The sequence below is a fragment of the Megascapheus bottae genome, chromosome 16, assembly GCF_031878675.1.
Source record: "Megascapheus bottae isolate mThoBot1 chromosome 16, mThoBot2.hap1, whole genome shotgun sequence".
Classification (NCBI taxonomy): Eukaryota; Metazoa; Chordata; class Mammalia; order Rodentia; family Geomyidae; genus Megascapheus; species Megascapheus bottae.
The window spans coordinates 11120818-11192906 of NC_143524.1; the positions used below are offsets into that span (position 1 = coordinate 11120818).

The 72089-nt window shown below is 36.9% G+C and overlaps 7 protein-coding genes across 7 annotated transcripts; 3 read left to right on the forward strand and 4 right to left on the reverse strand.

Moving 5' to 3' along the window:
* The first annotated feature begins 7608 nt into the window (after positions 1–7608).
* Positions 7609–29487, forward strand: LOC150052801 (olfactory receptor 4P4-like). The gene is made up of 3 exons (XM_090348864.1): positions 7609–8551; positions 26078–26330; positions 29320–29487. Exons 1-2 carry the CDS (start codon positions 7609–7611, stop codon positions 26194–26196), a joined length of 1062 nt encoding a protein of 353 aa, XP_090204990.1. The 3' UTR covers positions 26197–26330; positions 29320–29487.
* LOC150052802 (olfactory receptor 4P4-like) lies at positions 12974–13912 on the reverse strand. The gene has a single exon (XM_090348592.1). It carries the CDS (start codon positions 13910–13912, stop codon positions 12974–12976), a length of 939 nt encoding a protein of 312 aa, XP_090204718.1.
* Positions 20072–21001, reverse strand: LOC150052803 (olfactory receptor 4P4-like). Its single transcript, XM_090348863.1, has one exon. The coding sequence runs from the start codon at positions 20999–21001 to the stop codon at positions 20072–20074; it is 930 nt and encodes a 309-aa protein (XP_090204989.1).
* Positions 28569–29517, reverse strand: LOC150052804 (olfactory receptor 4P4-like). Its single transcript, XM_090348865.1, has one exon. It carries the CDS (start codon positions 29500–29502, stop codon positions 28633–28635), a length of 870 nt encoding a protein of 289 aa, XP_090204991.1. The 5' UTR covers positions 29503–29517; the 3' UTR covers positions 28569–28632.
* Positions 29518–42804: 13287 nt separating this feature from the next.
* On the reverse strand, positions 42805–48821 carry LOC150052805 (olfactory receptor 4C6-like). Its single transcript, XM_090349225.1, has 2 exons — positions 47918–48821; positions 42805–42851 (listed from the first exon to the last, which is right to left on the reverse strand). Exons 1-2 carry the CDS (start codon positions 48819–48821, stop codon positions 42805–42807), a joined length of 951 nt encoding a protein of 316 aa, XP_090205351.1.
* LOC150052806 (olfactory receptor 4C15-like) lies at positions 44061–44996 on the forward strand. The gene has a single exon (XM_090348866.1). The coding sequence runs from the start codon at positions 44061–44063 to the stop codon at positions 44994–44996; it is 936 nt and encodes a 311-aa protein (XP_090204992.1).
* A 20097-nt stretch (positions 48822–68918) lies between the features above and the next one.
* LOC150052807 (olfactory receptor 4C11-like) lies at positions 68919–69830 on the forward strand. Its single transcript, XM_090348867.1, has one exon. It carries the CDS (start codon positions 68919–68921, stop codon positions 69828–69830), a length of 912 nt encoding a protein of 303 aa, XP_090204993.1.
* The last annotated feature ends 2259 nt before the right edge of the window (positions 69831–72089 follow it).

A 72089-nucleotide genomic window follows, 5' to 3' on the forward strand; every position in this document is an offset into this window, starting at 1 on the left:
GCCAGGAGGGATCACTACTACACTGTTGGTGGGAGTACAAACTCGATCAACCACTATGGAAAGCAGTATGGCAGTTCCTCAAAAGACTAAACATAGAGCTCCCCTATGACCCAGCAATTCCACTACTTGGGATTTACCCAATCCTCCAGAAACAAGGGCATTCTAAATATACTAGCACAATGATGTTCATTGCAGCACTATTTACCGTAGCTAAGATATGGAACCAACCCAGATGTCCCTCAGCTGTTTGAGTGGATCAACAAGATGTGGTATTTATACATAATAGAATTCTATGCTGCCATCAGAAAGAACGACATCTCACCATTTGTAAGGAAATGGAAAGACTTAGAAAAAATCATGTTAAGTGAAGTAAGCCAGACTCAAAGGAACTTAGGCTCAATGATTTCCCTCATTTTTCATGATCAGTAGGAACCTTGGGCTCTCCTAGCAGAGATTTACAATAGAGCAAAACCTAGATATATAAGGCCATATAGAATGACACTAAATGAGAGGACCTCCAGGATATAAAAACAAAAGCCATATAATGAGTGATTGTTGTCCTTAAGGTACTATGTTATCTCTCATCTCTTTACTGTCCCTTGGTTATCTCATATTGTTACAGTATGTCACCTTGTTATCTGATATATTGTATATATGCTTATTTGGTTATTTGAAATCTGATAGGGAAGGGAGGAAAACAAGATGAGGGGTGGGGGTGGGGGAGGGCAATTGAGACCAAGACATGAGAAAAGGTATCAATGTTTGTGAAGTAATGCACCTTCCATCTGGTGACTATAATGTAACCCTTCTATTAATTACAATAAAAATATGTGGAAAAAAAGAATTTAGTGTGGTCATTTAAATTTAAAAACTCTTGGAGTTGTGTGTGACATTTTTATCACTAATCCATTCTAATTTATATACCATAAGTAATTTCTCTGTGCATCAAAAAGAATAATATCCACACAAACTATTAAGGTAAAAATCAATATAAAATACAGATCCTCCAACATAACACTGAGGAAAAGATCTAAATGATGAATAAAGTTTTCTATCTCCTTGCGTGACGTATTTATGTGTCCTACATGCAGATAGATACAAAGATGCATGTACATAGAGATATACCACTCATATTAATAGATATATATAGTTATGTGAAATATCTTTATGACAAAATCCTTCAAAACTGTAATATCACATATTGAAGATTAGTAACATTACATCTAACTGTGTACTATGTTCAGAAGAAATTCAATACTGACTTGGTTAAGTTAAATAAAAAAATAGATTCCTGATTTCTTAATTTATTTTACTGGAATTTCAGATAATATTCCCAACATTGTTATCTTTACAAATTTACTGTCCAGTAAATGTCCCATATTAGAAAATATACTATGCCCTCTGGAAAACACATATGTACTGTTGTGTTTGGGTATCAACTGCATGTTTTTATTAGAATGCATATGCTATGTCATTTAAAGCTTCTATGTTCTTTGGCTGCATAAGTAGTAACAATATGTTATCATTGCCACAATAATAAACAACTTGTCTATCCATCCTATTCTAGATTTCATAATCTAATTTTTATGTGTGTGGGACTGGAATTCAGAGCCTGGTTACTGGCTTTGAACCTTTTTTGCTTAAGACTAGTGCACTACCACTTGAGCCACCACTCTACTCTCAGATTTGTGATATTTAATTGAAGATAAGAGTCTCACAGTCTTTCCTGCCTATTCTTTGAACCATGATCCTTTGATCTCGGTCTCCTGAGTAGCTAAGATTACAGGTGTGATCCACAAGCCAGACTTCTTTGCCTATTTATTTATTTGCTTGCTTGCTTGCTTTTGTTAGTCCTGGGAGTGTCTTTACCTATTTTAAAATGTTTATAGATTCATGAGGTTTGATTCACAATCTCTTTCTCACAGGTAGACTTATTATTTTTGAGTAATCTTTATCTTCACAATTATTTCCCTAATAGTGCTTTTCATATTTTACAAACCAACGATGGAAGTGTAACTCTTATTTGAAAAAAAGTATGCTTAAAGCCAAAAAAGGGAGAAGAATTAATCAAATAGTAGAGCATTACCCTAGAAAGCACAAGACTCTGAATTCAAACTCTGGTGACCTATATAAATAAATAAACAAATGTACCTGGCAAAGGTTTACTTGGATGGAGGATGGCTGTTGGATTGAACAGAACAAAAGCAGTTTCTGAGCTTCTTTTCTTGTATGCTGGGGGCCGAGGCCAAATCACGTCATGAAAGTTTATTGACTTGTTCATCAGTAAATCTGTGTGCATACTAACATTTACTTACATTTACATTGGAAAAAGATATGAATGAATGATGAAGCTAACTAAAAAATAGTAAGGTGATGAACCTGATCTGGGGTACAGTCCTTTGAGGATGAGGCAGGGTTAGGGGTTAAAGGGAGAGATAGGAGGAAAATAGAAAGAGGATACTGCCTTTTAGTGTTATAATGGTTAAGGGACGATGATGTAAGATGAATATATTAGAATTAATAATAATATAAAAATAGACATGTCAGGAGTGGCTGTTTATGGTATGCAGGACAGTGGTTCCCCATCTAAGATAATGAAATATCATTCCTCTCATCAATATAAATGGAATTGACGATCTTTGAATTAAATGAAATAAGCAAGGCACAGATCAAAGTAGCACCAGAGCTCATTTACATGAGTTCTAGAGTTGAGAATTTCACAGAAGTTGAGGATAAAAGGGTATTTACCAGAGTGAGGTGTGTACAGGATAGCAGGATGTGCACAGATTGATCCATGAGTGCTAACTTACTGGACAGACGTATAGTAGTGTGCTATGATACTGCAAAGAGAAATTCTGCTGTGATATATTGTAAAGTAGGCTTCCTTATCTCGACCACGGGCTGCTTATAAAAAGAATATCACCATAAAGATGATGATCACTGTTGAAAAGCAAATAGTATCCAAGCACATTACATCTACATGTAAAAATGGCATAAAGGATTTTAGTAATGTTATTGATCAGTAGGTTTGGGGAATATGAAAAAAGTAATAGAGATGCTAATTCTGAGTATAATACAATATATTTACCTTCAAACGAATAGAGGAAAATCCCCTTGCAGCAATTAATAGACATTAAAATATGAGTGACAGGAGGACAAAACAGTTTCTTGTGTGTGGAAGGGCAGATATCAATAGAAGTGTGTGTGGCCAACAAAGCACATGAAAGAGGGTAAATACGGTAAGAGTACTTTAAATAAATAAATATACCAGTGGAAATGGTGAATGTTTTAAGTAGGGAGGAGAGGTAACAAACTCCATCATGTAAGACTAGACACGGTAACTTTTTTTTTTTTTTTGCCAGTCCTGGACTTGAGTTCAGGGACTGAGCACTGTCCTTGGATTTTCCTCAAGATTAGAGCTCTATCACTTGAGCCTTAGCACCACTTCCAGGTTTTTTCTATGTATGTGGTATGGATGAATCTAACCTGGGTCTTCGAGCATGCTAGGCAAGCACTCAACCAAGAGGCCAAACTCGTGGCCCCAGGGTAACTACTTTTTTAAGAAATTCTAAACAAAAAGATTAGTTCAATGTGAGATAGTAGATATACTTACCTGATTTAACCATCACACAATACAGGCAGATAGGAATATTTCTCTACCCCCTATGGCTGCATTTTTTTTGTGTGTGGGGGGGGGGTCATTTGGCTTGAACTCAACCTGGGCATTGTCCCTGAACTCTTCAGCTCAAGGCTACCACCCTACCCTTGAGCCAAGCCCCACTTCCTATTTCCTAAAGGTTAATTGGAGATAAGAGTCTCAGGTCCTTTTGTGCCCGGGCTGGCTTTGAACCTTGATCCTCAGTTCTCAGCTTCCTAGGTAGCTAGGATTACAGGTGTGAGCCCCCACACCCGGCTTTGCACGTTTTTGTTATTTCATACAATATATGGGAACTTTCATTAAAACAAAAATTAATGCAGTCTTGGAAGTGTCATTACAGGGCTGAGTTTTATACTGGATGTCTAAGATTTAATGACAGAAAAAGAGGATGGGCCAGGAGTGCTTGCCTAGCATGCATGAAGACCCGGGTTCAATTCCTTGGTACCACATATAGAAAAAAGCCGGAAGTGGTGCTGAGGCTCAAGTGGTAGAGCTCTAGCCTTGAGAAAAAGGCCAAGGACAGTGCTCAGGCCCTGAGCTCAAGCCCAGGACTGGCAAAAAAAAGAAAGAAAGAAAAATAAAGAGGCAAAGATATCAAGAAGGAGAGGCAATAAACTATGAGGAAATTTGTGGAAAATATTATTACATAATGGGAGATTCGTGCTGAAGTATTTAACATTCTCCACAACCTTTTTATTTTATTCAAAAGAAGTTTCAGTAAATCTTTAAATGAATTTTTAAAATTTTATTTTCATAGTGATACAAATGAGTTGCCCTTCCTTAGAGCAGTTTATGAACACAGTGCCTCTTGATCAACATCACCCTTTAAACATTCTCACCCACTCTTCCTAGCCCACTCCTCCTTATATACTTAAGTTATATATTGAATTTTTCCCACTTAGCCAAGCAATTTTATGGATACGATGCATCTTGAGCTGTGTCATCCTTTGGATGTCTTTACACCCTCCCCTCCTTTATTTTCCTCTATTGTATGGTACATGCAATGATTCTTGCCTGCATTCTTCCCACCTCCCCTTACCACTCATCTTGCAAGGTATAGATTTCCTGGTACTTATTTTGTTGGATTTTGCCTTCGTCTTTATCTAAAGAATTATACAATGTGTGCTCTCCATAGAGTCCATTATATATAACTGTTTGCATACCACTGAGTGTTTTTAATTATAACAACAAATTTCAATACATAGCCTGAAAATTAAGAAAAGTGAGAGATGGGGTGGTATGGGAGGGTTGGGTGAAAATGTTGATCAAGACAAACTGTATTCATAAATGGACTTGTTGGATGGCAACTCCTTTGTGCAACCACTTAAGGATAATAAAAAACAATAAAAAAGACATTGTATTTATAAACTGGTTAAGTGGCAATTCCTTTGTATAATTACTTAAAGCTAATAATAATAATAAACCCAAAAAGGAGTTTCCCATTGATACATCAATTTATGAATACAATAGACTTGACTACTGATATCCCTTCACCATTTTCCTCCATATCTGTCCCAACCCCATTCATGCCACCTCAAGTTTACCAGTTCCATGTTTGCATATGCACATTGAGTATTATGAGTATTATTGAAACAACACTACTATTTTCTAGGTATTGCTAACTATTGGTGTTTTATTATACTTTCTTTTCTTTTAAAGGTGTGATCATATGCCTTTTCTTTCTAAATGCATCAATTTCCCCATAAAGTTTCCCTAACCAAATGAGAGATAATTTTTGTTGGCTTCTTTGAATGCACAAAGGGAAAAGATGGCTTGGTATATACAGTTTTAGAACTTTAAGTGAAGTGAAAAAAATCAGTGTATAGCTCTGCAACAGAAATTTCCAGTTTTGATATTACCAAGCTTTCCCATAAATTCTATATAAGTAAAGTATTTGGAAACCAAATATCAAGGAAGCAGCATCTTTGTTTTCATTTTCCCCAGGGACTGATAATGTACTATTTAAAATGGGGCCAAAACAGTCACCAACATAAATGGTGAAGATATAGAGTCATCCCCTCTTGAATGTAAAATAAAAATGCAAAAGAAAAATCCTGAATTTTTTTCAGAGACACTTGGATCCCTTTTCCTTTAAAACAGGTGAGTCCTCATTTCAGGATTTTTAAGATTTACTTGCACAGTCACCTTTATTAATATATGTCTGCTGAATTAATTGGATGATTTTGAGTCTATGTTGGTCATGGATTATTCAGTGAATTCAACACAAACCAAGCTGTAAATCATGGAGATTTAAGACAATAATGTCCAAGAAAATACAAGCACAGATATATCTCTTGCTAGAAATAAAAGAAGTATAGTGTTAGAAATGATAAGTAAATCAGGCCCAGATTAAAAGTAAATGTATTGGGTAGTATGCAAATATATACAAATATATTAACTGAAGTATAATATGTTAATTCCTTAGAAAGGTAAAAGCAAAATAAAACACTGGGAAGCAGGAACTTAAAGGTGTGGTGTGGGTTCAAGGGGTAAGAAGTGAACAAATAAAGAGAAGAAGAGGGGAAGAATTCAGTCAAGAATCCAATGTACTGCCCACAAAATGAAGAAGAGTAAAGGAAGGGGTGGGCAGAGGGGGGATGGGGAAGAACGTCAAGAGGGGTGATTTGTATCAAGATACACTGTATTCTCAACTGATTTGTTAAATGGGAACTCCTTTGAACAACTACTTAAAGATAATAATAAAAAGAAAAGCAGCAATTTAATAATTGCTCATGACATTAATAGTATTACTTAGAAAACTTTATGTAGGATTTACACACATTCAACTTGAGTCTATTGCTCTAGGAACTTGATGAAAGAGAATTTTCCTAGTAACTATACATTCTGAGATCATCAGTCTATCAGGATATATCTTTGTCAATTCTTTTTTTTATTTTTTCATATATTTTTATTATAATTAATAGAAGGGTTACATTATATTTGCCAGATAGAAGGTACATTAATTCACATACATTGATACCCTTTCTCATGTCTTGGTCCCCATTTCCCTCATCTTTGTCAATTCTATATGTCAATTCCATATGTCAATTCTATATGTCAATTCCATTTCTGCCACCACCATAAAATATGTCACTACAACAAAATTTTGAATTCAATATCACATTTATGGAAACAGTAAAAGGCAAGAGAACTGGATAAAATTAATGAGAATCAATACATAAACCATGAGCTCAGGGTACTAAGTTTGGAAATGTAGGGAACTTGAAGACTCATATGTTTCTAGCATGGCAAATTAGAAAAAAGTTAAAAATAAGAAGATAAACTGCAGAGTATGACATTAGGTGAGAGGCTAAATTTAAGGCATTGCTATATAATATTCTAATACCTTAATGTTTAATCTTTAATGTAAAATACAGAGCACCTTTTACTGTGAGATGATAAAGCACTGGAAAATGGAGATAATATTGCAAGATAATGTCATTAAAATTTAAATAGAGTTATTCGAAGAATTTATAAACTAAGCAAAAGAGTAGCCACTTACAAGTGTGTAGTTCCAAATAAGTCTGTGGATTTCTTGTTATAGTTTTATTATCTATAAGTAGTTGTGCAAAGGAGGTGTCTTTTGACAAAATGGTTAATTTTTTAAAAATAATATTTACACTGAGGATGTATGTATCACAGGAAATTCCTTGGACGACATTCCTCAAAATGTCGTGTTTGTAGATCAGAGAAATGAGAGTCTGAGCAGAAAGTACAGAGAAGATGGGGAGAGTGACGCAGGCCTGAGACACTAAGATGGACATAACACGTCCCACTGTCACCCCTTCACGCCACCATTAGTGGAGATCAGGGAAAACGAGAAGGTCTCTCTTTCTTCCACCTCTGAATCATCTCTAGAATAATCCAAGTTGAACAGGCACCGCACCACGTTTACGAGTGGACTGGTCATTCATTTCAGGGCGGCTGCAAGCAAGCGCCTCTGTGAGCTCATGGACGGCAGCAGGAACGTGACTCAGTTTATCCTGCTGGGCTTCTCCCCGCAGAAGGAAATCCAGGTCTTCTGCTTCTTCCTCTTCCTCCTCTGCTACCTGGCTATTCTGGCTGGAAACCTGCTGGTCTCGGTCTCCATCACCTTCAGCCCTCTTTTCCACCAGCCTATGTATTTCTTCCTGTGTTACCTCTCCCTGTCGGACCTCTGCTACACCTCCACCGTGACCCCCAAACTAATCGTGGACCAGGTGGCCACCGAGAAGTCCATTTCCTACGAGGGCTGCATGGCGCAGCTCTTCGCCATGCACTTTTTCGGGGGCATCGAGGTCTTCATCCTCACGGGCATGGCCTATGACCGCTACGTGGCCATCTGCCAGCCCCTGCGCTACAGCAGCATCATGAGCCGGCCGAGGTGCCAGGCCATGCTGGCTGCCTCCTGCGCCGGGGGTTTCCTGCACTCCTTTGGTCAGTTCGTCCTGGCCATCTTCTTACCCTACTGCGGTCCCCGTCGAATCGACCACTACTTCTGCGACGTCTACCCCTTGTTGAAGCTGGCCTGCACCGACACCAGCCGGATGGGCTTCTTGGTCATCGCCAATTCGGGGCTGATGGGCCTGGTGACTTTCGTGGTGTTACTGGGGTCGTACGGGGTGATCCTCTCCACGGTCAGGTCCTTCTCCCTGGCGCAGCGTCACAAGGCGCTGTCCACCTGCACCGCGCACGTCACGGTCGTGCTCCTCTTCTTCGCCCCTTTACTCTTCATTTACATCCGACCCGCCACGACCCGGCCCGAAGATAAAGTGTTCGCCCTCTTCTATACCATCCTGGTCCCCATGCTCAACCCTCTGATTTATACCTTGAGGAACGCGGAGATGAAGCATGCCATCCGGAGACTCTGGAGCCGGATCACAGGCAACCAAGGGAATCCATCGAAGAACACAGGTGCGTTTCCCCACCCAGCCTGCTGAAGCCTCTGTCCTCTCTACCCTGAGCTGGGAGGCGCAGAACTGACACCCTGAGCCTCCAGCCTGGAGATAGGGGCCAGGCGCCCAGGGGCAGCTGTGTGCTCTCCTCTGCCTTTCTCCAGGACACTTCTGTTTCCCTGCGTTTTCTGAGGGTGGTGGGTTTGCATCTCTCCTTCTCCCTTACAGGTCCTGGGGCTCCACAGAGAACTTGGATATTTGTTAGCAGGCTTTCCAGGACAATATTCAACCCAGGAGAATGCTGGGGAGGAGGGAGGAGGTCCGCACAAAACTCATTCTTTGCCCGAGCCTACCGGCAGCAAATTGGGGTTCCTGAAATAGGGGGCAGGGACTGGAAAAAATAGAAGAGAGACAAACACATTGGGTCCGGGAGGTCTGCGGCCCAGGTAAAAACTGCAGCCTCCTTTATTGTCAACTCCAGGCTTATATCCCTTCTTTAAACCAGGGAACTTCCAGCTGTTACATTCATATGGTAAATCTCAGGTCATTTAAACAGAATAAGGCCATAAAACAATAAGACAATAAAGCCATTGTCTGATGCAAATCAAGGTAAAATTTGATTCCACTCTGGCTCCCAACAATTCTTGAATGCGATTGCATTTGTGGGAGCAAATGAGAGGCCTTTACAAGGAGTTAGAAGCAAAACCCAATGGCCACTACATCAGAGAACATGCTAGAAGATCCAATTATGGGGACCATAAACATAGCTCAAAGACTCCCCCATTTACCTACTACACCAATCAATTCCCCCCTTCATATTTTTTTGAAACACCTTAGCTTTGCCTATTTCCAATAAATACTTTTAGATTTGCCTATTTCCAATAAATACTTTTCCTCAAGTCATGTATTTAAAAAATATGCCTGTTTCTCTCCCTTTCTTGGAAAAAATATTTTTATTATGTCTAGATAACTGTACAAAGGAGTTGTCATTTGCTGAAGCTGTTTATGGAATACAGTGCATTTTGATCACTGTCACTCCTTTTAACATTCTTTTTTTTTTTTTTTTGCCAGTCCTGGGCCTTGAACTGAGGGCTTGACCACTGTCCTTGGGCTTTCTCAAGGCTAGAGCTCTACCACTTGAGCCTCAGCACCACTTCTGGCTTTTTCTATGTATGTGGTACCGAGGAATTGAATCCGGGTCTTCGTGCATGACAGGCAAGCACTCTACCACTAGGCCAAACTCCCGGCCCTCTCTCTTTTTTTTCTATAAGGAAAAACCTTGTAGAACCTCTTTTGTTAATTCTAACAATGCACAGAATAATTGGTTTAGTGCAAGAGCTCTGGATGAAGAAGTGCTTACTGTTTTGGTGGGGGCAATGCTATATGTTAAATATCTGCTGTATCAGTAGCTGAAGATCATTTGACTTCTCATTATGGAGGCCTGAAACACTACCTTGCGACACAGGAAAGTCTTCAAACACACAAGCCATTTTATCCCCTATGCTGGCAGTTATATTCCTATTAGATAAAATTAATTTTCCTTGTAGCTAACAAAAAGAACACATCACTTAAACCAAATGGAGATTTTCTTTTATTTAGTTTTTAGCAATGAAAAATAAAAAGATTTTTTTAGTAACAACTAAATATTACCTTGGATCTAATTTACCTGGCATTAACAACAACTAAGAGTAAAGTGCAGTCATTGGATAATTAACTGGTTAGGAATTTGAAGGAACATAAAGGTCTCAGAAAAGTCCACTGATGGGGAATGGACTGTAAACAAATTTACTTTCGGGCTATGACAAAAAAGCAGCACTATATGAATGAATCGTTGAGAGCTCCAAAATGAATGGAAATTTGGAGACAAATTCGAATCCTTAGTTTCATTTTAATAAATTAAATCACATGCTAAGTTTCAGTTTAACAAATAAATAAGTAAATAAAATATTATCCTAGAAATTCTTCTAATTTTCTTGCTTTTCTTCATTTAATCCTGCATACTTATGCAAAAACTTCAGAATTATGCTCCAGAAGCATTCATATCAGAAATGAACACCACTGAATGAGTAAAAATTGGTAACAGACAGGGACATAATAAATGATAGTGGTCTCTAGGCATTCACACAAAGTAAAAGGAGAATATTTTTAGATAAGGCTCATATAGGCACAATATCCATGTACATAATAATATTTATTGGAATAAACTCCAGGAAGTGGAAACAAGAGATTTCATTTTTTCTCTGCCTTTGTTGCTGTTTTTGTTTTCATTTCATTTTGCCGTGTTTGTTTTTCTGTCTTTGGGAAAATAATGGGGAGACACAAATATGTGGGAGGACACACAGTGAACAAATGCACTCCACACTATGCTGAAAATGAACTAGACAGGGTGTGGGTGGGGAAAGGAGGAACAAGTTAAGAGAGCACAAGGGAGCCATTGTTCAAAAAAATGCACTTTTTATCTGACTCATGTTACTCTAACCCCGCTGTTTATCACCTTTACAATAACAGCAATTAAATAATACAAAAGTATAAATGTCAGGAATCAGTGCAATTATGAAAATTCACAATGCACTTGACTCTGTAGAGGAGCATTGAAATTTCTGTAAATTTAGAAGTTAATATATAGAAAATAACAAGTCCTCCATAAAAATCCAAATTATATGCACCAAAATGGAAATTAGTTTGCTTATATGTTGTGGCTGCTTATTCCATTTCAACATCTCCATTGGAATGTGGAGGCCTTTGTGTTTTTTTACTGAGATAAATGCATTGCCTTATTGACTTCCAAATTAAAATACCAATCTGAAATATTTCATGCAGTGTTTGTGTTTGAGTTAATGTCTTCCTTTCAAAATATCTCTTTTAACAAAACAAAATTTTTTCCTATCTGGAAAAATTCCATTTTGCCCTACATTACCTTGCCAACTCTCTGCATTCCTTCTGTACTAACTTTACATAATTTCCATCCCCAAGTTTTGTCCTAAGAAGTTTTCACCTCTAGTTCCACTAATATACTTGTTGAAGCTATTCTTATCTAAACAATGATGTTGTCTACATATATCTAGGACTTCACAGAGCCAATCACTCTTCTCCTATCAAGATGCTTTATTTAGATTTGCCTTGGCTTAAGAATCACAATACCCTCCACCTTTTTCTTTCAAGTTTCTAGATGAAAACAGTCTCTCCATTTCTTTTCCTGGCTCTTGGTCATCTTAGAAAATTCTATATATATGAACATCATAATAAAAATGTCTGTGGATTCATTGATAATATTCTCACTTTTTCAGTGCTATCTTGAATGGATCATGTGTCCAGTCTATGTGTCTTGATGTACCTTCTATAATAAAATAACAATGTTCCACTAAATAAGTAAGAAATAACAAATACATAATTTGACATTTGAAAGATAAATGTATGGAAATCCAGATGCATAAAGGAAAAGGGAAATAGGTTGGTTTCATATTGATGAAAAGAAGCTAAATTAATTTAGGCATACTCTAGCTCAAATTAGTATTTCTCTTTTAAATACCATGTTATCAAATAGTCAGAAGAGATACTACAGAATCCCTGTCATTAGACTTTCACTATGATAGCCATATATTCCCAAATATTTGACCAATATCCTGCTCTTCAAACTTAATCCCATTTTACCTATACTCTTAGGTTCTAATTTACACTCATGTCTGTCTCATTTTAGAATATAAATTACACGGTTTCCTTTCTAGTATCAATGCTATGTTTTCATTGCTATATATATCCATATATATATATATATTTCTGTCATATTTTCATTTATGAAGTTTATCTTTTTACTGCAATTTTTATATAAGTAAAATCACACAAATAATAACTGTATTTGACATCTCCTGAAATGTTTTTTTTTCATTTTTTGTTTTTACAAGGAATACAGAAGGTCTTGAACAGAGTTGAAAAATGTAATTCAAAATTTACAGTTCTTTTTGGTGGGAAACACAGAAAGGACATCCAGGCAAATGGATGGTTCAGGTCAGGTTCAATAATTATGCAGAAGGAGGGTTATGTGCATTTAGAGATTCATTTAGAGGAACAAAATGAGGGTTTAGAAAGGCAAACTCCTAAGCCAGGTGAGGTGGCCTGTAATCCTAGCTATAAAAGAGGCTGAGTTCTGAAGATCAAAGTTCAAAACCAGCCTGGGCACAAGACCATGAGACTTATCTCCAGTTACTCACCCAAAAAGGGAAGTAGGGCTGAGGCTCAAGGGATAGGGCAGTAGTCTTGAACTGAAGAGCTCAGGGAAAAGTCCAGGCCGAGTTCAAGTTCCATGACCCACAAAAAAAAAAAAAAAAAAAAAGGCAAACTCCAGTTGTCAGTGGATGGAAAATTCCAAAGGCAGGAAGAAAGCTCTGATACATTTGGGATAGTCAAATGCCACGCCAGTGTATGTGATGAAAGAAAGTGCTTTTCAGATGATTTGCCTTCCGGTCAAGTATGGTTTTGAGCACCAGACCTTCCTCATGGCATTCTTCATCTCTGTGTTCCTCAGTGTGTAGATCATGGGGTTGAACATGGGAGCGATGATGGTATAGAAAAGAGCAAACACTTTGTCCTCAGGAAAAGTGGTGGCTGGTCTGATGTATACGAAGAGGACAGGCACAAAGAACACCACCACCACTGTGATGTGGGAAGTGCAGGTGGAGAGGGCCTTACTGCGGCTCTCTGCAGGGACAACCCTCACAGTGTGTAAGATCAGGAGGTAGGACACCATCAGCACCACAAAGGTCACCAAGCCCATCATACCTGAATTGGCCACCACAAGAATTCCAACTCTATAGGTGTCTGTGCAGGCCAGTTTCAGCAAAGGATATACATCACAGAAATAGTGGTCTAATTCATTGGGGCCACAAAAGGATAGGTTGCTGGTGAGGAGGCACTGGACAAAGGAATGCAGAAAAGCCCCAGCACAGCACAGAGTCACCATGGCATTGCAACTCTGCCTGCTCATGATGAGGGTGTAGTGCAGAGGCTTGCAGATGGCCATGTAGCGGTCATAGGCCATCACTGTGAGAAGGAGGATCTCAATCCCCCCAAAGAAGTGCATGGCAAAAAGCTGCGCCATGCAGCTCTTGTAAGAAATAGTGCTCAGCTCCACCAGCAAATCAGTGACCAATTTGGGGGTCACTGTGGACGTGTAGCACAGGTCTGAGAGAGCCAGGTAGTTCAGGAAAAAATACATGGGCTGTTCAAGCAGCTGACTACAGGTGATGGAAATAAGGATCAGTGAGTTGCCCACCCAAATCATGACGTAACAGAATAAGAATAATAGAAAGCACAGGTTTCTGATTTTCTTATTCTGGGAAAGTCCCAGGAGGATAAATTCTGTGACATTTTTGGTATTTTCCATGACCTAAAGCAGCAAAGACTCAATATGTATGACTGAAAAAAAAGTTTTTGAGAAAGATTGACTTAGTATGATATGGTGAGTCCTAGAGAAATAAACTAATTTAATCAACTTAGCTATTATAATTAATGGAAAAACATCTCAGGATCTACCATCTTCATCAGGCTGGTTTTTATAGTGGAAGAGAATAATATGTATTGTATTTGCTCAAAGCAATAACAAAGGTGTACAATCAGCTTGCCTATGAGAGGGTAGTTGAGCTTAGTCATTTTACTCACAATATTGTGGGAACACTCAGATTTGGCATGCAGAGAGTGTGGGGGAGTAGAATCCTACAAGCCAGAAGTAATTGCTTCTCCACTTATCTTTTTAAATTTTTATTTTGAAATTTCCATTTCATATTTCTTGTTAATTGAAAAAAGTAGGGTTTTGTACATAGGTAGCTACTGGGGTTTAAACTCAGAATCTGACAGTGGCTATGGAGCTGTCCTGGAGCTTTACTTTGTATTTTTTATTAAAAGATTTTATTAACACTGATTTTTTACATCTATTTCAAATGCTATGTTTAACAAACCAGTATTCAAGAAGGGAATCTCTATATACAATAAATTTTAGAACATAATTAAAATTAAGCTGAGACTTTGTATGTCATAGATACATATAAATCTATATTATAACATTATGTCTGTGGAGTATATATCCCATCATAGATTTTGTTGTCTATGTAGTTATATTTATATCTCCAATATTCTGAACCCAGACAACAACAAATGCTTCCTGGACTGTGGAGAAAGAGGAACCCACTGTACTGCTGGTGGGAATGCAGACTAGTTTAGCCACTCTAGAAGGCAATTTGGACGTTTCTCAAAAAAACTAAAAATAGTCCTTTCTTAAGATCAGCCATACCACTCCTGGGCATCATAACCCAGAATATGATAAGGACATCTGCTTAGCCATGTTCATCTCTGCACTATTCACAATAGCCAAGTGATGGAAACCACCCAGATGTCCCACTACATATGAACAGATATTAAAAAATGTAGTACATATATACAACCGAATTCTACATAGCCACCAGACAAGATAAAATAATGACATTCACTGAGAAGTGGATAAAACTAGAACAAATCATGTTGAATGAGATAAGTCAAGACAAAAGGAGCAAAAGGTGTATAGTCTCCTTGATACGTGGATATTAGATCCAAGTAGTACAAGAGCGATGACTCCTTGAGCTTTGTTGTTGAGACTAGTACTATACCACTTGGGCCATGCCACCACTTTCATTATTGTCCTGCTTAACAGGAGTTAAGCGTGTCATGGATTTTCCTGCTTGGGCTGGCTTGGACTGTGATCCTTATCTTAGTATGCTGAGTAACTAGGATTCTAGGGTGAGGCACCAATACCCAGAGCAATTTCTCTAAACTTGTACTTTTTTTTTCATTCTGCATGAAGTGAAAGTCAATTGATTTATTTATCAATACCTTTTCTAAACTCTGCCAGGAAACCTGGTGTTTCTTGATATTTGCTTTGTGCTTGAAGTCAGAATATGGTCTGCCACATTTGCACATTTAAAGAGGAAATGTGACACCAATTCTTCACTGCATTTTAGTTAAACATTGAAAAATTAACAAGCAGAATATATTTAAAAGCAGAAATTCCACTTATAAATATCAGTGTGCGGGGCCAAGAGTTTGGCCTAGTGGTAGAGTGCTTGCCTAGCATGCACCAAGACCAGGGTTCCATTCCTCGGTATCACATACATAAAACAAACCCGGAAGTGGTTCTGTGGCTCAAGTGTTAGAGCTCTAGCCTTGAGAAAGTCCAAGGATAGTGCTCAGGCCCTGAGCTTAAGCCCAGGACTGGCAAAAAAAAATTACACACACAAAGAAATCAGTGTGCATGTAAACAAATAAAGGTAATTCATATCATATATGAGTAGAAGCATTTTATTTCTTCCGTTTGATGGTTGTACATTTCCTATTTGTTGACTATAATTTTACTTCCCAGCTCACCTGTGTTCTGGCAGTTGAATTTCCCAGCTTTCCTTTAGAACAAAAGCACATTTGTTGTCTGCTAATTTTTGAAACAAAAAAAAATCATTGACAGATATATAAAATGTTTGTTTTCCTTTCTTAGGTTGAAGATATATACTGATTTCAGTAGTAGAAATATACATATGAGTTTTCTAGGTATTTTCCAAGTGGCATTTAAAGTATGATTCCTGGGAGAACAGAAACTTTCATGGCACATGACATCTCCCCAAGGAAATCTTGGCCAATGTGAACTTCACAAGGACTTAACCACTCTAAGGTTCTCAGAAATAGTTCAGGCACAGTTAATAATCCTTTATACAAAATGGAGTCTGAATACAAATCAAGGATATACTTCTACTCTGAATGAATTTGTTTTAACTATTTGCTTACCATTAAACAACATCTGTTTAAGACTGAAAAAAATGATGTCCTTTTTGGGAGCATGAAAGAATGGGAGATTACCATCTCAAGAAAAATAAGGCAGACAAAAAAGACCAAATAGACCAAAAAGACCAAAGTGGAGTTGTGGCTCTCTTGGTAGATGCTAGCTACCCTTGAACAACACAAGATTGGAACAATGCCCAGGAACTGAACTTAAGCCCCAGCACTGGAACCAAACCATAAATAAGTAAATTAGTGAATAAATAACAAGTGCGACTTTGATAGGCTTTCCCTTGACAACAAATAGATGAGGATAACTAACAAAAAATTCCCAATCTCTAATTTCTCACACCTATTAGAAAAATTACTCTCAAAAAGATAAAGGGTATCAATGTTCAAGAAGTAGTTTACCCACTACCTGACAAATGTAACTGTAACCCCTCTATACATTACCCAGACAATAAAATACAATTAACAAAAATAAAGAATAACAATATTGTTGAGAATGTAAAGGGAAACATCTGTGCTCTAGTCATAAGTGTAGCTTAGCAAATCCACTGTAGAAAATTATAAGCTGGATTTTCAAACCACTAAATGAGAATTACCACATGACCTTACATTCCTTTTTTTTTGGCATGTGATTAAAATACATGAATTAAAAAAGCATGAGAGGGGCCAGGAGTTTGGCTTAGTGGTAGAGTGTCTGCCTAGTAAGCACCAAGACCCAGATTCCATTCCTCGGTACCACATACCTAGAAAAAAAAATCAGAAATGGTGTAGGGCACAAATAATAAAGCTCTATCCTTGAGAAAGCCCAAGGACCGCGCTCAGACCCTGAGCTCAAGCCCCAGGACTGGCAAAAAAAAAAAAAAACTAACATAAAACACATGTGAAAGATTCTAGAACTCTCATATTCATAGAACTCTTCAACATAGTCAATATTTATAATTAACATATTTATAATTAACCCCAAATATAAATCAATACAGTGTACACACATACCACACACACACATATATATGCATATACATATGTATCACACATACATAGCTCATATCACACACATGTATATATATACACACAGAGTGGAATATTATGAAGCTTTTAATGAGGAAAATTACATTATTTCTGTTATATTTAGTATCAATACACGAAACAAAAAATATGACACTCATTTATATTCTCAATCTTATTTTATTTGACAGGGTATATCCTAGTTCCATTCATTTTGCTGCAAATAGAATTCTGTTTTACCTTATATCTTGTTTATATATTTAAATATGTAAACTTACGTGTATGTGACTATCTAGGGTATACATATATTCACATCTATTTGTAAATATATAGCATATGTAAGTATGTTAAGAATACTGTACTTATTCATGAAATCTGTTAATAATCACATAAGCTAGTTTTCTATCATAGTTGTTGCAGATAGTAACACAGTAAATAAGGAAATGTATGTATCATGGTGTATGATTACTTTGTTTTTTTAAGAAATATTTAGTAGGGGAATAAACAAGCCATGCAATAGAATAAATTTTTTAATATTTAAAAATAATTGTTCTCAAATCATCTATTGTGAATCAATTTTATTGGCATGAATCTGTTGCAGAGGATTATATTTACATAAATTTAAATAGTATACTCTGATATACTAATATACTGAATATAGTAATATACACGCTCTTATCTTAATACTCCCTCTTCTTTTCCATTTGTTTATTTTGGTATATTCATCTGTGTGTGTGTGTAGATTCGTAGATACATTAATTAAGTCATATTTCTTCTCATCACCCTCACTTTGACTAATCCCCCTTTCACAATCAGTTCGTAGATCTTGAGTTTCTGTAAGAAGATTTCATGTGACCTACGTTATATTTGTATTTCTGACTTTAGCTTCTCTCACTCAATTTGACAATCCATTCTTCTTCCAAAGTACAGTTTCTTGCACCTGTGCTGAGAATCAGCTGTGTATGGAAGTAAACATTTTTTTCTAAAGTCTGCACTTGCTTTTATGCCAATATCGTGCTATGTTATTTCTGTGAAATATCTAAAATCTTATCCACTTTCTGGCAAACAAAAAATTTCTTATGTGTTTGCTTTTGTTTGTTTTATTAGAGCTGGAATTCAGGGGCTTATGGTTGATAGAAAGGAGCTCTACCATTTTTGAACCACATTGCCAGTCCAAACTCTATCCTCTATCATGGCCAAGAGGCACTCCATTGTTTATACATAGCATATCTACTTTATCCATCCATCTATGGATTTGACCTATGCTGGTTTCACAATTTAGCTATAGTGAATCATGTCAAGGTGAATATGGATGCACAGGTAAGAGCTATATACATGTGAGGGATTCATTTGTTCATTTATTTGGTGTATATGTACTCAGAAGTGGTATAGCTGGATCGTATGAGATTTTTTTCTGCTGTAAGCAGAACTTCCATACAGATTTAGATAGTGACTGTCCTAATTCTCATTCCTTCATAAAGTTATACTGTCTAATAAATTTCTTTCTTCAATTCTTTCTTCCTATTTGCTTTCTGTTGTTCTTTCTTTCTCGTTCTCTTTCTCTTCCTTCTTCCTTCCTCTCTTTTACTCTTTCTTTTTCTTTCTGTCTTTGTTTATGTGATGCTTGGAATTGAATCTAGACTCTCAGACCTGTTAGGATAATACTTTACTGTTTTTCCTTTTACCTGAGCGTTATATGCTTATCACTTGATGATTTGTCCCTTCCTACCTCAGTCAGCAAAAATTCATATTTTCACATTTACACACAGGCATAAAGACATCCATACATGCATTTATATAATTTTCTTCTATGATTTTTCAGGACTTCCCTATGAGCATTCAATAGTAATCCATTGACTAAATGTAGAAGAATCTTTTCTTTCAAAAGGAAATATATCCTGACTGCTTCAGACTGAGACAATTAAAAATGATGTTGCAATCTCTCCTTGTACTATCATAATGCAGTTAGTTGAATGATTGCTTTCCTTGTAGGGCGTATAAAATACTTTCTTTTGCTATTTTTTTGTTCATTGTTGCAGAGGACCTTGGATCTTCTATTCAATATCTTACTAACTGTAGAAATGAGAGTTAGGAAGCACTTTTTACATTTCAGTGGCCATTTTATGGAATATGCACTTATATTTGAGATAGTTGCAACATTGGTAACTTTTTCAGTATTGACTGATTTCCCAATGCTTTTTTCTAGTCCTTTGTGTTCTTTCCTACTCCCATTGCTTTTTTCTAGTCCTTTATATTCTTTCCTTGTGAAGTGTTTATGCAAAACATACTTTCTAACACATGATATCGCAACTTTTTGTTTTACAAACTATTTCTGACCAGCCTTCATGATGTAAATGTAAATATTATAACACTATTTTCATTATGAATTACAATTTCTCTTTTCTAACACAAGATATACTTGATTTTGATCAGCTACAAAGCCCAGAGGTTTAACTGAAATGCTCATTAATATATTATGTAATATTATAATTTGGATTAGATTCATTTTATATAGACAAGCTCTATTCACTACGAATCAACTAGGAAATGGGAATGTTTTTGTAACTTTAGCAAGTTTGAAAGCTTTAATCTTTAAAGTGATTGATTTGTTTGCTATCATATATTTCACTAAGAACAAAAGGTAAAGGTTGGGTAAAGAATTTCTAGCTGTTATTTCCCATACAGTGTTCTTTTTCTATAAGCTGCTGAGCTAACAAATTTCTATTACTTAGTCTTAGGCTTGCTTTGAGAAAAGAGGACGACACCAAACTTTTCTCATGGCATTTTTCATGTCTGTATTTCTCAGGGTGTAGATTAAAGGGTTCAACATAGGAGCAATGATGGTGTAAAATAGTGCTGACACTTTATCCTCAGGGAAGCTGACAGGAGACCTAAGGTAGGAAGAGATTGCGGGACCAAAAAATAAGATCACCACTGAGATATGAGCACCACAGGTAGAGAGGGCTTTGCGTCTTCCTTCTGCAGACTGATTTCTTAAACTGAATAATATGATGGCATAAGATATAACCAAAACCACGAAAGTCACTAATGTGACAATTCCTGAATTGGCAACCACAAGGATACCAGTAAGGCTGGTATCAGTACAGGCAATTTTGAGCAAAGGAAAGATGTCACAGAAGTAGTGATCGATTTCAAAGGAGTCACAGAAAGGCAACCGGATGGTCATACACAGTTGAGGGAAGGAATGTGCAGCTCCACCAAGCCAGGCAGCGAAGACCAGCACATTACATTTGGTCCTGCTCATGATGAGTGTGTAATGGAGGGGTTTGCAGATAGCCACATAGCGATCAAAGGCCATGGCCGTAATAATGAAGATTTCAGTACACCCAAAGAAGTGCAAGGTGAAGACCTGTAGCATGCAATAACCATAGGAAATTGTTTTGGTTCCCTTTAGAAGGCTATCAATCAATTTGGGTGTAACACTAGAGGTATAGAAGATATCCATAAAAGACAGATGGGAAAGGAAATAGTACATTGGCTGTTGTGCAAGAGGGCTACAGAAAATTGAAATAAGTATTAGGATGTTTCCAACCAGCAGAGCAATGAAACAAAATAGGAAGAGCACAAAGCAAAATATCTGTATGTTCTTGTCATCAGAAAGTCCCCGAAGGATGAATCCTGAAACGTTTCTCTGGTTTTCCATGTAATTATGTTGGAAATATACTTATATCTGAAAGTCAAGATGTATTTGAGTTGAAAATTAGTCTCTGGGTCATCACAATGGCAAAATTATATTAATTTTAAACTAACAAGCAAAGAATGCTAATAATTATGTATAATAAATAGTGATCCTGTCTCATTCAATACACAAAATTTATTTCATATTTTAATACATGAATTTTATCTATTAGATATTTTTCAAGTTTACATTTAATAACGTAAACTTCTTAAATCTTAATTCACAAATTAACTAGTATTGGGACTCTGAAGCTGATGAAATCACAGTAAAATCTATTTCTCCTAATATGAGAAAAAAAAATCTCTTGACTGTGGAAATTTAATGGGGAAACCTGAAACTCAGTGAAGAGATTTTATTACAATGACAACAAATAACATTTTCTTGTCTAATTTGTGTTGGGCAAAATTTTGTGGGAGAATATTTTAATGATGAATTTTGTCATATTAGACAGTCATTAAACAAGATTGTAGAACAACAGTAACTCAGATGGACAGAAATAACAAAGAATCAAATAAAGTGATTAATTCAGCTCTTGATTAATCTAGAAACATTTCCCTCATCTATTACTTCAAGACAGTATAAATATTTTGGAAATATAAGAAGGATTAATGTAGTCTTGTACAACATGACATGTTCATAATTAGTTAATTCCACAGTTACTTTCCTCTGTACTTTTGTGACTTTTGAGTTTAGTAACCAGTAAAATCATCATGTTTAGATGAAACATTGAAGAAATATATAAACTTAAACACAGAGTAACAGTCTATTATTAGATAAACTTTACATTCCAATAATAGACTGCATATTGTAGGCCAATTCCTAAAACGAATCTCTTGCCATCATGTATTTACATTATTTGCCTTTAAAAAATATAACCAAGTATTTTGATATATTTATATATATTTATTATGGTATATATATATTTGATGTATCATTTCATCAATAGTTTGTATTTTCTTTTTTGTTTTTTTTTATAATCTTTTTATTGTGATTACTAGAAGGGTTATTTCATCTTACCTTTGTTGATTCAGATGAAGCTTTTTTCAATGATGGAGGTAGTTGAACATTCATAAATTCTTCTTTATGTAGATCCTCTGAAGCTGAAAATGTTTAATCCTTGATGGAATATGAAGGAATGTATAGCAGTCTGGCAGTGGGGCACAATGAAAATCATACCCAATTTAAAAGCACCTTTATTGTTTTAGATACTAATTGAAATCCTGCCTAAAATTAGGCCCACTTAAAATAAAAGTGCTAAAACAATTTTAACCCCCAAATCATCATTTACTACACACAGAAATGCCTTGAAATGAAATTATATCGAATTAAAATATAAGTAATGGATAGCTAACACAGTTGGTGACTGTATAAATGCAGCTTGTCTGAGTCATTCTCTGACTCTCTGGCCTGAGTGAGGATCAGGGTTCATCCACGTTCTGGGAGAATTCTCCTTTTGATACTCACCTTTCCAGTTACTCTTTTTTAGGGACATCTGAAGTAAAGCACAGAGGGATATAAAGCAGATTTTTCAAACACAACCACACCAATTCTTTCCAAATACTTGGGAAATGCAGAACTTACAGCTTTTCAAAGGAACTGAACATCAGATGACGTTCGTCAAAAATGTCAAGCATGATTATATCATAAAAACAGATGCCAGGGAGTAATGACTCCCATCTTTAACCTTAGATAGTCAGAAGGCTGAGATCTGAATGTCTGTCTGGGTTTGAAACCAGTTTGAGCAGGAATGAGTGTGAGATTCCTTATCTCCAATTAAACACCCAAAAAGCCAAAGATGAGCTGGGCTGAAATGGCAGAACTCTATCCTTGTGAAAAAAAATCCAAAAGCCCAGGGACATTACCCTTGCCCCTGAGTTCAAGCCCCAGGATTCACTTACACACACGCACACACACACACACACACACACACACACACACACGAAAAAAGAAGATGAAATGTTCAAATATGACAATTGGGTAAAATATGTACATGAAGTCAAATTAAGAATAAGTAAAACAAAATGGGGACCAAGACATGAGAAAGAGTATCAATGTATGTGAAGTAATGCACCTTCTATCTGGCGAATATAATGTAACCCTTCTATTAATTACAATAAAAATATATGAAAAAAAGAATAAGTAAAACAGTAATTTGCAATACTGAAAAATACTAGTAGACATTCGAGAACTAAGAGGTGATGCTTTCAGCTTATAACTGCAGAAATGACTCTACAAATGGCAGAATATCCAGTTAAGTATCATTGAAATAATTCATATTCCCAAGGCCTTTGTAAGAGGTTATAGCCAAATGCTGCCTCAACATTGACCATGGTAACTTCCCAAGTGTCTCTGAGAAATTAAAATTTCTGTATTTGGGTTTGCCTGCTTCTGTCACCATTTCTCTTCAGGCTGTAATGAAATAACAAGACAATGCAATTCAGAAAACTACCTGCTCATTGTTCCATTATTGTGAAGAAAGGAATGGAAATAATGCTTTTTAAACAAATAATGCTTTTTAAGGCACTTAAAATCTGACATGATAAATATTCAAGAGATTCAAAGGAAGATATTCACTATGCATTACTCTTTTAACATGTAGACAGATACATAGAATTTGTCACTTTCAGGATCTAAACTGCACCAAGTGTCTTGATAGTAGAGCAACACTGGCATAGATGATTGTGGAATGATAAACATGGGTGAGGATAAAGGGCATGATTATTCTATATCAATATACTGCATGATTTCAATTCTATATACCACGTGTATGAATTGCTCAGATCATATTAATATTTCTCCACAGTTTCTTTCTGTTTTCTCCATCTCACTGGTAATCCCATTTCTGGAAGTCCCCATTTTGCACTCCTTTTTTTTCATTTTCTGAAGACTAGATTGTACATATGAGACAGAATAGGTAATATTTGTCTTAATTTTTATACTTACTTGACAAAGTCATATCAAATTTCATCTTTTCGTCCTAAGAATAGTACATCTTCCTTCTGAACAGCTGATAATCTTCATTGCACATATGTCTCATTTTTTTCATACTTTTGGTTTTTGGGTACATAGGCTGATTCCATACTTTGGCTCCTGTGAACATCTCTGCTATTTATATAGATGGGAAAGTTTCACAATTAGTACCAACTCATATTTTTCCAGCTTTACATCTAGGAGTGGCAAAGTAAGATCATGAAGTAAACCAACTTTTTTAATTTTGAGAGACTTCCATTCATATTTCCATAATGGCTGCACTAATTCACAGTCACATCAACAGAGTATGAAGATCATTATTCGTTCATTCTTTCTACAATTGATTGCTATTTGTTTGCTTAATGTTAGCCATTCTTATTGGGGTAGGTTGACTTTTTTTTTTAATTTGCATTGTTTTACGGTTAAGGGACTTACGCTTTTTTATGTATTTATTAAACATTTTTTACTTTACAGAAATGTATCTTAAACTCTTTTGTGCTTTTCTTAATTACAGTATTTCTAATAAGTGTTTAATTATTAGAGCTGTTTATTCATTTTGGATATTAGTAAATTTTTTCAAACAAATATGGGTAAATGTGTAGCTACTGTAAATCGGTCAATGGGGACAAAAAAAACAAAATAAAGCAACGTCATTAAGAAATAAGAAAGGTGGTGGCTCTCTCCTGCCATACTACCTACTCAGAAGGCTGAGATTTGAGGCTCGTGCTTCAAAACCAACTCACACTAGACATGCCATGACATTCTTGTCACTAATAAACTACTCATAAACGGCCGCAACTGGAGGTTTGATTCAAATGGTATTGTACAGGCCTTGAGCAAAATAATTTGTGGGATAGTGCCCAGGCCTTGAGTTCAAGTTTCAGGAGTAGTACTAAATGAATACATAAGTAAATGAGTGAGTGAATGGATGAATGAATGGATGGATGAGCAGAGAAATCAGGAAAGGGACCTTGATAAGATTTTACTTTGTGGGGCCAGGAGTTTGGCCTAGTGGTTAAAGGGCTTGCCTAGCATACATGAAGACCAGGGTTCAATTCCTCGGTACCACATACATAGAAAAAAGCTGGAAGTGGTGCTGAGGCTCAAGTGGTAGCGCTCTAGCCTTGAGAAAGTGCAAGGACAGTGCTCAGGCCCTGAGCTCAAGCCCAGGACCGGCAAAAAAAAAAAATAGAGAAGACTAACAAACAAATGAGAAATTTTTCAGTGTCTCTAATTGGTGAAGAGATATTAAAAGTGAACAAATCCTTCCTGTTTGTCAATCACCCCAAGAATAATCATAATAATAATTGTGCTGCTTTTGATTAGAAGATTATCTATATATGTAATTGATAATGTTTTGTTCTGCTGTTATGCTTGTTGTGGGCAAAGCCTGTCTGTGTTACAGCAGACTTAGTTAACATCTGAAAGCAAATATGTGCTATTAGGCTGCCTCCTATTTCTCTATCACACAAATTTGAAAAATAAAATTCACAGAAAGCCAAGAGTGAACTCAAAGTACAGAATTTATTAGTGGGAAAAGAAACAGAGCCCTTGTGGATGAGGGGTCCAGATAGAAGATTGTGAACAAAGTATCTGAGTCTAGGAGTTTTATAGGCCTGGGGTGCTCACTGATTGGTTGTACTATATGGAAATGAGATAAAAGACCATCAATTAGGGAAGACCTACAACATCATTGTCTGTTGGAGGCTATGGTCAGCAAGCAAATCCTCCTTGAATTTCCACGTTAGGGTTTAGGGAGGCTAATTGAAGTGAGAATACAAAACCAAATGGGTTGGAGATAGGAAGCTTCAATCTCTTAGATTTGGATTATTTTTAATGAAATGAATAGATAATTTTCAAAGTATAGTCTCCATTTGTTAGATTAGAAGTGATTTTCATTACATTGTGATTTTTGAGGTCCTTAAGCCCTGAATAAGCTATCGAACTATCCATTACCTTTGTAACTAAACTAATGCATTCATAAAACTTCTGTGTAACTTTAGGGTAATACAGTTTTTTTCCATGAGCATTTCTATTTCTGCCTATCAATTTTATATATTTTTTACAAAGGTGAAAATGACCAAGTCAATCAATCTTCAAGAGAGTCAGCCGGGACTGAATGTGGCAACTTCAATTTGTGTTCTAAAAACACCACCATTCATCCGGGAGGCGGTGGCTCACACCTGTAAGCCCAGTGCAGTGAGATATAAGAACTGAAGTTTGAAATCATACTGGGAACATAAATCTTTAGGATTCTTACTTGCATTTTCAGAAAATAAACCCTTCCTGGCATCAAAACCCAAGTGGTATATGCGCAAAACAGGTGAGGAAAAACACAAAGCCCTGAAGATTCAAGCCCCACTAATGGCACAAAACCAACCAAAAAAATTGTACTCTTCTCCATGTCAGCCTAGGGGTTCTTTGAGGATGAAACAGTAGATCATTATGTCTTGGCTTCGAACACTTGTCTTTGTTTCATCTCTTGTGTTGCTTGAAAGCTATTTTTATAGGGGATAATCAGTCTCTATTATTATGGCAAATACAAATTCCTTCTCATTCATAAACAATAGGGATATAATAATGAATCTGTGGGAAAATTTTCTCCTTGACAATGGTGGTAGGGACTATGGTAGGAAAAGACGGGGTCCCAAGACAAAATGATCAGTGTTATCAGATATGAAGCCCTCAGGCAGAGCAGGTTTTTTCTTTTCCTTCAGCTGAAGGGTTTAACGTGAATAAAACAATTATATAGGAAACAAATAAAACTATAAATGTCCCTTAAGTGACTTAACCTGAGTTGGCTAGCACCAGGACACCAATGATGGAACTTTCAGCAAAGATCCTGGTGCCTTCAGGCAAGCTGCTTACCACCACAACATGCTCCACTTTTGTAGATGATGTCTATAATTTATCTCTGCTTACAAATCTCTCAGTGTTGAGGTGTCACCAACATGGTTGACATGCTTGCTGGAAATTAGTATAGTTTTTATTTTCATTTAAATAATGATTTTTAATAGAAAAAAACAAGTTGTTGGGCTCATAAATGTTAATATAGTAAGAACTCAGACACACTGGGGAAGATAATGTATGCCGTGGTGAAAATCTGAATGCACGATCACCTGTGGACATCCCCACTGATATCTGGTGAGTAACGGTGGCTGGTGGCCAGGGATGACTTTGGCTGATGGATAGGAAGTCATCACAGAAGTTTATGTGAATTTCTGAAAACTATGAAAATATTTTTAGAAGATCAAGGCATAGTATATGCAGAGAAAATATGACCACACATGGAAAACAAGAAATCAACATTGCCCCAAATAGATATCCAAGAAAACTCTAAAACACACTGACCTATGCTCAAGCTCTTTCTTTTACTGTACATGCTTGTTTGAAAATGATATGTAGTAAGTATACAAAATTATGCATACATTGAGATCAATCAAGACATAGGTATTAGCATACCTATTACCTTGAAAAATGTCATTGGTATTGGGAGAATAAAAAACCTTATCTTCTGTCTCTTTTTAAAATATATACTATTTCATTTCCCATCACCCTCTACTTTCCTTTCATTTCTGAAACAGTTTCACTGTCTCTCTGTCTGTCATCTATCAGAAGTAAATCTATCAAACAGAGTTTAGGGGAAGAAGAAAAGAGGAAGGGAAGCATAATGGAGTGATGAAATTGTTCACCGTGTACCTTATATTCTGCATGTATATGTTGTAACAAATAAGAAAAATGACACACAAATTGCTCCCATCTTTCAAGCTTTTATTTTACTGTTACCTAATACATGGTTTCTCGGCATTTGCATCTGAGTTCAGCTTTGAGGAATAAACAGTTTGTACAAGACGCTGACATGTCAATCAGATTTACAGCTATCTTTATATTTAGTTCTGCCCATACTTCAGATTTGAAGCTGTCGGACGTCAGGTATGACCATCTCTTTGTTTTGTTTTGTTTTGTTGCCAGTCCTGGGTTTGAGCTCAGGGCCTGAGCACTGTCCTTGGACTTTCTCAAGGCTAGAGCTCTACCACTTGAGCCTCAGCACCACTTCCGGCTTTTTTCTATGCATGTGGTACCGAGGAATCGAACCCGGGTCTTCATGCATGCTAGGCAAGCACTTTAACCACTAGGCCAAATTTCTGGCCCAGGTATGACCATCTCTTTATCTTCACACTGGAAGCATATGTTAGCTGGGGAATTTTTATTATATATTTTATATCAGAATTCTGTCACACTTTAACATACCATCATATTAAAAACTACAGCTCACTCACCAAAATAATACTATTCATAAATCAACTTTAAGGAAGCTCAAAAGTTGTCAGCTATCATGAATAAATTTCAATTATTATTAAGCTACACATCAGTATTAGAGTTTTACAAATATATAAACATAATCTATAAATTCATAAAACTATTATCCATCATTCATTAGCCCAGAATATTTTTCTCAACAAGTTCAATTTTTATTTTACCGACACTTCTTCATTTCCCTCATGTCTCACCTTTACAAATGAGTTTTCTTCTTTCATTTATTTGAAACATAACAGCCATTCTTGATGAGAAGTCTCTTTTTACTGCTAAACAATGTTGAGGATATTGATTGAAAGTCATGCAGATTAGTTTTGTTTTTCTCCTGAGAGCATGTTTGGACACCAAAGCCTAATCATGGCCTTTTTCATCTCAGTATTTCTCAGTGTATAGATGAGAGGGTTGAACATAGGAGCAATTATGGTGTAAAACGGAGCAAAGATTTTGTCCTCAGGGAAAGTGGTGGGAGGTCTAAGGTAGGCAAAGATAGAAGGTCCAAAAAACAAAACCACCACCGTGATATGAGACCCACAGGTGGAGAGGGCCTTGCGTCTTCCTTCAGCTGAGTAGTTTCTTAATGTGAACAGAATAATGACATAAGACCCAAACAAGACTACAAAAGTTACTAAAGCGATCATTCCAGAGTTAGCAACCACAAGGACCCCAGTGATGTAAGTGTCAGTGCAGGCAACTTCCAGCAAAGGAAAAATGTCACAATAATAGTGATTGACTTCATTGGGGCCACAAAAGGGCAGCCAGACGATCAGAGAAAACTGGGAGAAGGAATGCACAGCTCCACCCACCCAAGCGGTCAAGATCAGGAGATTACATCTGGTCCTGCTCATGATTGTCAGGTAGTGGAGAGGCTTGCAGATGGCCACGTAGCGATCAAATGCCATCAGGGTAAGGATTAAGATTTCAATCATCCCAAAGAAGTGCATGGTGATGATCTGTAACATGCAGTTCGAGTAAGAAATGGTTTTCCTTCCCAGTAGTAGGTCACCAATCAGCTTGGGTGTCACACAAGATGTATAGCAGATGTCCATGGAAGACAAGTGAAGGAGGAAATAGTACATTGGCTGGTTAGAAAGACAACTGCAGCCAATAGAGAAGAGGATCAGAAGGTTTCCCAGCAAGATGGCAAGATAACAAAAGAGGAAGAACACGAGGCAAAACATCTCTACATTCTGGTCAGAAGAGAGGCCAATGAGAATAAACTCTGATACATTCCTCTGATTTCCATTCATTAGATGCATGCATATATTATCAAGTGCCTATAGGAAAATGAATTTGCAGAAAGTGAATTCATATCACAGTATTTGCAGAAGTATTGCAATCATATGAACATTACAAACAAGTCATGGGGCGTCATTCTAACAAATCATGACAGCTAGTCCCTAATTCAATGTATTAAAAGGATTTGTTTTATGAGATTATAATTTTTCACAATATTCTTTTTTAACTTTACCAAATATTCTGGCACATACATATTACTAAAGATAATTGCTTTAATTTTTAAAATATGATTTAAAAATTACTATTTTTTAGACAGATGTTTTAGTATTTTCCTTTATTTCTTCCAGCAAAAGGAAAAATTCATTTAAATGATACCAAAAGGCTAATCATTTATAAAATTTGATCATGTTTTCATTTATAGCAGTATTTTTATTTGACATACTGATCTAGTCCTCTGGCGTTCAATTCCTTGTTGACAAATTTATGATCCAGGGTTGTTTTTTTTTCTATTTTTCCATTGCTAACGTGTGATGTATGTGATTAGACAGCTAACACTGTGGTAGAGACATAGGATCATGGGAACATATTGTGCTTATGAAAATAAACTTATTGGTTATGATACAAACCAAGAATAATACAAGAAAATGCCGCAAAAAGTAGATTGCGTTCTTGCTGATCTACTTATAGTAAAACAAAACTCTAAACATTGATTTGTGGAGTGTAATTTGTGGTAGGAAGGACACCGTAAGGTAAACTCCAGAATCGTTGAATCATACTGGAAGTACAAATGAATGAAGAAAATGGTCATTCAAATTTGCAGATAATTTGATTGTGACACAATGCGTGTGTATTGCTAGGATAAATTGCGGCCATTAAAGTTCTGTAAAAGCTATGGCAAGATATAAGTATATGATATATATACATATATATGATATAATTTTTGTGTTTAGGAAGCTCTAAGCAGTGACTCAATGTATGACTTGTTCTTGGATTTCTACATATTACTCTCCATAGACTCAGAGCATGTCTGTCAAAAGAAATTGAGGGCTGCATTTCATGCATACATAGCAGAGGTCACCTTCCCCAGTAAAGACCAGACAGCATCCATATGAACTGGCTGCCTGACTTATAGAGCAGATTTGTACTTATCTGTATTTTGTTCTACAGACACAAACTTTTTAATACTACCGCAAATTCAATCCTATGAAGGATACAGAATAAAAGGATCAGCATTTTAAAAAATCATATCACTGCAATGCTAGTGATATTTAGAAAATTTTAGGACATAACAAGATAATAACCAAATATTTTTAAAAATCATTTTTGGTTGGCAATGTTAATTGCACAAAGACATTTTATTTTTATAATGTCATATATAGTGTGTGTATAACAATTTCCATTTCACAATCATATCACATTTTTATTATATTTAAGTATTATACATAGATTCCACAGATGATAGAAAATATGATGTTGATCTTTCCGAGAGGTAGCATCAAAATGCATTCTATTAAATGCACCGATCTAAATATTCAACTTTATGTCAGTATCTTTTGACTGCAGGAAGGAACTAATGTTTTATCTCGTTTGTATTTTCCTGTTTTTTTCCCCTAAGCCTTTCTAACTTTATCCTTTGGAAACTGTACACAAAAGTCCTAGGAACACTATGGATTTACCATTTTTATTATGTTTACTGAATTGTTACAATTAATTTCAAATGATGCACCATTTGTGAGCATATTTCATTGTAAAACAGAGGTAATCTTGAAGAGACGTTTAAAATATCAAAAAGTACAACTCTAAGACTTAGGAATTCAAACTTATTAATTAAAGGTTCCTTCCTACACTGCAGAATTTGAAAGTAGCCCTTCTAACTTTTTTATTTAGCTGACTGAAGCAGAGATATTTAACTTCAAAAGAACTAGTGGCAGAGCTGAAATTGCTCTCAACTATAGCATTATAGCTACAAGAACAGATGCATGTGGCCTGATATCATTAAACAGAATTAGATCTTCAATGTGATTAGTATGACAATGACTTTCCCAACATTTAAACATATGGAAGTAAGTTTTCACTCATAGAGGATTTTAGGCAAGGAAAAATAATCAAGGAATTCAATGGTACTCATATTGTAAATTTCAAGGTATCAAACACAGATGTGAAAAGGACATTATTAGGTAAATATGTAATCATGTTATAAGATCAGTGGAAGAAGATACAAAAGTAATACAGCAAAGTAACAACAAAGCCTTGTTTTGAATGTTTTTTTTGCCAATCAAAATACTTCTGAGGAACATAAAGTATATGTGAACACATTGATACTACCACTGTCCGCATGTTTGCTCTCAGGTAAAATAATGTCAAGTGAAGTGTGTTTAAAAACTTTTTTCAACCTTTCATAATCATATAAATATATACAGGATATAGATGTGTATATATATGTGTGTGTATATATATATATATATATACATGGAATCAAGATTAAGTGTCCTGTTTCTTAAGAAGTGATAATCCATTCGTCAGCATGGGTTTTGACAATAAGCATAATTCTTTCCCCAAAGCAGTTCTTATAACTTTTCTTTCTGTTACCACTAAGTTGAATTTTGAAAGCACTGATGGGATTATTGTGAACTTCTTCATTCACAAAAGGTATTCTCATAAAGGAAAAAGTGTTCCCACATGTACAAGATACAGAAATTAAGTTCAATTTCCAATGCCGGTTAAGCTATCAAAAATCATTCAGAAAAGAAATAAGAAGTATATGCATGATGTTTAATTTCCCAAGAAAATAAGATGTACATGATCAAGTATTATTAGTTTTTAATCTTGTCATAAATGTGTTGATTGTCTGTAATGTTTTGACCCAAATAGTTTAAGTTAATCAAAACTAAAGCAATAACAGATTTTTAGAAAGGCAGTGCAAATAAACTTAGATTGAAGAAACAAATGACAAGACAAAACCCATCTGATGGCATTATTGATAATTGGGAAATTTTCTAAAGCAGTTTTAAGTAAGCTTCTTATACTTACAAATGAGTTAAAATAAATTATCATAAATTTGAATGATTTATCCTTCATAAGACATTTTCAACATTATAAAAATACTTCTCTGCTAGGTTAAGCCTTGCCTATATGTGTTACAATATATTCCTTTGGTAGAATCAAATTTCACATAGAATCTCTTTACCTGATTCTAGTGAATTTAGACTCCAGGAGAATGACCTGAAAGAGGAAAGTTTCTTTCAAGATTAGAAAATAAAAAATAAGCACTGAAAATCGAAACATTTAAATTGTGTTACCCAATATTCAAACTGTTTCAGATACATAATAAAATTGAACACTGCAAAAAAATATTGTCAGTCATGTTTAAGCTGTAGTAGACTGTATCAGAAGGCATAATCCTTAATGGCATAAATACCAAATAGATCTCATTATTGCAAGTACAAAATTATAAGAATGTTTACCTGTATGTCAACTATGGATGACCCTCAAATGAGTGTTAGAATACTGAAGAAGATATCCGGAACTAGAAGCTATTCTCAGTTCCACAGTTCAGTGACCTTTCATCGAGGTTTATATCTGAAAAGAAAGGTAAGACTAGGAGCTCAAACTAACAAATTCAGGTTATTCCTCAGAAACTATTTGCAGGATTACTTCCTTTCAATTTTAAGAGGAAAATTCTCTGTTTTTCAAGAGATAGGCTTCATTATCTGCGAATTCAAAGTGAACTGTTTATTCACTTCATATGACCCCCCCCACACACATGCATAAACACACACACTTAAAATGGTGTAACATTTTAATGCTGGCTCAACTTCTTGACCTTTTCTCATACTGAAAAATAAGCAAAAACATTTTCAAATCTTATAATCAGTAACCATAACAGTATATATACATATATGTATGTTTAAGCAGTTATCTCTGCTAAAATTTGAAAAAAAATCACTACAAGTGTCAAATACAAACTGAGAAAGAGAGTAGTTGTTTTCTATGTGGTTGTGACAATTCTCCCAGAGCATCTTAACAGATCCTCAAGAAATATCATCATTCTATTCGCCAGCTCTCCTGGGAATTTCAAGGCTGCAAATTTACTTTCTAGTTATTCAACAGTTACTTAATAGCCACTTTATGACTCTCTGTCTCTAGAGGTCATATGTTATTCAGATCCAAAGTAGCACAATAATTGTACTATTTCTGCCACACTTCTTCCTCTAAGAAGCAGAAAGCAAACTTGATAATGCTTGGGTGGCTTTCTTTGAGAAGCTCTCTCTTAAGAGAAGAGAGAAAAGAAAATTCAACAAAAAGAATTCTTAAGAGTAAAACTGCATCTGGGTTGATTCCATATCTTTGCTATGGCAAATAATGCTGCAATGAACATTGTTGTGCTAATGGATTTAGTATGTCCTTGTTTCTGGACAACTGGGTAAATGCCAAGCAGTGAAATTGCTGGGTCTTAGCGGAGTTCTATGTTTAGACTTTTTTTTAATTTGGGCTGAAATCATATATTTATTCTTATTTATTTTTATTGTGAAGTATAGAGGGGTTACAGTTATATTCACCAGATAGGGATATCAATCATTGATTACCCTTCTCATGTTTTTGTCCCCATTTCCTTCCCCTCATCCCTCCCAATCATCTTTTCTCCCTTTCCTTTCCTATTAAAAATAAACAAATAAATGTATATACAATACACCAGGTAACAAAGTCAGATATTGTAACAATATGAGAATAAGCAAAGGGCAACAACAGAGAAGAGAAATTACACAGTACATTAAGAACATATGTTTAGTCTTTTGAGGAACAGCCATACTGCTTTCCATAGTGGTTGAACAAGTTTGAACTCCCACCAATAGTGTAAGAGTGATCTTTCCTGGCTACATCTCCACCAGCATCTGTTGTTATTAGATTTTTTGATCATGGTCATTCTAACTGGAGTTCTATGCTGCTGCAGAAAGAACAACATCGCCCGATTTTTCATGTATTTTCATTCTAATTAATAGAAGGGTTACATTATATTCACCAGATAGAAGGTGCATTGCTTCACAAACATTGATATCCTTTCTCATATCGTGGTCCCCATTTCCCTCCACTCACCCCCACCCCTCATCTTGTTTTCCCCCCTTCCCTATCCAATTTCACATAACCAAGTAAGCATATATACAATATAACAGATAACAAGGTAAAATATTGTAACAATATGAGGTAACCAAGGGACAACAAAAGAGATGAAAGATAACACAGGGAAATGGAAAGACTTAGAAAAAAATCATATTGAGTGAAGTTTCCCTCATTTGTCATAATCAGTAGAAACCTTGGACTCTCCTAGCAGAGATTTACAGTAGAGCAAAACTTAGATACAGGAGGCCATCTTGTATGACACTAAATGATAGGACCTCCAGGATATAGAAACAAAAGCCATATAATGAGTGACTGTTGTCCTTAATGTACTATGTTATCTCTCATGACTGATATTCAAGAAATTCAGGCCATTATGAATAAGTACTACCAGGGCTTATATTCAAGGAAACAAGAAAATCTAGTACAAATAAATGACTTCTTGAATAAATATAGACTACCCACATTGAAAAATGATGAGGTAAAAAAATTGAACAAACCAATTTCATACAATGAAATTGCGAAAACAATCAGGAAAATGCCAACCATAAAGATCCCAGGTCCAGATAGTTTCACTGTGAAATTTTACAAGACCTTTAAGGATGAAGTAACACCTATATTCTTGAAACTCTTCCGAGAAATAGAAGCAGAAGGAGCAATACCAAACTCATTTTATGAAGCTAATAGTACTGTCATCCCCAAACCAGGAAAGATCCAACAAAAAGAAAACTACAGATCTGTCTCTCCAGTGAACACAGACACAAAACTAATCAATAAAATATTAGCCAAGAGAATCCAGAAACAAATTTTAAAAATTATACACTTCGGGGCAGGGAGTGTGGCCTAGTGGTAGAGTGCTTGCCTAGCATGCACGAAGAACTGGGTTCAATTTCTTGCTACCACATACATAGGGAAAAAAAAGCCGGAAGTGGTGCTGAGGCTCAAGTGGTAGAGTGCTAGCCTTGAGAAAGTCCAAGGACAGTGCTCTGGCCCTAAGCCCAAGCCCAGGACTGGCAAAAAAAAATAATTATACACTATGATGAAGTAGGCTTCATCCCACAGATGCAAGGCTGGTTTAACATTCGCAAATCACTTAATGTAATACATCATATCAATAGAGCTAAGAATAAGAATCATATAATAATTTCTCAGGATGCAGAGAAGGCATTTGACAAAATGCAATATCCATTCATGTTGAAAGCACTAGAAAAAATAGGAATGAGGTAAATGCCTTAAAATAATTAAAGCCATATATAACAAACCTACAGCCAGTATTATACTAAATGGTGAAACACTAGAACCATTTACCTTAAAAATCAGGGACTAGACAGGGCTGGCCACAATCTCCACTTCTCTTCAATATAGTTCTGGAACCCTTAGCCAGAGAAATAAGGCAAGAAAAGGACATCAAAGGGATTCACATAGGGAAAGAAGAAATTAAACTATCCCTATTCGCAAATGACATGATCCTCTACTTGAGTGACCCAATAAGCTCCACTCCCAAATTCTTATAATTAATAAACCACTTTAGAAAAGTGGCAGGATACAAAATTAACCTGCAAAAGTCAGTAGCCTTCTTGTACACCAACAATATGTAAACAGAAGGCCAAATCAAGAAAATGATCCCATTTGCAATAGCCCCCAAAAGAATAAAATGCTTAGGAATTAACTTAACAAAGATGTAAAGGGATTATTTAATGAAAATTATAAAAGCCTAACAAAATAAATTAAAGAGACCAGGAAATGGAAAGACATCCCATCAAAATCCCAAAGACATTCTTTACTGAAACAGAATATAGGCCTTCCCTACAATCCTGCCATACCACTCTTGGGCATCTATCCTGAACAACATAACCCAGGATATGATAAGGACACCTTTGCAGCTGTTTATGTCTGCACTATTCACAATAGCCAGGTGATGGGAACAATTCAGATGCCCTACTGCAGATGAATGGATACAGAAAATGTGGCATATATATACAATGGAATTCACATAGCCAATAGACAAGATAAAATAATGGCATTCACAGGAAAGTGGATGAATCTAGAGTGAATCATGTTGAGTGAGAAAAGTCAAGACCAGAGGAACAAAAGGGGCATGGTATCCTTAATATGTGGCTATTAGATCCAAACAGTACAAGAGTGAGGACTCAATATTTGCATACCCAATGCTATGGACATGGTATTGGAAATATAAACACAACTACATAGACATAAAAACTTATGACTCTATAGACATAATGTTTTATTACATAGATTAATATGTATCTATGTCATACAAACCCTCAGCCTAATTTTGATTATGTTCTAAAATCTAAGTGCCAGTGATTGTATGTAGAGATTCACTTCTTAAATACTTGTTTGTTAAGCATGTCATTTGAAATATGATGTAAAAATCAATGTTAATAAATTATTTAATAAAATAAAATTACAAAAAGATGGTAGCCAATAAAAAAGAAAACAAATACTGATCTGAGAGTCAGATGAAAACAGAATAACTCAGATAGGTTGAGAATAAATTACAAGACAACAGATTTACACATAGCCATATCAATTCTCAATTGATATGGAAAGGATTTAAAAACAATAAGGATAAATGTGGTCAAATATAAGTGAAATATTTCAAAGTGACTATATTACAGATATAAAATATACTTCATATAAAAGGAACAAGTAGGACCAGGAGTCTGGCCTAGTGGTAGAGTGTTTGCCTAGCATGCACAAAGACCAGGGTTCAATTCCTCCTTAACACATACACAGAAAATACTAGAACTGATGGTGTGGCTCAAGTGGTAGATCTCTAGCCTTGAGAAAGCCCAAGCCCAAGGATAGTGCTCAGGTCCTGAGTTCAAGCCCCAGGACTGGCAAAAAAAATACAAATATATAGAGCATGGGAAATGTGTTATGTGTAAGGATTTACGTTTGTATTGTTTCTGGACATAGGATATTATAAAGAGATCTACGACAAAGGGATAAAACAAACATGAATATTTTGTAGATGTATGTATTTATGACCTTTCTAATAGAGCTTCAAAAAGATAAACCATAAAGTATAGATATATCTACCAATATTGTAGAAAATCCAAATATAGTTTGGAGATACAGTACCTGACTATTAATAATCAATAGAAAGAGTTGTCAGAAACATACCAAATATATGTAATAGATATAAGCAAGCATCAATTGACTTAGTTGTCTTTAAAAACCCTATATCCATGTTCTCAAATTATACATAAAATATTCAAGAGGTACTAAGTTATTACCCTTTCTGGTAATATTGATTCTCCTTATGGGTGGAAACAGACACAGTTTTTCAATTTATGAACTTCTAAGGCTTTATGCCCCAATTTTCCAAAGGGAGAATATATTCTGTTTCCACATACAGCATATTCTGTTCCTAATCAGAAAAGAAAATAGAAGCCTATGCAAATCCCAGAGAAATTTAAACACGGAAACCAAAAAATACATACAAATAAACAATAAAAACCACCCTCAGTTTCTTAGGGACATAAAAGTTTTGCCATGAGAAAGTCAAACAGTGATGGAAAACAAGAACGTAGAAAATGGCCGGGAGTTTGGCCTAGTGGTAGAGTGCTTGCCTAGCATGCATGAAGTCCCAGGTTCCATTCCTCAGTACCACATATATAGAAAAAAGCCAGAGGTGGTGCTGTGGTTCAAGTGGTAAAGCTCTAGCCTTGAGAAAACCCGAGGACAGTGATCAGGCCCTGGATTCAAGCCCAGGACTAGCAAAAAAAAAAAAAAAAAGAAGGTGGAGAATGTCCAATCCCTGGGGAAGGAAGTGAGTCTACATATCCATGGTTTCCCACAGAAATAAATTTCAGTTGAATACCCTAAGCCGTAGGAGAAAGCACCTGAGAGCCAATGGAAATATTGGTTACCTGCTCTGCCAAAGATGTTCTTCCTGTTTCTTGGAGTTAGAAGGAAAAGTGGGACATAGCTGTCACATTGGCTACCACTAGGTGGAACTGAGAATAGATTGCTTTTCCAAGAATCTTAAAGGAACTGACAAATGGTGAGACTGATCATTCTCTTCGATGCACTTTCAGAGAGGATTTAAAACTGTACCATAATCTTTTAATGAGTGGATATTGTTTGTGGTCAAGTGCAATGTCAAAAACGAAGAGAGCAAAGGTTACATTACCGGCCCCAAACCTTTCAAAACTTCAGTTTCTAGACTCCTCTGAGTTGTTGGATAGTTTAATGAAATACACTAAAAAAATAAAATAAAAAAGAGAGAGTAAAATCAAAGTTTGTGGTCAAATGTAAGTAAAGGCCTACAAATAAATGTGTGTGGGGGGGTGCTAGTTTCACACTCTTCCTAATTTCTAGACTCCTTTTTTAGGCATCTAGAAAGACTGATAAACTCAAAGTATCTGGTAACAGATAAGAAGATACATGTGGCTCCTACAGGATAGCACTAGATTTATATCAAGTGCTAAGTGGATAGCAATTACTATCACAGAAAACAAATCTTCTATACTTATTGTAAGAGGAGCCCACCTACTTCAAGCTTGAAGAGGTAAGAGCTGATTCAGCTTTTTCATGTCCAGTTTATCCAAATAGGTTAGAAGTATGTTAGATGTACACATCAATCATAGCAGTATAGTGAAGTTTTATTTATTCTTCCTTAAATATCCTTACATATTGCATAAAATGTGGATGATTGCAGAGATGTATAAAGAATACTTTCACGGGAACATGGTAAGTTGAAATGCTACTGTGTCCCTTAAAGATACTGATAGAATGTAATAATTGCCACCCCAATCAGGCACTGAGAAATGCCACATGGAAGGATATGAAAGGCAAGAAAGTGTCTATATCAGTCATATCCAGTTGATTTTCCCTGTATGAATGATAAATAGCAACCTTTCCTGCCTCAGTGATCCTGTTCAGTGATTTAAAATTAATGAAATTCTAAAATACTTGTGTTTGTCGTGGTGGCTAAGTCTGTCTCCTATGTCAGCTAACTAGGACAGCAGGAAAAAAAAAAGGCTCAGAAGTCAATCTAGAAAGATATAAGGCTGAAGGACAAAGGGCAAATTGTAATTCATTTGTAAATTTCTAGAACTAACAAGACTTTTTAATGGGGGCATTTAGGGAAATAGACAACGCAGGAAGGGGATAATGTCTGAAACCATTTTACATATCTCTACATTGTCAGGGGGTAAACTATGCCTAGTTATAAAGACAACAAAAAATGATGTTCTGTTAACGTAATTATTAATTTCAATAAAAAATAACTGAATTTTTGGGACCAGGAGTTTGGCCTAGTGATAGAGTGCTTGCCTCACATGCACGAAGACCCAGGTTCGATTCCTCAGTACCACATACATAGAAAAAAAAGCCAGAAATGGTATTGAGGCTCAAGTGGTAGAGCTCTAGCCTTGAGAAAGTCAAAGGACAGTGCTCAGACCCTAAGTTCAAGGCCAAGAACTGGCAAAATTAAAAAAAAACTGTGAAGTTTTGTTTCCATACTATGAAGTATTTAAATTAGGTTAAGATGCTTCCTGTTTTCTTTTTCTATGAGATATATTTGCGGCTATTTTTATATTTTTTGTCAGGGTAATGTATAGAGGGGTTACAGTTGCATTCACCAGGTGTATTAATGCTCACACATTGATATCCCTTCTCATGTTTTTGTCCCCATCTCCTTCTCCCCCACCCTCTCCCAATCATCTTGTTTTCCCCTTCCCTTTCCTATTTCAAATAAACAAATAAATGTATATACAATAACTAGGTAACAAAGTCAGATACAGTAACTATATCAGATTAACCAAAGGGCAGAAAAAAGAAGAAAAATAACATAGTACATTAAGAACAACAATCACACATGATAAGCTCTTGCTTCCATATCCTAGAGATTCTTTCATATAGATATAATTTCAATATATGTAACTGTGAATTGTTGTTTCCTTACATGTATTTATTATGAGGTGTCTAAGTTAGGTTAACATGCTTACTGTTTGCTTTTTCAATGAGATATATTTGTTTCTATTGTTATATTTTTGTATTATCTTTAAGAAGTTATGCAAAGGAGTTGGCATTTAACAACGCAGTTTATGGATGCAATGTATCTTGATCAGTGCCACCCTTTTTAATATTCTCATCCATCCCTCCCTCTCTACCCTTTAGCTCACTTTTCTTAACTTTGTAGGAGACACATTAGATTCTTTTATTCATTCTGTTTCTTTCTCCTTGACTCCATCCCACCCTTTTCAAGTATCAGCTTCCTGATGTTTCAGTTTGTTCAGCCTTCATTTTGTCTATTTAAGGAATTACATTGTTTGATATCTCCCTTGAATCTACCAAATTTCAGTTAATACATTTTTGTACACCTGTATACCACCCAATGTATTTACTTATATGTTCATTAGTTAAATCTAGCTGTCAAGTAACAGGAAATGTGATTAGGGATGGGGTTCTTAATGTATATTTTAGTATATTGCAATGGTACTCATTAACAAAAATATGTGGCAGTGTGATCTGAATAAGAATATATAGACATGCATTTACCTTAATTGTTTGAAATGTACTTACCAAATACTACATATAATGATAAGCATACTAAAAATTCCGGGTGCATTTCTGAATGTTTTATATATTTTCAAAGTAGAAATTAAGATTTTGTTATTTAAAAATTATGGGTTATTGACACCAGGAGTTTGGCCTAGTGGTAGAGTGCTCACCGAGCAGGCACAAAGATCCGGGTTCGACTCTTTGGTACCATATACATAGAAAAAAATGGACATGGTGCTGTGGCTCAAGTGGTAGATCTCTAGCCTTGAGAAAGCCCAAGGACAGTGCTCAGGCCCTGAGTTGAGTCTCTAGGACTCACTGAAGTCAATGATGCACAGGGAAGAAAATGTCCTAAGGACCTGAGCAAGGGGCATGGGGCATGGCCACATGCACATTTCGTGTGGAAGCACGCTCAGCTCAAAGATATGCAGGATTCTGTCTCTGCAGAAAGTAAAAATTGTGGAATGTTCAAGAGGAAATTTGAAATTCATTTCAAAGGAAACACAGATGTGGAGAATTTGTTCCACAGCATGCTCATTGATGAAATATTTTTAAATTTAAAATATGCAAGTATGACTTAGTTTTCCTGACCCAAATTCTTTAAATATTTGCACCTCCATTTTTTTCTGTAACTACAACATGCCATGGCAATGCTTTAATATTATTGTAATTTTAACAAGCTAGACATTGAAATGAACAAGGTTATTCTTTTAGTACATCTCCTGTAGACATTAAATTCAATTAAAAGTGTGTATAAATAGAAAGAATCATTACAAGTATTTGCTTGGCTTTATCTGATAGAATTAAAAAATTAACCTGTATGTGCTATTGTTAATTATATTTACTGGTGGAAGACTGTAATATCAGTTTGGAATATTCTTTATATATAACCATGTTCCAGTCATTAAATAACTCGATGCTTTTGCATTTTTTAATTAAAACTGTATTCTATGTCATCATCCGTTGCTAAAGATCCCTGCTTTGAATGACTGTTAGAAAAAATTCTGAATATAAAATCAGTCTATAATTCTGAAAATATTTTCTAATCCATTTTCCACCTGAATGGTAAGTGGCATTCCTTTGCTATAATTTTAGGAATGAGTATAGTTTTAAAATAATGAGTTTAAAAACAAATACTTTATTATACAATCTGGATTAACATAGACTAACGACATGAACAAGTTATTCTGAGTGATTCAGTTTTCTTGATCATAGAATGTGTGTCAGTGCACATTATGAAACAATGCTGACAATGAAATCTGACATTCCTTTCATGTATACAATGCAAACCATATTTGTAATGTCTTTTGTTGACTCTCCTGGTTATGGAAGCTTAAATTACTGCGGCAGGGCAGGACTGAGGCATACTGGTATGTCAAATGATATCGGGCACTTAACTATTGATAAGTTGTTTGACAAACTTCAGACAGGTTTTCCTGTTCTACTAGTGGTTTTTTCTTTGTTTTGTCAGTCCTGGGACTGAACTCAGAACCTGAGCACTGTCCTTGGGCTTTCCTAAAGATTAGTGCTCTACCACTTAAGCACAGTACAAGTGCTGGCTTTTGTATGTATGTGGAATCGAACCTAGGTCTTCATGCATGCGAGGCAAGCACTCTACCACTAGGCCAAATTCCCCGTCCCAGCTGTTTGTTTTGAAAAGTCGCAGAGATACAACAGTTACTTACTAGGTAGTCATATCACTTAGCATACTTATGTTTCATATTATCATTTTCATGAGCTTGTTTTACAAAAGTGTGTAGTACTCATTGATAAATCCTTAACTAAGAAATAGATTCCGCTCATATGTTACCAATGTTTTTGCTGCTGCCTTTGCCATTATTGCTGTGGATCCAGGAAGAATCATTGTATTAAGACAGCTACAAATCATCACCAGGACACTGAACTCTCCACCATTAAAGACTTCAAATTAATTTTGAAATTATTATTTTTTATTAAAGAATTTATTAACCTCTCCTTTTGATAAGTCTCTCTTTAGTTCCCTTGCCCATTTAATGATTGGTTTGTTGGGTTTGGGGGGGAAATCATATATTCTCTTACAAGTGGGCATGCCCTCTACAAAGACCACTCCTACTCTGAAGTCCCTGCTGGAAAAAGACACTTTCCTGTCTCTTTCCTTCTTGATCTGTTAAAATAACTTAAGTGGGCACAATGATTCCATGTTATGGGAGACAAAATACCTTCCCACTTGTACATACAAAATACTTAGCAAGTTCAAAACAAATCCTTTCTCCTGAGTTACTTCATTACTCATCAGGAAATATTTTGATACTGGAATTCTATAAGGAAATAATATATGCATTGAATTGCCAATTTCAGTTCAGAGATTTAGAGAAATGCTTGATAAGTGACCATAATTTTTTGCAAAAATCTAAACAGCATGTCATTTTTCTTCTCTTTGTAGATAAAAGTCTCCTAATGAAAAAGAAAAGGCATTTGTTTTAATTTGTTAACAATCACAGACATGATTAAGAAAATGTAATCCTGCCTCCAAACTGGAATGTGTCACAGAAAACTTGTTCATAATTCAGTCCAGGAAGCCACTGCTAATCAAAACTGACCTTGAGATAAAAAAATATTCACAGTATTTTGAAGAATTCTTATTTCAAAGTAGTTAACAATTCATTCCACTTAATTCCCCTTGCCTTCCCACTACTGACTTCCAATTTTATGTTCTCAATGATTATATAAACACGATACTTTTACATAGTATGAAACCAAATTGTTGAAGATCAACATATAGTAAATTAGCTAGCGGTACTTTTTCCCCTTATACTAAGAGCCCTTGTGCTTCTTTTTCTTGTATTTATTTATTTTTTCAGTTTTCACCATGCAAAACCAAAGTACTGTAACTGAGTTTGTTCTTCTGGGGCTTTCACAGAACCCCAAACTTCAGGAAGTCATATTCGTGGTGTTTCTGTTTGTCTACATCTCCACTATCGGGGGCAACATGTTTATCGTGGTGACCATTCTCTGCAGTCCTGCCCTTCGGGGCTACCCCATGTACTTCTTCCTGACTTTCCTGTCTTTCCTGGATGCGTGCTTCTCCTCTGTGATTGCCCCGAAGGCCATGGTGGATGCCATGGTGGAGAGAAAAACCATCTCCTTTAAAGGCTGCATGATACAGATCTTTGCCATACACTTCCTTGCTGGCGCAGAAGTGATTGTCCTCACAGCCATGGCCTATGACCGCTATGTGGCCATTTGCAAGCCCTTGCACTACTCTACCATTATGACATGGAGGCTCTGTGCCACTCTGATGGGGGTAGCCTGGACAGGAGGCTTCTTGCATTCCATTGTGCAAGTTCTCTTTGTGTGTCAGCTGCCCTTCTGTGGCTCCAATGTCATCGATCATATCATGTGTGACTTGCACCCATTACTGAACATTGTGTGCACAGACACACACGTCTTTCGGCTTTTTGTGATTGCCAACAGTGGCTCTATCTGCACTATCATCTTCTCCTTGTTGTTAGTTTCCTATGGGGTCATCTTGTTCTCTCTGAGGACTCACAGTTCTGAAGGGCGGAGGAAGGCTTTTTCTACCTGTGGATCCCACATGGCAGTGGTGGTTTTGTTCTTTGTCCCATGTATTTTTATGTATGCAAGACCCCCTTCTGCCTTCTCCTCTGATAAAATTATGGCAATATTTTGCAGCATGCTTACCCCCTTGCTCAACCCTTTGATTTACACACTTAGGAATAAAGACATGAAAAATGCTATGCGAAAAGTCTTGAAGAAGTTGGTGATGTTTTCTGATGATAAATAAAATAATAAACCTTTTCTTAAATTAAGAGTAAAACTCCAATATATTTTTCTTTTTAATTTATTTTATTTTATTGTCAGAATGTGTGGAGGGGTTTACAGTTACATTTGTCAGGCCATAGTTATATTACTTCTCAAACCTTGATACTCCTTCTCATGTTTTTGTCCCCTTTTCCCATCCCCAACCCCTGCCAAACATCTTGTTTTCCCCCTTCCCTTCTCTATTTCAAATAATCAAACATATATACAATATGATAGGTACAATACAGTAACAACATGAGATTAACCATAAGGGAAAAAAAAGAGAAATTAGATAACTTTACATAGTACATTAAGAACAACAACCACAAAGCTAAACCTCTTGTTTCCATATCCTAGAGTTCATTTCATTTAGTCTCATCCTGTTATACTCTGTGGGAAAGGAATGTTGCATGCTGGGAGCAAACACAGTGCGATAGTAAATAATTGATGTCAGGAGCAAGAAGTGATTTCACATTCAGATTGCCCATTCACTTCAAGGTGGCAAATCATTACCCTTCTGTATAAATGAGAAAAATAAGAAGAAAGAATTAAATGCTTGAAAAGAATGAAATGCAATGAACACCCTTTGAGATAAACAGGGGAAAACTCTTAGATTAGGAAAAGAAGTATAAAGTATTTCATAATATGCTGCTAATTTTAGAAAATGACAAAGAAACTTACAAGATCCAAAAAGAGAGCAAAGAATTAAAAATACCAAAGCTGTAAGTATTCTTTTGCTACATCACTTTATCATGTGATGTGTACATTACCATCTGTTATCGAATTTATGCTATTTCCTCAATTTTGAGATATATCCCCCAAATCGTTTCTGACCTATCCATGAATAAATTCCTCTTGATTCCATAGACTAAGTAGACACAGTAGATGATCAGGCACTGGAGAACTAGAGGAGACCAATTCTGTAAGAGGGGTATACTGAGGCTCTCTATTCTACAGAATAAAGAATAAACATTGTAAGTTCACATTCCTAACAAAGACAGTAGCAAAACAGAAGGTACAATGGACAGAACTCACCTGACAATAAAACATAATTCTTTGAATTTGTTTCAGCTTAGCTGCTAATTTAATACCTGACTCTACTGAAAACAATGCTATCTGTAAAACTATCAGTATAGAGTTTATTCAAATATATACAGCTCTTCTCTATAAGCCTTTATGAAATGCAAGATAATATGCTTCATTATGAAATTTTCAAATATTTATTTAATATATTCTTATTATATTGAATTCCACTTACATATTTTTGTACCCTGTCTATCCTATTGCCCATCTCCCTCCAAAAATCCTCACTTGTGCTGTCACATCTCTTGGTGAATCTAGATTCACTTATGTCAGAGGACATCACATCTACCTGTCAATAGCAAAGCCCTCATGACATTCTTTTCACTGAAAACACCATCATAGATAGATTAATATATAGATTTCTGTATTGCTGCATTTTATTAATCACCTAAAAATTTTTAAAACCAATTAAATTTGAAATTAGACTTAAGCATCACATCATATAATGACCTTGTAAGAAAATTATCTCCAGTATGTTTCCTTGGGAATAACATTATGATAGTAAATTTGGAAGTTTCACCTGAAGTTTGCTTTTTTTTAGAAGAGTACAATATTGTATTCTGAATTTTTTAGATTTTACTATATTTTATTGTTATTGTAGATGTGATAAATGGGGGGTTACAATTACATGCATCAGATAATGAGTGCAATTCTTTTTGAACCATGCCTCCCCCTCCCTCACTCTCTCCCAGTTTTTCTCTGCCATCCCCACCTACAAAATGTAGAGTTCATTTTCCACATAGTGTCTAGTGAATATCACTGTTGTATTTGTTCACCCTTTGTTCCAACTCTTGTTACTAAACAACCAGAACCACTGCAACCTTCCCTTTCCATGAAAAGTTTTCAATGTTGTCTTAGACTCTACTATTTTCTTATTATTTACTATCTCTGTTTCCCTAACTGTGTAAATTTATTCTTTAAGATAATATGGTTCATGTGTATTCTATTAACTTTAAAAACATTATTAAAAACCTAGTAGATGGCCAGGAGTTTGGCCTAGTGGTAGAGTGCTTGCCTAGCATGCACGAAGACCTTGGTACCACATACATAGAAAGAAAAGGCCAGATGTGGTGCTGAGGCGCAAGTGGTAGACCTCTAGCCTTGAGAAAGTCCAAGGACAGTGCTCAGGCCCTGAGCTCAAGCCCAGGGCTGGGAAAAAATGGTAGGTGCCCAGATTAAACAAAATAAAAATCCTATCCTTTCACCATTAGCCAGTGTAGAGACAGAAATGAATAAAAGGCAGCTGGTAATTGTATGAAAATGTTCACATTTCCTTGGTCATTATTACTAAGCTGGTGAACATTTGGGGGAAAACAATAATATTCTGAAGAGGAAGACTCAAGACTCAAAAGTAATCATAGAAAATATGTGTAGGGAAACAATTTCATCTCCTCCTCTAGAACCAAAAATTATAGACCAACAATCTCCTGAGCAGAAAAAAAGGTGAATCTTCAGACAAAAAGTAACAAAACATGGAAGAGGAAACGGCTTGTATAACTCAAAGGAATCTGTGAAACGAAACAATACAAAACAAAAACCCTAAAAATCAACATGATTGATTCCTAGTGAAGGAGAGTAGGAAGATAAATTGTCTCAAAGGTTTATGTGGTCATAAAACAGAGACGTTTTATAAACCCTAAATTAAAAATCATCTAAATTTCAAGTCAGATATTGTTTGCTTTTAACTCTAAGAACCCCCTCTGGTTGCCAAGAGGAAAGGAAACCTTTCACACTGATGTGTTTCTGATGGAGAAACTGCCTGTGATGGGAAGTTCTGTCTGTTCTTAGCAGTGCAGTTACATTCCACCTGTCATTTCCTGCTTCTTCCAATTTTCCTCATGGCAGTTTTCACCTCTGCATTCCTCAGTGTGTAGATTAAGGGATTCAGCATGGGTGTGATGATGGAATCAGACACAGCCATGGCTTTGTCTATGGGGTAAGTAGACACAGGCCTCACGTACAAGAAGATGCAGGGCACAAAGAACAAGACAACCACCATGAGGTGGGAGCCACAGGTGGAGAAGGCTCTGCGTCTCGCTTCAGAGTTGTAGGCCCTCAGAGAATATAGGATGACCGTATAGGAGGTAAGAAGCATGAAGAAGACACTCATGCACATCACGCCACTGTTGAGGATGACTAAGAGGCCCAGAGTGTCAGTATCCATGCAAGCCAGTGTCAATAACTGAAACAAATCACATATAAAGTGATCTATGACGTTGGGACCACAGAAGGGAATTTGCGACATGAAAAGAAGCTGGACGGTTGCATGTGTGAATCCTACCACCCAGGCGCCCAACAGCAGCATCCAGCACATGTGAGGACTCATGATGGTCGAGTAGTGTAAGGGTTTGCAGATGGCCACGTAGCGGTCATAGGCCATCATGATCAGAAGCACCACGGCCACACCACCAAAGAAATGCTCTGCGAAGAGCTGAGTCATGCAAGCTCCAAAGGAGATGACAGTGGTCTCCCAGAGGGAATCTATAATCAACTTAGGGGCAATCACGGAGGAGTAGGTGACATCCATCAGGGAGAAGAAGGAGAGGAAGAAGTACATGGGTGATCTCAAACTCCGACTTGCCATCACAGTAACCATAATGAGTAGATTTCCCGATAGTGTGACTACATACATGATGAGGAACACAGCAGAAAATATTTTCCTCATTTCTGGATTTTGTGTCATCCCCAAAAGGATGAATTCTGTCACATTGTTTTGATTTCCCATTTCTCTGTCCTTTAGGTGAGCTGTGGTAGAGAGTGAGAAACCTGAAACGGTAACAAATGATTTATTAGGCTTTGATTAGTTCATTTCCTATATGCCTACAATCCCAGAAAACGTGCCTTGTGGTTTATCTTTCCTTTATCGTTCCCATCAGTGCATTTGGCAAGTGGGAAAATGTTCTAAGTATTTTAGACAAAGGTACTCCATTCTTGTCATCTTACTCATATTCTTCTGCTGTATTGGTAGTTGTCTCTTCTTCCTTCTTTTGTCATCATACTGTACATAGCCAACTTTGAGTACTGCTCCATTCCAATCATTAGCTTAATGCAGCAACTGGCTTGATCTTAACAATAACATCAGTGACATTTCAAAGCTAATACTTGATGATACCAAAACATCTACTGAATTTTCGACTCCAGTCTCAGAGCCTTCAAAAATCATAATTGTTGGAATTCCTAACTTTGTGTTTCTATTATATATATTATATTATATATTATATATATTATAAGTCTCATCTGCTTCTAGACAGTTTCATGTCACCTTCCTTCCAATCATAACTGTCTATTCTTAAGGTATGTAACTGGACTCAGACACAGAAAAACACGTCTCAGCCACGGCATAGTAGACTGGCTTTATAATCTCATTCTTCCCAATTCTTCATTTCTATAACAGTGCAATAGCAAAAAAGAACTCATAGTTAAGTGTTGTTGGGGAGCTTATCTATTGCAGGCAATGCAGAAAGGATTAATCCTCTAGTCTTAAAATTCTCTGGATTTTTTCCAAAGCAGCAGCTGAGATTTGGAGAAATTACAACATTTCTTACAGTTTATTTTGCAGTTACTTGAAGGATTCCAGCTCACAGGCTCCTTGCTACTATGCTTTATTATATGCCACACACTGTAAGATGTTTTTACTCCTGGCTCACAGAACTGCTGTAGGAACCAAAAGGGAGTAATCCTTACTTAGTTTAGGGAAACTGTATAGACATTTAATTTTCTGAATATGCCATGATGTCTATTTGCTCTGGTTTCCATAAAAAACAATCCCCCTCAATGTCTGCATGAGGCAGCCTATAGATCGACTATACTTACTCATAAGTCATATGGCTGCATATCATTGTTTCATATTTAGTGTTCACAGAATTCTTACAAATGGCTAGACTTCCTTCTCATCATTCCTAAAAACTAGTAAGCTCACAAGAGGTCCCAATACAATCCACTCTGTTTTCTCAGTGGGAAACAAAGATTCTGGCCTTGGTCCAGAATCTTTCAGATTCTAAAGTAAATCATTCATCTTGCTACTTCTCTATCAGTGAGGCTCCTGCACAGCATTACTGGCCATTGTTTTTTTTTTCTTTGAAGTCCATAGGCAAGCTTAAACTAAAATCAAGAAATAGAAGTACCTTGAACTTCAGGTTCAGTGTTAACTTTGTGTCATTTACTTTCACAACAAATGTAAGGTGTATTTTTTAGAAAGGCCTTCTAATGGAGACAAGGATAATTATTCTGAGTAATTTTACAGGTTTTGGCCAATTCACTTTCTTCCATTTCCCTAGATATTTGCAGAGACAATGGGTGGTTCAAAAATTCATTAGGTGTAATTGAGAAAACTGATAATCTTAATAAGATGCCAAAATCACTGTGAACTTAAGAAATAAAATATAAAGACATGACTGTGATTTTATAGTAAGCATACTGTTAAGAAAATAAGGAATGAAAAACCTCACAATTTTAAAGCCAACTGAGTCTAATTCTTAGACTCAGTACTTTCACATGTATTATCTTCTTCCTTTCTTGCCACCGATGATCAATATTGGAAAATTGTGCATCTTATTTACAGATTTTTATGTCTTAGAGGATGGCTTAATTTTTAATAATATCCAAAACTCTATAAAAATAGATAATCCAGGTAATTTGATCAATCTCAAGTTAGTATTCAAGAATTAACAAGTTTGTAATCCAAAGCACATCATCCACTGATTTAAAAAGCTCTTGCCAGAAAAGCAAACAGGCATTGAATATGATTGACTTTCACAATAAGAAAGACCTACTTCCTTTCTCAATAAAGCCATTTCAGTTGATAGCATATAATATTGTGAAAATAATTTAGGTGCTGTATTTCTATTCATTTACATATTGCATACATAATCGGAGTTGATGATTGTTGCGGGGGTTATCGTCACAACTGTTCTAAACCAGAACAGAAGATTCTAGGGCTTCTGTGAAGTAAAATAAGATCTTCTTAGCACAACTTCTTTTTGTATCATGTGAAAAGCAAGTTTTTTCATGGTGTCCAAGCACAAGTTGAAATTCTTTCAACTTAATATTTCTGGCAGGCAAGCCAGCTGTAATGCAGACAGGAGAGAAGAAGAAAAGTGCAGGTTATTTAATCCCATTGATCAAATTCTCATCGTTAGAATTTATTGTTTCAAATGAAAGCTGAAGCTTTGAGACTCTCTGGGCTTAATGAAAAATAACATCTTTGGTCATCAAGGGATTTAGGATCTTCCCAATTAAGGATAGGTGTGAAAGGTAGAGTCAAAGAGGGTCTTAGCAATGCATTTCTGCTTGTTTGTAATCCAAGGTGATGATATTCACAGATGAAAATAGAAAAGTTTGCCTTAGCTCTTTTCTTAGGACATGCATCATGTTTTCTTCTGGGTGCCAGAAGAGAATAGTAGTGAGCACTCTGCTGGGATTGTGCCTTTGAGTAGATTGCATCATTCCTGGTGCCTCTTCCCTGAAGATTTCTTCCACTCTAGTGCAGGTGTTGATTCCTAAACCAATGCAATCTTGGCCAGTTATTTTAATAAGGAAGTGTTATCAGGGGCAAGAGATTCCCATGAGGCCCAGGCTAACAGGCCATAGTGCAAGCAGAATCTAGATCAAAAATAGTAACCATTTAATAATCTCTTCATTCAGATTACAGAGTGACCACAATCTTCTAAGAACTAGAAAAATAACAACTAGAACAAATGTAAATTGAATCAAATCTCTAGATTGCATTTCCCAAGAAAGAATCATGTGTGAACCTAGAAAGTTGCTCTTTTCTTATAAGACTGTTTCCTCTGCTTATTTGGTAGGTCTAATTTCTTCCATGCTGGCTTCTCCACTCAGATTAGGCGAGTGTCCTTAGCCTGTACTACTCATTCTCAGACACTCTTTTAAGAATAGTAGTATCACTTCCTACAACAGTCCAAAGAAAAACATGAAAATTACATGTGTTCATCAGAAGACACCTAAATACCATCGACACACTTTCTGATAGACATAATAAGGTATTTGTAATATTCATTTCTGAGTAACAATATATCCTAACTTGTGAATCTGAAAATGGAAAAACTCTTGCTACTCAGATGAAAATCTGGGGTTCAGTTACCTGTAGATTCTTTATGTTAGACATAAAGAATCCGAGCTTATTAAGACCCTGTTCACACTTTCCTGAGAAAGTCAAACTAGGGATTTGCAGAAATCATCCAACATCCACCATTGATTTCTATACCCCATGCTTAATGTATTTCATGTTACACTATGAAAAATTTTGCAGCATAATTTGGATACAGCCTGACATCTTCAATAGTTGATATCTCTTAGAGCTATTGATTCAGTGTTAAGCAAAGCATAAAGAATTTCTAAGGAAGTATTTGCTCTGTTCCAAGATCCCAACTTACTTTTATTTATTATACTTCTATATATGTGGTTTTGGTATGTTTCAGTTAGGATATTGTACTTACTAACATATCATCACATTGACTCCTTTTTCTTCCAGAAAAAATATTTATTGATTATTACTTAAGATGTCCTTCAGTTTGGTACTATCTTTTATTTGTTCATTGGCTTATATAACAACTGATTACTTAATACATTCAATGAATTGTTCTTTCAATGAATTGTTCTGGCTTTTTCTTTCACTTGAATAAAAGTGATGAAAAATAAGATAGTCAATACCCCTACCATTAATGTATGTTTAAAGTTTTAAAGACTTGGAGGAAATAAAAGATGACTTAATCTTTCATTTCTAGACTTTATATGAAATGTTCCTATATGTAACTTCTCCAGACCTTGATTTATTGACTTATCGAGGTTAATGCTCATGTAACCTTGAGTTATCAATGCGACTGCTGATGTAGCTTGTTTATGGACAAAATTGTCTCCTTCCCCTAAGTCTAAACCTTTAGTTTCCATGTCAATACTCTTTAATTCTCATGAATGATTAAATGTACTCAGAAATGATTCAGAAATTCTGTTTTTTCCTTCAATTTTTTATTGCTTTTATATGAAATTGGATAGGAAAGGGGGGGAAACAAGATGAGGATGGGGGTGGGAGGGAGGGAAATGGGGACCAAGACATGAGAAAGGGTATCAATGTATGTGAAGTAATGCACCTTCCATCTGGCGAATGTAATGTAACCCTTCTATTAATTACAATAAAAATATATGGAAAAAAGGGATACACAGACAGAATACACAGCATTGATACAATTCTATATATTGGTGTTGACTCTTTTTAACCATACTACTGTCATTTCCAAATAATTAATTCTCAAATCGAATTCTGTATCACTAACTTAAAGTTCATACTTAAAAGTAAATGTCTCTAGTACATTTTCCCACATCTACCTGAACTTGAAATTATTATTTTCTGATTATGAACTCTCAGTTTCTCAATCTGAGCTATCATCACTAATTTCCCCAGATGTGTAATTAAGGCTGGTCTAATCTGAATATGTGGATCCCGAAACATCATGAAATGACACAGTCATTGAACTTAACAAACATACACCTTGATAATGTTGTTTAACTTCCATAGATCAATTTCTACTACTTAAAATGCATCTTTAATATCTATTATAGAAAATAGTTATGTGAACAAAAAAATAAGCCTTGCAAAGTGATTAACACGGAGACTTTTATTTAAAGACTATTTAGTATATTGTTGGAGGTGTAATTATTTTAATAAAGTCACAGTTCTTGATGAGTATATTCTACTAAGAATAATGGATAAAGCACAACCAAACAAATTTGGGAAAAGTGATTTAGGGCTCCCTGTACATATTACACCTCAACACATTTATTAAATCCCTCATTTTTTATTATTTAATGATGGTTGTAAGATATGAACTTACAGCCTCATTCTCACTAAGCAGACACTCTATACCTGAGCCATAGCTCCAGCCTTTCTTCTTGGGGTATATATGAGATAGAGTTTCATTTAAACTATAACTTCCATTGTTGAATAGACTATTATGGACTATATATAATCTTGGCCTACTTCCAAAAGTTATATCAAATAGAATTTGCACTTGCTTTCTCCATTGGAAAAATTGAATAATTCCCACATGACTTAGTCCAAGCACAACAATGAGAAGGTTGAGTTATCTAAGAAGTGCCTGAGATAGAGTATTACTGACACATCATAGTGCCTCTAAAGCTTATCACATACTAAAATAAAATAACTTCATGGTTCACCTCTGTCTTAAAGTAATAAAATGATCCTATTGTAATGACTAAGAGATATCAAGATGAGTTCCTTGAACTTTAAGATAATTGCCCCAAATCCCACAATGCAAGGGACATTTATTATATCTTCCTTATTTGTACCCCGCCATGGATAAACTGATGGCACTTTTTTTCTAAGCAATACAATTGGGATGAAGAAAGGTGTCCTTGAAGACTGCTCAACTGAAAGAAAAGCATTCCAAAAGGAAGAACTATGTGTGTGGATACACCTATCACACATATCCAAACATGTGTGTGAAATTTTGCATAGGCTTTATCTGTCACCTCCTGTGCTCATCTCAGCTCACTGCTATAAATGCAACTGTGTAGGATGGCTGTATTTGTGCACAGGTACCATGGCATTTTTGACTCTTCCAGATACATCTTTAAATACCATCCTTCCTTCGCTTCTATGTTTGCTTCCACAAAGCATCCTTTACTTATGGTTTGACCTTCACAGGAACGATCTTGAAAATGGCTTTGACCTTGAAAGTTTAACTGATTAAAGATGTGTCTCTTGCTCATTTTAGAGGAGAATTTCCACCAAAGGACTCAAAAATAAATTTACCAAATCAGATGATCTCCTGTCTTTTTAAAAAACTATTTTTTGTGTCTTACACCATTTTTCTAAACATGAGACATTTTCAGATACCTGGATAATAAAACTTTCTACCAGAAATTACAAGTGTGACCCAGTCCTCTGCAATCTGCTTGCAATCTGCTCTAAATGACTTTAATTCTTAAGGTAAATGAATTGTAAAAGCACAAACTGAATTGGAAACAACATAAATTATGGGAAAATATAATATATCCTCTTCATCCCAGAGAGCTGAGTAGTCCAAGGTATGTCTTCCAAAACTTTGAAGAAATATAGAACTGCAGATGTTATAAATGGATATCAAAGAAAAATCATTTCTAATTCACAGCACGAACAAACTCAGAAACCATGCCTTCCTTTGCCCAACATTGTTTATGTTTCATTCAAATTGCAAGCTTTTCATATCTTAAAGACCCTGATTTTACTCCCAGTTGTCACCCCAGTCTACCAAAAATGTCAACAGATGGGCTGGGAGTTTGGCCTGGTGGTAGAATGCTTACCTAGCATGCACGAAGACCAGAGTTTGAGTCTTCGGTATCACATACATAGAAAAAAGCTGGAAGTGGTGCTGAGGCTCAATTGGTAGAGCTCTAACCTTGAGAAAGTCCAAGGACAGTGCTCATGCCCTGAGCTCAAGCCCAGTACTGGCAAAAAAAAATGTCAACAGAGACACCCATATTACTAAATTCTGTCTTGTCTTGACAGATCATATGTCAGAATACTTCATCTGTCACCTTTGAATTAGGCCCATTGAAGTTGAAGGACATGAATAAAATATAGACAGGTTCTTTGCAAAAATGTATAATGAATTGTTACCTAGTCCAATGTCAAATAGAATAGATCAGTATACAGATGGGTCTGTTTTTCAAAATCCCTGTATTGTGCATTTCCAAATGCTAACTTCAATTACATGTAAGTTATACTTTAAAATATATATTATAACTTTTAAGTATTAAAAACAGTTTTTGAGTTCCCCTTTTTAATAATCTAGGGAGAACCAACATAGTGAAAATGGCTATAATGCCAAAACTGATATACAAATTCAATGCAATCCCCATCAAAATCCTGCCGGGGCCAGCTGGCAACAAACCAGGGTTCGCAGATTGGGGTTCCTGAAATAGGGGGCAAGGACTAGGAAAAAATAGAAGAGAGACAGACACACCGGGTCCGGGATGTCTGCAGCCCAAGTAAAGACTGCCTGGTTTATTGTCAACTCCAGCTTATATCCCTTCTTGAAACCAGGGAACTTCCAACTGTTACATTAATATGCTAAATCTCAGGTAATTTAAACAGAATAAGGCCATAAAACAATAAGACAATAAAGCCATGGTCTGATGCAAATCAAGGTACAATTTGATTCTACTCTGGCTCCCAACATATCCCCCGTTTTTATTTTAAAAGAAACACAAGTGCAATTTTTACTCTTTCCTATACCTCTAATTATCCTGTCACATTTTCCAAAAATAACTTTGGTCCCTTCATCTAAGGGAGATTGATGGGTGGAGATTCAGCTTCTGTGACTTCTTCAAGCTGACTCAGGGGCGTTGTCTCTGTGCTTGAGCAGGGACCTTGAGAAGCCTAGCCTGTATTATCAAGGGGTTGCAAGGATTAGATATCAGGAATAATAATTTACTCCAAACTAGAGATCATATTTAATATTTAACAACTGCACAAACCATCTTTGGCTACAATAGTGTAACTTACTTAGCACCCATTTGCAAAGGCTTTTTCTTGAATGTCTGGGGAACTAAATTTCTGCAACCTTAACAATGCTTCAGTTGTCAGATCTAAACAGATTAATAGAGACACAAGCCCCAGATCCACAAACTTTCCTGAGTTTGTGGCTGATGTCAAATAAAAAGTTCGCTCAATTAGGACTTTAAACTATCCACTATCACAGAAGATTAACAAGTTCCTGCCCAGTTATGAAAGGCACGGGCATTAGTAAGGCATGCTTACAAACTATTCTATGACCTCCCGGCTCTGATTAATTTGAGTGGCCAAGCACAAGTGACTCTAAGATCGGACACCATCTCTGCCATCCAAGCAGAGGCTTTCGTGTCCCAGCAGTGTCTCTCCACACAGGGATAAACATGCCATTGGCATTTCACTTTGTTGGTTGCTGTATTTGAACTCGGGGCCTGGGCACTGTCCCTCAGCTCTCCAGCTCTAGGCTAGCACCCTGCCACTGTGAGTCCCTAGCTTGGTGCTTGAGTGCTTCCCCCCAGCTTTTCAGCTCAGAGCTAGCACTCTGCCACTTCGAGCTCCAAAGCAACTCTGTCCCAGCATCCTGCTGGCAGATTAGACACCACAGTCTCACAGGGACTTTGCTTTGCCTGGGCAGGCTCAAAGCTGCGGCTATCAGATCAATGAGTCCTACAAAAGACCATGTTACTCCAATTAAAGCAACAAGGTGGTCAACTCAGAAATAGTATAAGCATGATCTTACCTGGAACCTGGTAAGAGCCAAAATTACATCTGAATAAGGGTTGCTGACCTTCTCCATGGGCCTGCTGGAGATTGCTATAAAGTAACTTACAAGAGTAAGCTGAAATAGCAATTAAGCAACCATTTTGATAGTCCTAATTTTCCTTGTTTCTTTTTTCGAAACAAAACTTTAGGACAACTTTACTTTGAAATTTTGTTCAGAAACCATTTCTACTTTTCTTTAACTTTTACACTTTTTAACTTACACTCAACACTTTAGTCTTTATTTGCATTTGAAAAACCTTTAAGGCTAAAGGAATTCCCTTTGCCTCCAGGCTCCCTAGGGCCCAGGTCACTCCCTTTGCCTTTAGAAGAGGCCTTTTGTTTTATTCTGCAGTTTAGATTATTACTGCCTAGAACTCCATCAACAGTTTAAACTCAAATAACAGTTTTTCCCTAATGCAAGAATTACAAACATCAGTGTACCAAAAGTTATCATCAGACTTCCAGTGTCAGTCTGCAAGAAAAGACAGATAGGCAAAGTTTCTGATATTAAAGAACAATTTTACATTTAAATCTCTAATACATGTCTCCAAACTTTAAAGGTAATAAATCCCAAATTCCCTAATACCTCTGGGTTAAACAGGATACAATGTTTACGATGTAAACAGCTCTAAGTATTACAAAACCAGATTGTTGTTTTTTCAGGATCTTTAGAAAAGTACTTTTTACCAATTTCTCTTTAAACCAATGTGATAATCCTTTGAGACATTGTAAAACATTCAAACCTAATATTTTCTTGAAGTTTTAAGCTTAGATTTACCCAATTGTCTTTGTGTTTAAGTATAAATTTATCCATTGTTTTATACAGCATGCTGACGATTTAACCTTGAACATGTTCACTCACTCATTCACACACATTCATACTCAAAGATCATAAAGCGCACAAAATTAATATCAGCCGTTCATTTTCCAGAAGTTTGTGTCAAGAGAGCTTTGCCAATTTTACTCTTCCAGGTGAGAACCAGGTTCAAAACAAAACTTTTTGCAAGGCAACTTAGCTGGAATTTATTTTTCCAGGGCTTGTTACAACTGCAGACATGGGGAAGCGGCCATGCTAGGCCCAGAAATGTTCAAATAAATAACAAGGATGTGTGCTTGAGTACACACAGAAAAACCATAAGGATCCATACTTAGAAATGGTACCAATTTTAAAGACAAAACTGGACAAGGAAAAATATGTAACACGAACAAGACAGAGAAACGGGGACTTTTAAATAATCAGACATTGACATATAACAAGAACATTGGACTCAATCAGATACACTTAACACAAAAAACATGAGCTCAAATGAATGTTTTCACCAAACAGCTATTTTTAGATTTAGACATGTCTTGCTGGTGGGACTCTCAGGTATGCCTTGTTATCGACAAGAAACTCAGAAGGGGAGGGGGGGTCAAGGCGTCCCTTGATCACCCAGGCCTCTGTTTTAGGCCCACAGTGCACCTTTTCAAAAAAAATAAATAAATAAAATAAAATAAAACGCAGACATACAGGGGGTCGGCCGACTTCTACTTACCTCTGGAGGCCTTTGCTTTTCACCTGGACATCTTTTACAAAAAAGGTTATTAAGAAGAGGGATGGTAAAGACAAAATAATGTCACATATTAAATTGTGTAGAGTCAATGAATATGTTAAAAGGTCCCTACATAATAGTAAAAGGAGGAGAAACACAGCTCATATAAATGTGTTGAACAAGTGGATCAGTGGCAGTCCCAACTGACATGCACAAATGACTCAGGTCCTTCCCACATCACAGGATGCACCACTGGAGGGTTGGGGGTGTAGGCCCAGTGAGTCGCTGCTTGGATGGCCACTGTCACTCTCCACGATCCGAACGCAGCGTTCAGGCAGCCAGCGGGCGTCATTTTCTCCTTGTGAAAAAACACATACGTGCCCTTGACCCCAGGTTAGAACAGGATCGGGTCCATGCCAAGCACCAGTTAGGGGATCCTTCCACTTTACTAAGGCAAAAGCACGCTGCTCTCTTTTTTCCCAGAATCGCTGAGCAGCAGATAAATTATTTGAATCCAAATTCAAAAAATTTAAAACAAATAAAGCATGATTAAGTATATTCACAGGGGTAGCGGGATACGACTCTCCTTTCTGTATTTTAGCAATTTGATGTTTTAATAATCCATTAGCTCTCTCCACGATGCCTTGACCTTGAAGATTGTAAGGAATGCCTGTAATATGAGTGATATTATGGGAATGGCAGAAGGATTGAAATGCTCGGCCTGCATAGCCAGGGCCATTATCTGTTTTTATTTGCAAGGGAATCCCCATCACAGCAAAGCATCGAATGCAGTGAGAAATAGAATTTTTAGTGGCTTCCCCAGCAAGGGGGGTGGCCAGGATAAAATCAGAATAAGTATCTACAGTAACATGAACATATTTTAATTGGCCAAATGATGGAACATGTGTGACATCCATCTGCCAAATGTGATTAGAAAGCAGTCCTCGTGGATTTATACCTAAATGGGGGGCTGGTGAAAAAGGGACACAGTTGGAGCAAGTCTTAACTATTTGTCGTGCTGCTTCTCTAGATAATTTAAACTGTCTGCGCAAGGCTCGACTGTTTTGATGGTGGATGGCATGTGACTGCTTAGCAAGTTCAACCTGAGTTAAGTAAACTCTGGTGGCAGAGTCAGTAACTGCATTGCCCTCACTTAAAGGGCCAGGAAGATTAGTGTGAGCTCGAACAAAGCCAAAAAAACAAGGGTGGTTGCGAGAACAAAGCAAAGTTTGTACTTGGCGAAATTGGGTCTGAATATTGGAGTTAGTAGTTCCAATAAAGGGAACAGTTTCTATGACTTGAAGAGCACGAATTACATATTGACTGTCTGAGTATAAGTTAAAGGGCTCGTCTTGTAACAGCACGAGGGCTTGTAAAACAGCCTCTAATTCCACCTCTTGGGCGGAGGAAAAACCCGTAACCCAAGATTGAGTTTTCCCATTAATGGTCAAAGCAGCCCTTCCATTAGAGGATCCATCTGTACATACTAAAGCGGCAGAAGATAAAGGCGAGGCCCGTACTATGGAAGGAAATAGAAACGTATGACACGCAGCAAATTGGAGAAGTTTGTTAGATGGGTAGTGATGCAAAATTTTTCCCGTATAATTGGCCCAAGCAATGGCCCAAGGATCGCAATGGGCGAATAGCCAATCTTGTTGTTGTAGATTATATGGGACACAGATAAAATGAGGTTCCTGACCTAAATATTTACAGGAATCCACTCGGCACATATGTATCAGATTAGCTACCAATTCGTAGTAGTGGGTCAGCACTTTGCCGGGTGTTGATGGTAGATAAAGCCATAAAAGTGGGCCATCCTGCCACAATACAGCAGTTGGGGAGTGAGAAGTAGCTAAAATGTAAACTTCCCATGGTTTAGAATAGTCACAATAGGTCACTTGTTGCTGGGAAATTGCCTTTTCTACGATTTGGATGGCCCTCCTGGCGTCGGGATTTAATTTGCGCAAGGATGTAGGGTTGCTATCTCCTTTTAAGAGATCACAGAGGGGTTTTAACTCCCCTGTGGACAGCTTTAGATAAGGCCGAAGCCAATTTATATCTCCTAAGAATTGCTGAAAATCATGATGAGTTCTTAAGTGTGAAGTTTTTAATGTATTTTTTGGCTTTTAAAATAGTGTGGGCCTAATATATGGCCTAGATACGTAAAAGGGGGGTGTTCCTGAACCTTTTCAGCTGCTATTATAAGGCCAAAGAGGCTCAGATCTTGCTTTAGTTGTCCAAAGGCTTGTCGGACGACAGTAGGGTCAGAACAAGCTAACAAGATGTCGTCCATATAATGAACAATATAAACAGAAGAAAATTTTTCACGAGTGGAAGAAATGGCTCTAGCTACAAAACTTTGACATAAAGTTGGGATGTTTGCCATGCCCTGTGGAAGCACAAGCCAGTGATATCGCTTCATGGGTTCTTTAAAATTAACAGAGGGGATGCTGAAGGCAAAGCGCTTACAGTCTTGAGGCGCCAGGGGTATAGTATAGAAACAATCCTTCAAATCTATAATAATCTTATAAGTATCCTTTGGGATTGCCATGGGTGAAGGCAAGCCAGGCTGTAAGGCCCCCATCAGTTCCATAGTTGCATTTACTTTTCTCAGATCCTGTAACAGCTTCCATTTACCTAACTTTTTCTTTATAACAAAAATTGGAGAATTCCATGGAGATTTAGAGGGGGCCACATGTCCCAAGTGTAGCTGTTCCTGTACCAGCTGCTGTACTGCAATGATCTTTTCTAGAGAGAGAGGCCACTGTTCGACCCATACCGGTTCTTCAGAGAGCCAATTTATGGGATCAGCATGAGGGGCACGACAAACAACAGTCCCCGTTAAAGAATACCCTAATCCTTGTCTCGGGGGGTGAGACTGGGGTTGGAGTGGCTCTGGCTCCCCCTGTGCTGCTCAGCCTAGTCCCCTAAAGGGGAGGAGGCCTTGATCAAGTAACTGCTTAGTGACCGCAGCACTAGGACTAAACATATACATTCCCATTTTTTCCATGATATCACGACCCCATAAATTAATTGGCAGATGATCCAGGACAAATGGCTGAAAATGACCAGAGTGCCCTTCCTCATCTCTCCAAACAAGGATCACACTGCTCTGCTGTGGGTCAGTTGCTTGTCCAACCCCTTGTAGGGAAGTCATAGAGGTTGTCAGGGGCCATTGGGCTGGCCAATGTTTTTTAGACATCTGCTCCAGTGTCTAATATTCCTTTAAAGGGCTTTTCTTGTATAAATATAGTCATCTCAGGCCACTCTTGTTTTATGCTTTGTACCCAATAGATATCAGAAGATCTCAATCCTCTCTGTCCACATGGGGAATTATCAGTCTCCCCGGGAGGTAAAGGCACGAGTATTAGTTGTGCTAATTTTTGACCGGCTGGGATCGATACCACGTGTTTCGGGGAAGAGGCCATAACTTTGATTTCTCCAGTAAAATCCTGGTCAATTTTGCCAGGTGTAATCTGTATCCCTTTAAGGGCTGAGCTACTTCGCCCTAACAGCAATCCAGCCACTCCCGGGGGAAGGGGGCCGAAGACCCCCGTGGGGAGAGCTTGTGTCCCCATCTCTGGGGTCAATACTGAGCAGGTGGAGGAACAGAGGTCCAATCCTGCACTGCCTGGGGTGGCACGGAGGAGGCTGGAGACTGATTTTGGGGGGTTGTTAGAAGCTGCACTTGTGGCCGAGAAGAGGGAGGGACTGCCCCATGGTTTTGCGGGGCCAGGGGCTGGCCCCTTCTCCAGTTTCCCGATAACAGGTGGCCATTGCGATTTGTTGCTGACTTGCAATCTTTAGCCCAGTGCTTCCCTTTACCACAGCGTGGACATGTGCCAGGTGATTTTTCTCTCTTTAACCTGGCCTGGCGTGGGCATTGCGTCATCCAATGTCCTATTTGTCCACAAGAAAAGCAACGCCCTGGGGGTCTAGCATCCCGAGAATGCCGCTGACCTCTATATTTTAGAAATTCAGTAACAGTGTTTCCTTGAGGAGCGGCGGCTAAAGTAAGGCCTTGTACATGGGAGGGTCCAATATCAGCACACAGTGAAATAAAGTCCGTGATTCCTCCCTTATTCCTATGGGGTCTGATAGCCGCCTGACAGGTAGCGTTGGCATTTTCATAGGCTATGTGTCTAACTATAATCTTCCTTGCGTTCTCATCTTGTACTAGGCGGTCTGCAGTTTCCATTAATTGAGACAAAAATTCTAGATAAGGTTCATTCGGTCCCTGTTTAACTTCTACTAGATTTTTTGTAGGATTGGAATTGCGTAACCTTTTCCAAGCCTCTCTCGCCACAGCATTTATTTGTAAATAGGCCTCCTTTGCATAACCCAATTGATCTTCGGTGTTTTTATAGGTTCCCTCTCCTAACAACTGATCAAAAGTGTAAGGCAGGTTCTTAGACCTATTTGTTTCAATTTTAGCCCGACACTGTGCAGTGAACTCTGTCTCCCATAATAAGTACTCTCCTGCACTAAGGCATGCTCTGGCAAGCCGCTTCCAGTCATTTGGGCATGCAATACCAGCACACGCGGCCTCCAATATTACTTGAGTAAAAGGGGCAGTTGGCCCATATTGGGAGCAGGCACTTTTTAAGCCCTATAAAAGTTTAACAGGAACAGGTTGATGGTATACTTGTTCATCATGATCAACTAAACTAGGGAAGCATCGAGGCCCTGAAATATCTTCCCTCTCTCTAGCAGCCTGAGTCAGGTTTAATTGCAATGCACTGTGCCTGGTTGTAGTGCCTGTTAAAAGGGACTTGTTGCTAGGGCCTTTAGGCTTGCGTAAAGGTTGAAAAAGGGATTGAGGCCGTAAGGCTGCAGCCAGAGGATGTTGGTGTGAGGAGTAAGGTTTAGAATCAGACACCATAGTGGCCTGAGGGTCGTATTTCTTTCCTACTTCTGGGGGGGCTCTGCTCTATCCCCATTTTTGATAGAAAATGTAGCATTTCTTCTTACTTCTTCTCCATCGTAGCCATCCGGCCCTCCATTGACTCATCATAACTTTCCTCCTTGATATTCAAATCTGAATTCTGATACTCAATATCTACTGGTTGTTGTTCCCTTTTCAAGATCTCACTTAGACTCTCTTGGGCTGCGGCATATGGCTCAGCGTCAGGTTTTTCAGAAGGGTCCTTTAACTCATAAATTTCCCTTAATTCAAGATTAAGTGCAGCATTCTCATGTTGAGGATTTATGCATTCACTTACTAAATTCCATACATCAATAGCCTCTACTGGGGTCTTTTCGGGGCTATATACATTATAATATTCTTGAATTATTTTTCCTATCCGCTGCCAGGTTTTTTGGAATTCCTCCTCTATAAACCTTGGTCATGCCTCCTCGACAAACTGTGGCAAGCTCTGAAGCACCCCTTTTTCCACCCACGTTCCGTGGGCTTCAAGTAGGCCTGTTAAGATCGGTACATATGACCTATGGCTATTAACTTGACCCATAATTTTTACTCCTGACTATACACTCTCTTAAGATCCTCTCTTAATAGTCCTATGATGTGTTACTCACCACGGGGGGGGGGGTCCTTCACCTTCGTCCCAGATTTTCAGGGTCCCTGTTCGGGCGCCAGTTGCCGGGGCCAGCCGGCAGCAAACCAGGGTTTGCAGATTGGGGTTCCTGAAATAGGGGGCAAGGACTAGGAAAAAATAGAAGAGAGACAGACACACCGGGTCCGGGATGTCTGCAGCCCAAGTAAAGACTGCCTGGTTTATTGTCAACTCCAGCTTATATCCCTTCTTGAAACCAGGGAACTTCCAACTGTTACATTAATATGCTAAATCTCAGGTAATTTAAACAGAATAAGGCCATAAAACAATAAGACAATAAAGCCATGGTCTGATGCAAATCAAGGTACAATTTGATTCTACTCTGGCTTCCAACAATATCCCAAAGACATTCTTTACGGAAATAGAAGATAAAATCCAAATATTCATATGGAACAAGAAAAGACCTAGAATAGCCAAAACAATTCTAGGCAAAAAGAGCAATGCTGGTGGTATTACAATACCAGACTTCAAACTCTACTATAAAGCCATAATAACAAAAACCGCTTGTTATTGGCACAAAAACAGACCAGAAGATCAGTGGAAAAGAATAGAAGATCCAGAAATAGAACCACATACCTAAGGCAACTTGTGTTTGACAAAGGAGCCAAAGATATACAGTGGAACAAACACAGTCTATTCAATTATTGCTACTGGCAAAACTGGGCAGCCACATGGAGAAAACTAAAAATTGACCCTAGCCTTTCGCCATGTACAAGCATTAACTCAAAGTGGATCAAAGACCTCACATCAGACCAGAAACCGTGAAACTGCTACATGATAAAATAGGAGAGACACTGGAACTCATAGGCACAAGCAAAAGATTTCTGAACCGAATCCCAGGGTCACAACAGATTGGAGAGAGACTCGGTAAATGGGGCTACCTAAAAATAAAAAGTTTCTGTACAGATAAAAACATAGTCACAAAAGTAGAGAGACCGCCAACCAACTGGGAAAAGATATTCACCAACAATACATCTGACAAATGCTTAATACCCAGTAGCTACAGGAAACTCAGAAACCAATCCCCCGCAAACCCAATAAACCATTCACTAAATGAGCAAGGGAACTAAAGAGAGATTTATCAAAAGAAGAGGCTAAAATGACAGAAAAGCATATGAGAAAATGTTCATCCTCTATGGTCATAAAGAAAATGCAAATAAAAACAACCCTAAGATACCACCTTACCCCAACAAGAATGGCCAAGATTTTGTACTCAGACAATGACAGTTGTTGGCGGGGTTGTGGAGAAAAAGGAACCCTACTGCACTGCTGGTGGGATTGTAAACTAGTTCAGTCACTCTGGAAAGCAGTGTGGAGGTTTCTTAAAGAACTGAAAATAGACCTTCCTTACGATTCCACCATACCAGTCCTGGGCATCTATCCTGAACGTCATAACCCAGGATATGATAAGGACACCTGCTCAGCTATGTTTATCTCTGCACTATTTACAATAGCCAGGCGATGGAAAAAAAATCCAGGTGCCCTACTGCAGATGAATGGATACAGAAAATGTGGAATATATACACAATGGAACTCTACATAGCCAACAGACAAGATAAAATAATAGCATTCACAGGGAAGTGGATGCATCTAGAGCGAATCATGTTGAATGAGACAAGTCAAGACCAAAGGAACAAAAGGCACATGGTATCCTTAATATGTGGCTATTAAATCCAAAGAGTACAAGAGTGAGGACTCAATAACTGCATACCCAAAGCAATGGACATGGTAATGGAAATATAAACATAACTATATAGACATAAAAACCTATGACATAATATTTTATTTCATAAAGTAATATGTTTATATGACATTCAAACCCTTAGCCTAATTTTGATTAAGTTCTAAATACTAAGTCCCAGTGATTGTAAATAGAGATTCCCTCCTTGAACACTTGTTTGTTAAACTTGTCATTTAAAATATGATGTAAAAATCAACATTAATAAATTCTTTAATAAAAAACAGTTTTTGAGTTCCCCTTTTTATTTTTTTGATATTTTAATTGTAATTAACAAAAGGGTTACATGATATTTACCAGATAGAAGGTGCATTAATTCACATACATCGATACCCTTTCACAGTTCCACTTTTTAATTATCTAACATGAGTGGACTTAATAGAGCTTTACTTTGACTTATGAAATATTTTCTTCTGCTTCATGATTTGCTTTATATTGACATTTTTTTTCTTTTTTTGTTGTAAAGGTCATATACAGAGGAGTTACACTTACATAAGTCAGATAATGAGTACATTTCTTTTGGATCAGTGTCACCCCCTCCCTTATTTTCTACCAGTTTCTTTCCTTCCAACTCCTTTCCCTGAAAGTTGTGGAGCCCATTTCCAACATAGACTTCAGTAAATACCACTGCTAAATTCCCCTATTTCAACAACTGACTTATTGACAATGACAATGAAAATTGTGCCAATTTCAAGAGGTTGTAATTATAATAGCCTGTCCGATTATATTATCATTAACATGATTACATAGTTATTTACCTGTGTTCACTGAGTAATTTTAAACAATTATGTTACAATATGTTGTATGTGTTGATATGTGTGTGATATGTATGTGTGTGTGTGTGTGTGTGTGTGTGTGTGTGTGTGTGTGTGTAATGTGATGTTGGTATGTTTGCAATGAGCAAGTTGGAACTGAGCACCACATACAGGCTAGTCAAGCAATCTACCACTGAATTGTATTCCAGGTTTACTTATAACAATTTACAAATTTAAAAGAGAACTATGAGAAATTATGGTATATATTTAAAGTATATGGTGAAATTAATATTCAATTACATTATATCCCCTTGATTCTTACTGAAGTAGTTCATTTTGCCAGTCCCCAAGAGTTATGTCAGAATGGGAGACTTTATTCCCTTGGGGGAAAAGCACTTGTGAACTTTATGATATGTCTATAAATATTTGATGCAGTTTTTAAAGAAAATGAAGATATGTTTGATTCAGACATTTTGTCAAGAGTACTTTGAGGTCAGAGAGCTGATTTTGAAAGATGTTTCTGTATAGCTGAGTATAGGTGGCCTTAATTTGAGAAAGGGCAATAAACCAATTTCTGCCAGTATTTCAGACCCTGTGGTAGACGATCCAATGCAGGCCCTCCAGAAAGAGCTTTGGGTCTGTGGATCACCTTTGCTCTCCATAGCTTCAGAAACAGAAAGCAAGAGACAGTGTCTTTAAATACTTTATATCTCACAAACACAGAGAGCATGTTCGATCATCCTCTCCAAATAAATAAGAATTGTAAAAGGGAAAATTCTGAAACTCATTTGCTGCTTCCCTTCCCCTTCCTGACACCTTCCCACAGGCATCCATCAAGAATTAAAAGGTAAGTTTTCCAAGACCAGTTGAATTATGTTCTTACTCTTTCCTCTCATTCAGGCTCATCTAATTCTGTCAACTTGTAAACCTAAAATTCCTGAGCACCAGTGTCTCCCAAGTATACAAAATGATTTCAATATTTCTGGGTTCTTCATCTTACACTAGCCTGTGTGTAACTCTGCAGTTTCTCAAGATCATTTCTGGTCCTAATAAAGGAGGCCATGTTGTCCTAACTTAAAGCTTGCAGACTTTCTCCTGACATGCCTAAGTTCAAGACAAGTGTAGGAATGCCCAGTAACTTTGGGCAATGGGTTTTCATCGATCCTGATAACTCCATCTTGATGCAAACTGCACTATTGCTGGCTTTCTAGGATCTGTCCTCTTTTAAGCCTCTTTTTTCCCTCTGATATCCATTTACAAGTTGTAATTCAAAATACTGTCTAATGATTATCACTGCCTCATTTGTTGACACTTTCTCCCTTCATTTCAGTGCCTCCACTTGTACCCCCACAGACATGCAAACAAACAAACTTAACAAAAAGAAAATCCTTTAAAAAATCATAAAACAAAAAACAAAACTCTTGTTTCTACCTCCTGGAGTTCATTGTGATACATAGAGAAGCAGACATCCACAATGCCTATAACATCAGATCATAAAAAATATTTTCTTCTTTAAGATCACTCAGAATCAGGTCAGACAAGCATATCATACATCAAGGCTAAATTTCCACACAATTCCATTTCCTATACAAAAAAATGACTAAGTTCTATAGTTCTTAATCTTGGGATAAAGCCAAATATTTGAAAAAGAGTTTGGTTTTTTTCTCTGAGCTGTAAAGAAAAAAAAATCAATTTAATCCAGTGAAAGTCTGATTCAACAATTAAATTCCACAAGAACTAGAACACGTACAGTTTTCTAACTTTAATTTGTTTAAATTCCCCACAACAAAGGATGTTGAATATAACAGGAGGTGGGACAAAACCAAGGAAATATGAGATCAGTTCACCAATCTTCCCAAGTTGATCTGTTTTTTTTCTTTCTGTAGATTTTACATTTGTCACCTGAATTTTACCTACAGCCACCTTACAAGACCATGAATAATAACACTGTGACTGAATTCATTTTGTTTGGGTTGACACAGGATCCTGGAAAGCACAAGACAATATTTGGCATCTTCTTGATTCTTTACCTGATGACTCTGACAGGGAATTTCCTCATTGTGGTCACCATTAAAACCAGCCAGACACTAGGGAGTCCCCTGTACTTTTTCCTCTTCTACCTCTCATTTGCGGATGCCTGCTTCTCCACAACCACAGCTCCCAGATTGATTGTGGATTCCATTTCACAAAAGAAGACTATTTCTTACAATGAGTGCATGACCCAAGTTTTTGCCGCCCATCTCTTTGGGTGCATGGAAATCTTTGTGCTCATCCTCATGGCCTTTGATCGTTACATGGCCATTTGCAAGCCTCTGAGATACACAACCATCATGAGCCAGCGTGTCTGTGGAATTTTAATTATCATGGCCTGGGTGGGATCTTGCATTCATTCTTTAGCACAGATTTTCCTGGCTTTGAGATTACCTTTCTGTGGTCCAAATGTGATCGATCACTATTTCTGTGACTTGCAGCCCTTATTGAAACTTGCCTGCATGGATACGTATGTGATCAATTTACTCGTTGTTTCTAATAGTGGGGCTATATGCATGGTAAGTTTTATGATCTTGCTGATCTCCTATGTTGTCATTTTATATACTCTTAGAAATCACAGTGCTGAAGGAAGGCGTAAAGCCCTGTCCACTTGCACTTCTCACTTTATTGTGGTTGTCATCTTTTTTGGTCCTTGTATATTTATATACACTCGCCCACCAACTACCTTTCCAGTAGACAAGATGGTAGCTGTGTTTTACACAATTGGTACACCCTTGCTCAATCCTGTTATCTACACTTTGAGGAATGCAGAAGTAAAAAATGCCATGAGAAAACTATGGTGTAACAAAGTATGATTTTAATGGAGGCTTTTCAAGCATTCTATCTAGCAAGTTAGTTATATTGCATGAAAGCTAGGTAAGATTTCCTTGAAATTAGGAAAACCATTCCCCACCACCACCATTGGTCATGGGGCTTGAACTCTGATCCTGGGAGCTGACCTTGCTCAAGGTTACTGCTCTGCTCCTTGAGCCACAGTTCCACTTCCAGTTTTCTGGTAGTTAATTGGAGATGAGCATCTCATTGACTTCAGTGCCAGGCTGGCTTTGGATCAGGATCCTCAGATACCAGTCTCCTAATAGCTAGGATTATAGGTATGAGCCACTGGTGCCTGGCTTGGAAAACAATTTTTTTAAGTTTCTGGAGATATTTGTCTAAATTATAATCATCTATTTCCATCATTTATTACGTATGTTTATACCTGACTATTCACAGAATGATTGGTTATGTATTAGGCATTACACCCCATTAGTTCTTACTTTCCAGATTTTATTTGATGCCTTTAGTATGTCATAAGGATACACCATATGAATATTGGTTGAAATAAAGTCATTTAACATCTATGCAAGGATTGAAAAGGCTGCACATAAAAAGGCTAGAACTAGAGAGTTCCAAGAAATCTGCATCCTCCTTTGCAATCCTCACCCATCCTGTGGATAAGGTCAAAAGGATGACCTTCTGTTGAGCTTTCTGATACAACACCAAGCTGAGTTGTTCATATTGCTTCTCATGAAAGAGTGGGAGAAGATCATGGGAGGTTTAGGTAGATTATGCAGCATGAAAATGAGCATCACAGCTACATAAAGACAAGAAGAATGTGAATGAAAATTGCTGATTCACTGAAAAGTGCTGGATATCTGAGTATTTTGTTAATTACTTTTGCCCATGTGATTATCTACTGGAAAAGATGATGTTTCAGGTTCCAGAAATGCCATCCTGACCTAGTACATGTTAGCGTCTCTGCTCAGCCCTGATGACCTGCTGACAGGTTCCTTTCTCAGATGTCGTGTTAACTTTGATAACAAGGATGATGAAGAACCATTCGTTATTCTACCTCTTAGTAACAAAAATTTTTTTTAAATATGGACAATCAGTGGATAACATCTGATATTTATAAAATTCAGTGTATACCTTTACAATTTTAATGTCAGTTTATTAGGGTGTTTATAGACTCTGTTTTTAATTTCCAAAAAGTTTATCTTCATGTATGTATGTACTGATAAGCATCTCATCATCTCAAGACCAATTCCTCTCCTACATTGCTGTACTTAAACTACTTAATCCAAATACAGTGGCACTCAGAAAACACCACATGATAAAGACTAATACAAGGGAAGAGGCTATCCTGTTTTTGTTTGTTTTTTCCAGTCATGGGGCTTGAACTCCAGTTCTATGTGCTGTCTCCGGGCTGCTTTTGCTCCAAGCTAGTATACTATCACTTGAGACACAACTCCATTCCTGGCTCTTCTTGGAAGTTTATTGAAGATAAGAGTCTCACATACTTTCCTGCTTGAGCTGGCTTCCAAACCAAGATATCAGATTGCAGCCTCCGGAGTAGCTGGGATTGTTATAGATATCTGCCAATAGTGTCTGGCTAAGCTGAACATTTTCATGTTCATCAGCACTTCTATCAACTGATCACAACATGTTGCCATGTTACTTACTTCTCATTCTCTTACAGGCTATGGAGGAGGCAAGGCATAGGTTCACTTCCACAAGAGTAAGTCTGTCAATATTCCCAATCTCTTGTTTCCAAGTGGCAAATTTGAGTAACCCTCCTCCCAATGTTCTCTATAACTCTTTAAAATGTACTTTCATAATTATTGGCATCTGAATCTATGAAATAATATTAACACCTCATTTCCTGTTATATATGCAGTAACTGGTAGTGAGCAAACTCTTTCTTGTCATGGTGTGAGAAGGTTGTATGGTTGAATGTCTGAATGCAAATGCACAAAGTTCCATGAATTTCACACTGTTAGAAAACAGAGACCCAGGTTTCACATACACAATCCAAATTTTCCTGACACTTGCTCCCGATCCTTTCTCTCTCTGTACCTTCTGTTCTATACAGAGTAGATACTGTTGAAAAGGACCATTGTTTTCCCTTTAAGTACCTAATAGAGATGATTTCGAGTATTCTAGTGCAAAGAAATGAGTTTTCAAGATAGCAGTCTAGCTATGCCTTTCTTCTGAAGATGGTGGGGTGGGGGGAGGGTAATGGGGACCAAGACATGTGAAAGGGTATCAATGTATGTGAATTAATGCACCTTGTA

Coding starts and splice junctions, on each gene's coding strand:
- LOC150052802 (XM_090348592.1), bottom strand. CDS start 13,912: ATGGAAAATACCAAAAATGTCACAGAATTTATCCTCCTGGGACTTTCC.
- LOC150052801 (XM_090348864.1), top strand. CDS start 7,609: ATGGACGGCAGCAGGAACGTGACTCAGTTTATCCTGCTGGGCTTCTCC. Junction 8,552..26,077: donor GAATCCATCGAAGAACACAG/GTGCGTTTCCCC, acceptor TTTTTTACAAAG/GTGAAAATGACCAAGTCAAT.
- LOC150052807 (XM_090348867.1), top strand. CDS start 68,919: ATGAATAATAACACTGTGACTGAATTCATTTTGTTTGGGTTGACACAG.
- LOC150052806 (XM_090348866.1), top strand. CDS start 44,061: ATGCAAAACCAAAGTACTGTAACTGAGTTTGTTCTTCTGGGGCTTTCA.
- LOC150052805 (XM_090349225.1), bottom strand. CDS start 48,821: ATGGGAAATCAAAACAATGTGACAGAATTCATCCTTTTGGGGATGACA. Junction 42,852..47,917: donor CATGAGGAAAATTGGAAGAA/GCAGGAAATGAC, acceptor ACAAACAGCTGG/GACGGGGAATTTGGCCTAGT.
- LOC150052804 (XM_090348865.1), bottom strand. CDS start 29,502: ATGTTTTGCCTCGTGTTCTTCCTCTTTTGTTATCTTGCCATCTTGCTG.
- LOC150052803 (XM_090348863.1), bottom strand. CDS start 21,001: ATGGAAAACCAGAGAAACGTTTCAGGATTCATCCTTCGGGGACTTTCT.